Source organism: Heptranchias perlo, unplaced genomic scaffold (assembly GCF_035084215.1).
Source record: "Heptranchias perlo isolate sHepPer1 unplaced genomic scaffold, sHepPer1.hap1 HAP1_SCAFFOLD_60, whole genome shotgun sequence".
NCBI classification, from domain to species: Eukaryota; Metazoa; Chordata; class Chondrichthyes; order Hexanchiformes; family Hexanchidae; genus Heptranchias; species Heptranchias perlo.
In genome coordinates this window covers 1,847,925-1,908,872 of record NW_027139623.1, presented here as the reverse complement: position 1 = coordinate 1,908,872, position 60,948 = coordinate 1,847,925, and the positions used below count along the sequence as shown (strand labels likewise).

At 45.4% G+C, this 60,948-nt stretch overlaps 3 protein-coding genes and 7 non-coding genes across 10 annotated transcripts; 4 read left to right on the top strand and 6 right to left on the bottom strand.

The window, feature by feature from the left end:
* Positions 1-8,501: 8,501 nt before the first annotated feature.
* LOC137316728 (histone H1-like) lies at positions 8,502-9,122 on the top strand. The gene has a single exon (XM_067980587.1). The coding sequence runs from the start codon at positions 8,502-8,504 to the stop codon at positions 9,120-9,122; it is 621 nt and encodes a 206-aa protein (XP_067836688.1).
* Positions 9,123-12,265: 3,143 nt separating this feature from the next.
* Positions 12,266-12,707, bottom strand: LOC137316741 (histone H2A-like). The gene has a single exon (XM_067980599.1). The coding sequence runs from the start codon at positions 12,653-12,655 to the stop codon at positions 12,266-12,268; it is 390 nt and encodes a 129-aa protein (XP_067836700.1). The 5' UTR covers positions 12,656-12,707.
* A 10,032-nt stretch (positions 12,708-22,739) lies between these two features.
* On the bottom strand, positions 22,740-22,811 carry trnaa-ugc (transfer RNA alanine (anticodon UGC)). The gene has a single exon. It is a non-coding gene; the product is annotated as a tRNA-Ala (tRNA).
* Positions 22,812-23,276: 465 nt separating this feature from the next.
* On the bottom strand, positions 23,277-23,348 carry trnaa-cgc (transfer RNA alanine (anticodon CGC)). Its single transcript has one exon. It is a non-coding gene; the product is annotated as a tRNA-Ala (tRNA).
* Positions 23,349-24,964: 1,616 nt separating this feature from the next.
* Positions 24,965-25,036, bottom strand: trnaa-ugc (transfer RNA alanine (anticodon UGC)). Its single transcript has one exon. It is a non-coding gene; the product is annotated as a tRNA-Ala (tRNA).
* Positions 25,037-26,792: 1,756 nt separating this feature from the next.
* trnaa-cgc (transfer RNA alanine (anticodon CGC)) lies at positions 26,793-26,864 on the top strand. The gene has a single exon. It is a non-coding gene; the product is annotated as a tRNA-Ala (tRNA).
* An 856-nt stretch (positions 26,865-27,720) lies between these two features.
* Positions 27,721-27,793, bottom strand: trnaa-cgc (transfer RNA alanine (anticodon CGC)). Its single transcript has one exon. It is a non-coding gene; the product is annotated as a tRNA-Ala (tRNA).
* Positions 27,794-31,931: 4,138 nt separating this feature from the next.
* trnaa-ugc (transfer RNA alanine (anticodon UGC)) lies at positions 31,932-32,003 on the top strand. Its single transcript has one exon. It is a non-coding gene; the product is annotated as a tRNA-Ala (tRNA).
* Positions 32,004-32,455: 452 nt separating this feature from the next.
* On the top strand, positions 32,456-32,527 carry trnaa-ugc (transfer RNA alanine (anticodon UGC)). The gene has a single exon. It is a non-coding gene; the product is annotated as a tRNA-Ala (tRNA).
* Positions 32,528-52,843: 20,316 nt separating this feature from the next.
* LOC137316716 (zinc finger protein 271-like) lies at positions 52,844-60,496 on the bottom strand. Its single transcript, XM_067980565.1, has 2 exons — positions 60,274-60,496; positions 52,844-54,364 (listed from the first exon to the last, which is right to left on the bottom strand). The coding sequence occupies exon 2, from the start codon at positions 54,100-54,102 to the stop codon at positions 53,008-53,010; it is 1,095 nt and encodes a 364-aa protein (XP_067836666.1). The 5' UTR covers positions 54,103-54,364; positions 60,274-60,496; the 3' UTR covers positions 52,844-53,007.
* Between the last annotated feature and the right edge of the window lie 452 nt (positions 60,497-60,948).

The following is a 60,948-nucleotide window of genomic DNA, read 5'->3' as shown; positions in this document are numbered from 1 at the left end:
TCTATCTGTCAGTCTCTGGTGCTGCATATGAGTGGGGGGTATATACTGTATCTGTCAGTCTCTGGTGCTGTGTGTGAGTGTGGGGTTTATTCTGTATCTGTCAGTCTCTGGTACTGTGTGTGAGTGTGGGATTCATTCTGTGCCTATCAGTCTCTGGTGCTGTGTGTGAGTGTGGGGTTTATTCTGTTTCTGTCAGTCTCAGATACTGTACATGAGTGTGGGGTTTATTCTGCATCTGTCAGTCTCTGGTACTGTGTGAGTGTGGGATTCATTCTGTGCCTGTCAGTCTGTGGTACTGTACCTGTGTGGGGTTTATTCTGTGTCTGTCAGTCTCACTGTACATGAGTTTGGAGTTTTTCAGTATCTGTCTGTCTCTGATACTGGAAATGAGTGTGTTTTTTGTTCTGTGTCTCTCTGTCTCTGGTACTGTTTCAATGTGGGGTCTATTCAGTATATGTCAGTCTCTGGTACCTTGTGTGAATTTAGGATTCATTCTGTATCTGTCAGTCTCTGGTACTGTATGTGAATTTGGGATTCATTCTGTATCTGTCTGTCTCTGGTGCTGTATGTGAATGTGGGGTTTATTCAGTATATGTCAGTCTCTGGTACCTTGTGTGAATTTGGGATTCATTCTATATCTGTCAGTCTCTGGTACTGTATGTGAATTTGGGATTCATTCTGTATCTGTCTGTCTCTGGTACTGCAAATGAGTGTGGGGTTTATTCTTTATTTGTCTGTTTCTGGTACTGTATATGAATGAGGGTTATTCTGTATCTGTCAGTCTCTGGTACTGTGTGTGATTGTGGGATTCATTCTGTGCCTGTCAGTCTGTGGTACTGTACGTGTGTGGGGTTTATTCTGTATCGGTCTGTAACGGGTACTGTATGCGAATGTCAGGTTTATTCTGCTTCTGTCTGTCTCTGGTGCTGTTTATAAGTGTGGGGTTTATTCTGTACCTGTCTGTATCTGGTACTGTACATGAGTATGGGGTTTATTCTGTATCTGTCTGTCTCTGGTACTGTATGTGAGTGTGGGATTCATTCTGTTTCTGTCTGTCTCTGGTGCTGCATGCAAATGTGGGGTTTATTCTGTATCTGTCAGTCTCTGATACTGTCGATGTGTTTGTTGTTTATTTTGTATTTATCTGTCTCTGGTACAGTATATGAGGTTGGGCTTTATTCTGTATCTGTCAGTCTCTGGTACTGTGTGTGAGTATAAGATTCATTCTGTATCAGTCAGTCTCTGATACTGTACATGAGTGTGAGGTTTATTCTGTATCTGTCAGTCTCTGGAACTGTGTGTCAGTGTGGGGTTTATTCTGTAATTGTGTGTCTCTGATACTGTAGATGTGTTTGGGGTTTATTCTGTATCTGTCTGTCTCTGATACTGTGAATCCCAAATTCACACATTCCGTATCTGTCAGTCTCTGGTACTGTATATGAGTGTGGGGTTTATTCTGTATCTGTCAGTCTCTGGTGCTGCATATGAGTGGGGGGTATATACTGTATCTGTCTGTCTCTGGTGCTGCATATGAGTGTGGGGTTTATTCTCTATCTGTCAGTCTCTGGTGCTGCATATGAGTGGGGGGTATATACTGTATCTGTCAGTCTCTGGTGCTGTGTGTGAGTGTGGGGTTTATTCTGTATCTGTCAGTCTCTGGTACTGTGTGTGAGTGTGGGATTCATTCTGTGCCTATCAGTCTCTGGTGCTGTGTGTGAGTGTGGGGTTTATTCTGTTTCTGTCAGTCTCAGATGCTGTACATGAGTGTGGGGTTTATTCTGCATCTGTCAGTCTCTGGTACTGTGTGAGTGTGTGATTCATTCTGTGCCTGTCAGTCTGTGGTACTGTACCTGTGTGGGGTTTATTCTGTGTCTGTCAGTCTCACTGTACATGAGTTTGGAGTTTTTCAGTATCTGTCTGTCTCTGATACTGGAAATGAGTGTGTTTTTTGTTCTGTGTCTCTCTGTCTCTGGTACTGTTTCAATGTGGGGTCTATTCAGTATATGTCAGTCTCTGGTACCTTATGTGAATTTGGGATTCATTCTGTATCTGTCAGTCTCTGGTACTGTATGTGAATTTGGGATTCATTCTGTATCTGTCTGTCTCTGGTGCTGTATGTGAATGTGGGGTTTATTCAGTATATGTCAGTCTCTGGTACCTTGTGTGAATTTGGGATTCATTCTATATCTGTCAGTCTCTGGTACTGTATGTGAATTTGGGATTCATTCTGTATCTGTCTGTCTCTGGTACTGCAAATGAGTGTGGGGTTTATTCTTTATTTGTCTGTTTCTGGTACTGTATATGAATGAGGGTTATTCTGTATCTGTCAGTCTCTGGTACTGTGTGTGATTGTGGGATTCATTCTGTGCCTGTCAGTCTGTGGTACTGTACGTGTGTGGGGTTTATTCTGTATCGGTCTGTAACGGGTACTGTATGCGAATGTCAGGTTTATTCTGCTTCTGTCTGTCTCTGGTGCTGTATATTAGTGTGGGGTTTATTCTGTACCTGTCTGTATCTGGTACTGTACATGAGTATGGGGTTTATTCTGTATCTGTCTGTCTCTGGTACTGTATGTGAGTGTGGGATTCATTCTGTTTCTGTCTGTCTCTGGTGCTGCATGCAAATGTGGGGTTTATTCTGTATCTGTCAGTCTCTGATACTGTATATGAGTTTAGGATACATTCTGTATCTGTCAGTCTCAGCTAATTTATCTCAGTCTGGGTTTCATTCTATAATTCAGTCTATGAGACAATGTGCAAGTCTGGATTCATTCTGTATTCTTATTTCAGTTTATATTATTGTATATGAAACTATATCTGTAATACTTTAAAGGATATGCAGTTTTTTATCAAGTGTTTAATTTGTAAATATTGATACACTTTTGGATTTTCTTTAATCAAACAATGTGTGTGAGTTTTGGAGTAGTATTACATCTTCATCTCTGAACTCTGTTGTGAATGATAATGTACCTTTCAATCTGTCCATGGTGAAATTATTTAACTGGTATATAATGTGTAGCTCAGTCTATAATAATGGAATTAATTCTGTATCTCAGTCTGACACTGTGAGATTTTTGGACTGGAATGTAATATATAGCTCAGCCTGCACTAATAGAATTGATAATGTATCCATCAGTCTGTTGCTGTATGAGATTTTTGGACTGGTGTGTAACATGTAGCTCAGTACATGCTAATGGAATTGATGTTGTATCTTTGAGTCTCATAAGGTCTGACAGTGTTGGACTGCTATATAATGTTTGGCTCAGTCTGCACTAATGAAATTGATACATTATCTTTCAATCTGACACTAAGATTTTGGGACTGGCATGTTATGTGTAACTCAGTCTGCAGTGATTTGACTTAGTGATTCATTCTGATTCTGTCAGCCTGTGGTACTTTGTGTGAGTGTGGGATTCATTCTATATATGTCAGTCCCTTGTACTGTATCTGAATGAGGTTCATTCTGTTCCTGTCAGTCTCTGGCACCGTGTGTGAATTTGGGATTAATTCCATATCTGTCAGTGTCTGGTGCTGTATGTGAGTGAGACATTCATTCCATTTCCATCAATCTCTGATACTGTATATGAGTGATATATATACTGTATCTGTCAGTCTGTGCTACAGTGTGTGAGTGTGGGATTCGTTCTGTATCTGTCAGTCAGTGGTACATTGTGTGATTGAGGGATTCATTCTGTATGTCAGTCTCTGGCACTGGATCTGAGTATGTGATTCATTCTTTATCTGTATCTAATTTGTATCTCAGTTTACAGCATGGCGTTCAAACCTGTATCTTTAATACATAAATGTATAAATAATTTTTCCCAGTGTTTAAGTGGTAGATAATTATATACTTTAAAATGTGATGCTGTAGGTTATAATCAGAGAATCACTGCACTTTTTGGCTACTATTAAATCTGCATCAATGTGAACACAATTGTGATTTAGTGTATCTTCCAAACTGATATGGTGACATTTTTGAACTTATATACAATGTGCAGCTCAGTCTGCATAAATGGAATACTGTATATTTCAGTCTGAATCTGCATTGGTCTTTTGTATTGGTAATTAATATGTAGCTCAGTCTGCACTAATGGAATTGGTACTGTATCTTTCAATCTGACACTGAGATTTGTGGACTGGTCCCTAATTTGTAACTCAGCCTGCACTAATGTAGGTGACTGTGAGATTCATTTTGTATCTCTCAGTCCGTGATACTGTGTGGGATTCATTGTGTATCTTGTCAGTGGTGTGTTTGAGTTTGCGATTCATTCGATATATGCAGTCTCTGATGCTGTGTGAGTGTGGGATTCATACTTTATCTGCCAGTTTCTGGTACATTATGAGAGTGTGGGATTCATTCTCTGTCAACTGTGGTACCATACATGAGTGCGAGATTTATTCTGTATCTGTCTGTAATTATTTTCTCAGATTACATTACGGTGTTCAATACTGTAGCTTTAATATCTTCATGCTTAAATAGTTTTTCTCATTTTATTGATAAATATGGATAAACTTTAGGATTTCGTGCTGGAGGTTTTTAATCAGATAATTTGTGTGCTTTTTGGACTACTATTAAATCAATTTTTTTGTGTACTATTGTGAATGATAATATATATTACAAACTGATAGTGATTTTTAAATTGGTGTATAATGTGTAGCTCAGTCTGTTCTATTGTAATCGATACTGTGTCTTTCAGTCTAATATTGAGAGAGATTTTTGGGCTGGAATGTAATGTGTATCTCAGTGTGCACTAATAGACTTGATACTGTATCTTTACAACTCATACTATGAGTGTATTATAAACCGGTTTCTAATTTGTTTCTCAGGTTACACTGTCACAGCATTTCTCAGTCTGATACTCTACATGAGTTTTGGACTTGTCTGCAGTTTGTATCTCATGACACACTATTCGAATGGTTGCTGCATGTATTACACTCACATGTGTGAGTTGTGGGGTGGTATTCAATTGGAATCTCAGGGTACATTATTGGGATTCATTCTGTGCCTTTCAATCGGGTACCATGTGTGATTTCTATCTGGTATTTAATGTTGCCCTATTGTGAGATTGACACAGTGCCTTTTAATCTGAGAGTGTGATTTTGACTGGGATTTTTGTATTTCCCTGTCAGCGGGACTGAGTTTGGGAGAAATGGAACAGTATCGACTTCACCTGCTCTGTTGGATTGAAAATGTGTCTCTGGAATTTAAGATCAGTGTGGGACTGACTACTTCTGCTGTCTGAGACTGTGGAACTGATGACCTGTCTGTGTCTCTGTGCTCTGTGAGTGATAATGTACTTACTGTGTGTGAGAAGGAGCTGGCTGCACTGTTTCCAGTGCCTCGGGTGGAGGAAACATCACATTTATTCTGGATCCTTCAAGGATTTGACTGTAGAAAGAAAATTATCTCTTGTTACTCAGGAACAGGTGAGGTAGAAAATACAAAAGTGAACAGTTTGATATCTCTGTTAATGATCATTTTGAATATCCACAAATGAAAACCAGTGATAGAAACAGTGTCAATGTCTGACTCCACTGCAGTACTGCAGCACTCAGCTTCTGCACACCAGGTGTGCTGGACGATTTTAAAACAATTTAGTGACATCCAGACACAACCCAACCCCTGCACTGATCAGTGAATGGGACTACCCGATGGGGCAGGGACCTTTCTACAGGTCAGGTTTCTCAACTCCTCTCCCATGGGACTAACCGTTCACCCGAAACCAAACAACCGCTGTTTAAAATGTGTCCTTCACACTTCTCACCTGATGCCTGCAATAGATACTGCTTGTTTCACTCCCCACATCCTGACTGTTCACTGTCCAGTAACAGGGTGAGACTGGAACTAAACCAGGAACATTCACTTCTGGTTTGGGGAAAGAAAGCAGCAATGATTTTAAATAGCAGGTTCTTCCCATTCTGTCTCCCTTCCCCTGGACACACCCTGTCCACACACAGCCCGAGAATGACCTCTCCCTTCCCCCGCTCACTCCATGTTCCGGGACCAGTTCCTGATCCACTCCGCCTCTTACAAACAGCCCCCGGACTCCCCCTGACCTTCCCCCGGACTCAATGCCGATCTCTGAGCCCATCTGCGGACACGGTCCCGAAGCGATGAGCTGCTGTAACGAGGCTGCTCTTTGCCCCCTTCCCCCGGGGGCCGTGATCTCTCCATTCCCGGCTGTTTTAAACCATCTTCTTCCGCTCACTGAGGGAATGGCGCCCACAGGCCGAGCTGGGGGAGGGCAGCGCGCATGCGCTCTTCTGCTCACCAACGGCCAGCGCAGGGGGCGGGGCTGAGTCACGCATGCGCAGATATCTGGTTTAATTCCCAATACAAAAATCGATGGAAACTTTCCCCAATTGGAATTTTTCCGAGTCTGAGCAAAGGAAGTGGGTCTGGGGGAAAGGTCAGAGGGAATGGGGTCCACAGGCAGTGCAGGAACAGGCACCAGAATGGGAAACAGATGGGATTCCACCAGTGCCTAACGCTGGAATCCAGACTGACTTTACAATCTCTAACTATTAAACTAGATGTTTCCATCCCTGCTGTTTCTCTCGGTATCTTTTGATGGAAAAGAGTCTTCCAGAGATAAAGTGGGCGGCTCTGAAATGAGCCAATTGGTTCTGTTCATTCTTGGTCCCTTTCCTGATAAAGAAACTTGTGACTCCGTACGTGGAGGCCGGATTCCTCGAACCAATCCTGGAGAAACATGGGAGGAAAGTGGGAGTCGGTGTATTTGCTGGGACCGTGTAGGATTAATATCTGACTGCAACAGTCCCAGTTTATTTCAATCGGAATGAAACTCACGGTCACTGAGAGAAATAGAGAAGGGCCCTGAGCTGCAAAATTGCCGAGGGTACAACACGCAAGAGAGGGTTAAATGCGTGACACTGTCCCTGAGAGTGGGATTAATAATGTGTCTGTCTCTGAAATAATATCAGTGAGAGATGAGACTGCATCATCTGTCACTCCAGTTTGGAATGGCAATTGGAATGGAGAATTTTCCAATTTGTTACTGGGTGAAAACGGGACATTGCAGGTCAGTTTCTCTCTCTCTTTTGTACAACATATGAAGGTGGAATACTGCTGCTGAGCGTGATACAGAGACACTGATGGGAAGCGTATGGCTGATACTCTGCCTGTCTGCATCTCTCTGGCGCTGTACACGAAGGTGGGATACTGTTTGCTGAGTGTGAAACGGACACACTGAGAGGAAGTGTGAGAATGATACTTTTCTGTGTGCCTGTCTCTGTCTGTCTCTTTATCTGTCCGTCTGTATTTCTCTATCTCTAGCGCTGTACATGAAAGCGGGATAGTGTTATTGAGCGTAATATGAACACCCTGTTGGAAGGTAAAGACTGATTCTGTGTCTGTGAACAGACCTCCGGTGCTGTTGGTGAGACGGTCACTGTCCCTTCTATTATGTATGAGCCGGTCTGACGGTTCATTTATCAGTCTCCAGTCCAGTAAGGAAAGGTGGAGAGAAACAGCCTGTTACTGTCTGACACTGGACTGCCTGTGAATGTTGAATTTATTCAGTAACTGGCCGTCTCTAGGTGTTGAGAATGGGACGGATAGGACACCAGTTACTGTTGTCTGTCAGTCAGTTTAGGAGGGAGAGAAAGTCAGAGAGACTGGAGGAGCCCAGAGCGGTTAATTTGTATTATCGTCTCAACCAAACAGACAGCTAACTGTGAATAATGTAATCATGCAAAACCAGATACGGATAATCACATCCACAGCTGTGATTGGCTCCTGTCCCTGAATCTGGGGACCAGACACTGTGAGGAGCGCCGGCCTCAGAGTGTTTAACAATCCCTGAGCTGGGAAACGACAACTAACCCCCGAGAATCTGCAGCACAGGCCGAGCGGGGAGGAAAGCCTGTCCCGGGAATTGTCAATCTGGCGAACAGTTTGTCCTGTGAATGTGAAGATGTGAACATTGTGTCAGAGAGAGTGTGTTAAAGGGGCGGGCGGGTTAGATTAATGTCACTGTGTTTGTGTGGCCGGTCTCATCGCCGGATTTCCAAGTCTATTTTGAGTAAAATTTAAAAAAATCCCTGTCAAAGGAACGCCCTCCTCCCCTGCCGAGCTCCGAAGTGGAAATTTAAGGTAAAGTTTCAGATCAATTCAAGATTTCAGCCGAAAAACGGAGATCATGTCGGCGATCGGGTGAGAGAGCGCGATCAGTGCAGCAATGAAACGGGTTTAAATCGAAACTGGTGCTTTTAATTCCGGTGAAAGTTTTTCGACAGCAAACATCCCGGTGTTAGAGATAGGAAGGGGCTTGTCTGGGACTCTGGAGTGCCCGATTTGAATTGGAATCGGGGAGTTTAAGAGGAGAGAGAAACACAGAGAGGCTGGAGGGCCCGGGAGCTGACAGCAGGATGTCTCCGCCCCGTCCGCTCTGTGCCTTTAAGTTGCTCTGTGCCGCCGCCTCTCGTTTCATTTCTGACCCAGCTCTGAGTGTCAGAGAGATTTTCGACAGAGTCCCGGACATGACAGACACTGCAGCCGCTGAAACGGCACCTCCTGCCGCCGCCGCCGCCGCTCCACCCAAGGCTCCCAAGAAGAAGAAGGCGGTTCCCCGACCCAAGACCACCAGTCCCCCGTTGGGAGAACAGATCCTCAACATTGTGGGGGATTGCAAGGATCGCAAGGGGATATCCCTGGCCGCGATAAAGAAGGTTCTGGCTACCAAAGGCCTGGATGTGGAGAAGCTCCGGTCCCAGATCAAATTAAGTATCAAGAGAAATGTGGAAAAAGGCTCCCTGGTGCAGATCAAGGGCACGGGCGCCTCGGGCTCCTTCAGAGTCGCTAAGAAGGAAACCCAGGCAAAAGTGGTAAAGAAGGTGAAGAAACAAGTGACCAAGAAATCTCCCGGAAAGAAACCAGCGGCCAAAAAAACAGCCGGCAAGAAATTAACGGCCAAGAAACCAGCGGTCAAGAAATCGACCAGGAAAAAGGCGGCGAAATCACCAATTAAGAAGAAAGCGGCGGCTAAGAAGCCCAAGACCCCCAAGACAGTGAAGGCGAAGGCGAAGAAGGTGGAAAAACCGAGGGCCAAGCCCAAGCCGAAGTCAGCAAAGCCCAAGAAAGCAGCGGGCAAAAAGAAGTAAAAAATCAAGTGCAACTTGTGACCATCTGAACCCAACGGCTCTTCTCAGAGCCACCCACGTCTCTCAGAAAAGAGCTGATCCCGGAATCAGATGATTCCTGTCCCGGGGCCGGGCTCAGATTTCAGATAGAAATCATTTCAAATAAACCCAGGGTCCCGGTGACTCGCTGACATTCGCTATTCCCGCCACACCCCCACTGTCTGAAATAAAATAGAGAGAATGGGATGTCCGGGCCGGGCCTCACTGGAACTGGCGTGTGTTCGGCTCCAGTCCCAGTTCATTTTTTCTCACAGATTCAGGGCGAGAGTCCGTGACAGGGTAAAACTGGCGGAGATCCGCCGCTATCACAATTCAAACCCCAACACATGAGATTCTCCAAATCAGCTGGAATAAAGTGTTTGTAAACTGCTGAACCCGTCTGGGAGGGGATGTGTGGGGAGATCGAATCGGGTCTGACACTGAAATGGAAGGAGGCGGGTTGACTTGTTATAGAAGGGACTGTATTTAGGCAGGAATATTACTGACTGTTAATTGTAACGGGGTTTATTTAAAAGCTCCGGGTTTATGGAAATCCTTGAATATGAAGCCCGAATCTCTCAGGGTTTGTGCGGAGCGCTGTGTTTCGGTTCTATTATCCATAAACGGTTTGAAATTGGCGGGTGGAGAAAGCTGGAGGTGGAGCTGGAAGATCAAAGGCCGCACTCCGCTCTGTCCGTCACACTGACTCTCTCCTCCCCTCCCTGTTTAATATCTCACCCTGTCTCCTCCCCTCCCTGTCTCACGCTATTTCTTTCTCAGTCAGGTCGGTGCAGGCTGCATAAAAACGGAACCAGCATAAGTTTGTTATTCATTCAACAGTGATTTAGTGAAGAATCATCATGTCTGGCAGAGGTAAAGGAGGCAAAGGACTGGGCAAAGGCGGAGCAAAGCGGCACCGGAAAGTGCTTCGTGATAACATCCAGGGGATCACCAAACCAGCCATCCGCCGCCTGGCTCGCCGTGGCGGTGTCAAGCGGATCTCGGGTCTGATCTACGAGGAAACCCGCGGGGTGCTGAAGGTTTTCCTGGAGAATGTGATCAGGGACGCGGTCACCTACACTGAACACGCCAAGCGCAAGACGGTCACTGCCATGGATGTGGTGTACGCTCTGAAACGGCAGGGCCGCACTCTCTATGGATTCGGCGGCTGAACGACTCGACCCTTTCAAACCGGACACAAAACAAAGGCTCTTCTAAGAGCCACCCACCGCCTCACAGAGAGAGCACTGACCTGGGAACGGGGAGTGGAAAGATCTCGGGATGGGGAATCAGTTTCCGATATTTAATTAGTATGGGGAGATTCCCCAACACTCGGTACAGGGAGATCAGAAACAACGGCCGGGGTTCTGGGCCATCCCGAAAGAAGGGGCCGAATTCCCGGTTTCACGGTACAAATGAACAGGCGGGGATCCAGAGTCTTTCACCAGACATTACATTCTCCGCTCAGAGTAAAATCCCTCCTCACTCCCTCTCCCGCTGTGTCCTCTCTGCTCGCTCTTTATTTCCTGCCCTCATTCAATTATCAGTTCGATGTGAAGTTTCTGTTTGAGGAGCGGTTCACCGGGCCGGAACTGGCGGGATTTTTGAAATTGAAGCTGGACTTTGTCCCGTTCCGGAAAGCAATGACCGGGGCTTTATTCCCGCCCGTTTACAGACAGATCAGAGAATGAACCGGAATGTGAAACAGCCTGAGATTTGAGATGAGTAGGAAATAATGGAGATTATAAAGAGAGAGATTCTTAAACTGATGGAGGGAAATGAGTTTCTTGAAACTGTTATTTGATGCTCTGAAATTGGCGGGCTTTTTGAAATTGATGATTAATTTCAGCTCAGCCAATTGGGGCCCAATACCTCCCGCCGTTTCGGTCTGACTGTCAGAGCTCTGTTCAAACCTGCCAATCACAGGCCCGGGACGGTCACTCCCTGATAGGGTGTTGGTCGTCAGCGAATCAGAAGCCAGGGGCGGATCCCATTTGACACTTTAAAAGGCGGCCACAGAGCTGTCGTATTAACAGTCTCTGTGTCTCAGGTTGTGTTGAGATCAGTTCAGAAAATGGCCAGGACCAAGCAGACAGCGCGTAAATCGACCGGCGGGAAAGCTCCTCGCAAACAGTTGGCTACAAAAGCGGCGAGGAAGAGCGCTCCAGCCACGGGCGGAGTGAAGAAGCCTCATCGCTACAGACCCGGCACTGTGGCTCTGAGGGAGATCCGGCGCTACCAGAAATCCACCGAGCTGCTGATCCGCAAACTGCCCTTCCAGCGCCTGGTGCGAGAGATCGCTCAGGACTTCAAGACAGACCTGCGCTTCCAGAGCTCGGCCGTCATGGCCCTGCAGGAGGCCAGCGAGGCTTACCTGGTGGGCCTGTTTGAGGACACCAACCTGTGCGCCATCCACGCCAAGCGAGTCACCATCATGCCCAAAGACATCCAGCTGGCCCGCCGCATCCGCGGGGAGCGCGCCTAAACCCGACCCGGCTTCAGCACCAAGTGCAACAAAGGCTCTTTTCAGAGCCACCAAATCGGCGATGGAAAGAGCTGTGATCTCCTGGGTTGAAATGGCAGGGCCGTGAGAAATTTGCTTAAATGGGAAATGTATAAAGGGGGGCAGCTGATTTCAGACAGACATGGACAGAATAAATACCTCACTCACATCCAAACACAAATTTCACTCACATTCTTAATTCAGCAATCGCTGATACAATGAACAGCACATTAGTCAGCATCTGTTGTACAAATCTGGGTAAAATAACACACTGAGCCAGTGTTATCCGACGACGGAACACTAATAATTAGCGACTGTGGTATTTTTGTATCCCACCCGCCCAGTTGACAATTCTAACGGTTCCGGTATTTTGTCTCATTCACCAGACAAACTGCAAATTTCAATCTATTGGAGGTTGGCGACATCTGCGGTCCGGAAGCGAGTACTGCAACAGACCGATATGGATCATTTGTATTTTAGAAATTATTGTTCGTTTCCAGAATCGGAATCAAGTCCTTATGAAATTAAATCCTGACCCGACAGATAGTAACCAGCCCTTTCATAGATACAGTGGGTGGCTCTGAAAAGAGCCTTTGGGTTATCAGATTAAATCTTGGCCGCTTTACTTGCTCTTGGAGCTCACAGTGCTGGTTTTCTTCGGCAGCAGCACGGCCTGGATATTAGGCAGCACCCCGCCCTGAGCGATGGTCACCCGTCCCAGCAGCTTGTTGAGCTCCTCGTCGTTGCGGATGGCCAGCTGCAGGTGTCTGGGGATGATGCGGGTCTTCTTGTTGTCCCGGGCCGCGTTGCCGGCCAGCTCGAGGATTTCAGCCGTCAGATACTCGAGCACAGCAGCCAGATAGACCGGGGCTCCGGCACCCACACGTTCAGCGTAGTTCCCCTTTCGCAGGAGCCTGTGAACACGGCCCACAGGGAACTGCAGTCCAGCACGGGATGAGCGAGACTTGGCCTTGGCCCGAGCTTTACCGCCGGTTTTTCCTCTTCCAGACATTTCCACAATCTCACAAACACTTTCACAAAGAATGAAGAAATCCTCCCGCACTCGCCCTTCTTATACCTTCTGGAGGAGTACAGTGGGGGCAATTGTGATTGGTGCATCTGTTCTCAATCTCATTGGTTCACCGAACAGCCCAATCAGAGTGCTGTTTTATTCACCAATCAATAGCTGGTATTGAGAAAAGCGCGGAAAATACCGAACTGAACCGTTTTTTTGAAATTTGAAAAGCCCGCCAATATATTTGTAACACAAGAAGCGGATTTAGTAAATAATGTCGCGTAAAGACAAAGATTTAAAAATCTCTCTCCTTACACTCTGTTATTCCACATTTCCCGTCACAACTTCCAGAATTTTTTACAATCCGGTTAAAATCCGGCTTCATTCACCGTTCGCTTTCAATCCGGCGGGAATAAAGTCCCATTTTGTAACGGGACAGATTCCAGCTCAATCTTTGTAAAAGTAACAAACCACAGATTGTGGATTGATCCCTGTTCACAGGAGCTGCAGCGCGATCGAAACCGGAGCCGAGACTCCTGGTGTAAGAAGTCGAACAGTGACAGAGCCTTTAGACTATTCTGTCCTCGGTGTGAAGTCCCTTTCAGGGTTGCTGCTTTACAAAGGATTGCGTTTCTGAAAGTGATATTCCCGAATAATGAACAAACAAACGTGAAAAGGAGAAAAAAATGACTGAAGTCTAATCCACCGCCTTAAAACGGCTGTGAAGGTGCAGACGCGGGGAAAAGGGCGGAATATGATTGGAAATGAGAGGATTATGGAGACGTTTTTGGTTATTGGGACCAAATAAAACAGAGACACACAGATTATAACGGGCAGTGATGATGAGAATCTTCCAGATTTGAAGAGAAATTACAATAGCACATGAGTTATAGAGAGACAGTTAATATCAAACTATCTACAGTAAAATGATTCCATGCAGAGGTGTCGTTACAGCGTCTTCAGAGAGACTTTGGGTGGCTCTTAAAAGAGCCTTTGTGTTAATTTTTTCCAATAGATTGTGGAGCTTTACTTGGAGCTGGTGTACTTGGTCACCGCCTTTGTCCCTTCCGACACGGCGTGCTTGGCCAGTTCCCCAGGCAGCAGCAGGCGCACGGCGGTCTGGATCTCCCGGGAGCTGATGGTGTGCCGTTTATTATAATGGGCCAGGCGGGAAGCTTCACCCGCGATGCGCTCGAAAATATCGTTCACAAAGGAGTTCATGATGCTCATGGCCTTGGAGGAGATGCCGGTGTCGGGGTGAACCTGCTTCATCACTTTGTAGACGTAGATGGAGTAACTCTCCTTCCTCGACTTTCTCCGCTTCTTGCCGCCCTTGGCTGGTGCTTTATTCAAGGTTTTCTTGGCGCCCTTCTTGGGAGCTGCTTTCTTGTCCTCAGGCATTTTCAAACTCAATTTCAGACCCAGAAATGACCCAAATCCGCTCCGAGCTCGGATTAAATAGGCAGCCGCACAGCCCTATGGTAATGAGGGATGGGGGAAGGCAATGATTGTGATTGGGTCATTGGGAGTGAGGTCACAATAATTATTAGCTGTAACTCTCTGATTGGATTCTTCAAATATCCAATCAGATTTAATACCTGCCACCAATCACAAACACGCTCACACTGCACATTGTCCGGTTTCAGCAATTTGTTCCGAACTGTTGCAGTTCTGCTTCCGGCCAGTAGATGTCCCCAAACCCCGGGTCATTGAAGTTTACAGATGAGAGAGGGACAGAAGATAAACTCATTCTTCACATTATATTGCACGGGTGGGGTTTAGAAAAACTGGGAATGGAAAACATTTTGTTCGAACAAACGTTAGTTGTAATGCTGTGTTAAATGCTTGTAATTAATTTTGGGGGTATTGCCTATACTGAGGAAGAATGCAACAAAATACAAGAAGATTTAATAAGCTTGCTGAAAGGCGGTGTAAATGGCCATTGAATTTCCATATGGAAAGGTGTGAGGTGGTTCATTTTGCTCGGGGGAATAAGGAGGCCACATACTGCTTGGAAAATAAGAGTTTAAATGGGGTAGAAGAGCAAAGGGATTTAGGGGTACAGATTGACAAATCATTAAAAGTAGCAACACAGGTTGATGAGGCCACAGAAAGCAAACACAGCACTGGGGTTTATTTCTGGAGGAATAGAATTGAAAAGCAGATAAGTTATGTTGAACTGTAATTTAAACTGTCAAACCTTCTGTTAAACTGTCCCTTTCTGAAATCCGTGCTGACTATTCTTTATTATATTTTCGGTTTCTAGATGTTTTTCTATTGCATCATTGAGTAAAGGATTCCATGATCATTCCTACCACCGACCTTTAGTTAACTGGTCTATAGTTCCCTGGATTTGTTCTATCTCCTGTTTTAAAATATAAGAATCACATTAACTGTCATCCAGTCCTCTGGCACTATTCCTTTTTGTGATGATTTTTTCTATATATGTAACAGTGCCTCTGCTATCTCTTCCTTTGCTTCATTTAATATGTGCAGAAGCAATCCATCTGGACCAGGAGTTTAACCACCCTTTCAACTTAAATGTCTTGATTTCTTTATTGACCTCTTCCTCCAATATCATGTTCACCCTGTTAATCTCCCGGGTCAATACTGAGGCAAAGTTATCATTTAATATTTCTGGCATTTCACTGACGTGACCTGTGAGTTTGTTTTGTGCATCCCCTTGTGGCACTCAAGCTATTCTGATTTTCCCTGTTTTATTAATGTGTCTGTCGAATAATTTAATATTTCATTTGATATTCCTTGATGATTTGGACTGGTATGTAATGTATAGCTCAGTCTGTACCAATGGTATTGATACTGTATGTTTCAGTATAATATTGGATGAGTATTTAGAAATTTATATAATATGTAGCTCAGTCTGCACGAATGGAATTGATACTCCATCTTTCAATCTGACACTGAGATTTTTGGACTGGTATCTGATGTGTAACTCAGTCTGCAGTAACATGAATCTGAGATTCGTTTTGTATCTGTCAATCGGTGGTACTTTGTGTGAGTGTGTGATTAATTCTGTATCTCTCAGTCTCTGGTATTGTGTGTGAGTGTGGGATTCATTCTGTATCTGTCATTCTCTGGTACTGTGTGTGGAATTCATTCTGTACCTGTCACTCTCTGGTACTGTGTGTGTGTGTGTGTGTGTGTGCGAATCATTGTGTAACTGTCAGTCTCTGGTACTGTGTGTGAATGTGGGATTCATTCTGTGTCTATCAATCTCTGGTACTGTTTGTGAGTGTGGAATTCATTCTGTTCCTGTCAGTCTCTGGTACTGTGTGTGAGTGTGGGATTCATTCTGTTCCTGTCAGTCTCTGGTACTGTCTGTGAGTGTGGGATTCATTCTGTTCCTGTCAGTCTCTGGAACTGTGTGTGAATTTGGAATCATGCTACATCTGTCAGTCTCTGGTTCTGTGTGTGTGTGAGAGGGTTTTTTTCTGTTTCTGTCAATCTATGGTGATGTATGTGAGTGAGACATTCATTCCGTATCTATGAATTTATGATATTGTATGTGAGTGATATAAATTCTGTATCTGTCAATCTGTGCTACAGTGTGTGAGTGTGGTAATTTATTCTAGATTTGTCAGTCACTGGTACATTGTGTGAGCATCATTGAGTGTGAGTGGGATTCATTGTATATGTCAGTCTCTGGCACTGTATCTGAGTGTGAGATTCATTCATTATCATTATGTAAATTTTATCTCCATTTATAGTATGGCGTTCAAAACTTTATTTTTAATCCCTTAATGTATGAATATTTTTCCCAGTCTTTTATTGGTAGATACTGATACACTTTAAAATGTAATGCGGTAGGTTATAATCAGATAATGTGGCCACTTTTTGGACTTCTATTAAATCTGTATTGATGGGATCACAATTGAGATTTAGTGTCTCTTCCAAACTGATATGGTGACATTTTTGAACTTATATATAATGTGTAGCTCAGTCTGCATGAATGGAATACTGTATATCTGAGTCTGAATCTGTATCAGTTTTTTGTAGTTGTTCATAAAGTGTAGATCAGTCTGCACCAATCGAATTGATACTGTATCTTTCAATCTGACACTATGAGATTTTTGGACTGGTATGTTATGTGTAACTCAGCCTGTACTAATGTAGGTGACTGTGAGATTCATTTGGGATCTCTCAGTCTCTGGTACTGTGTGTGAGTGTGGGATAGATTCTGTACCTGTCACAATCTCGTACTCTATGTGATTGTGGGATTCACTCTGTATATACCTTCTCCAGTACTGTGTGTGGGATTCACTCTGTATATACCTTCTCTAGTACTGTGTGTGGGATTCACTCTGTATATACCTTCTCTAGTACTGTGTGTGGGACTCACTCTGTATATACCTTCTTTAGTACTGTGTGTGGGATTCACTCTGTATATACATTCTCTAGTACTGTGTGTGGGATTCACTCTGTATATACCTTCTCTAGTACTGTGTGTGGGATTCACTCTGTATATACCTTCTCTAGTACTGTGTGTGGGATTCACTCTGTATATACCTTCTCTAGTACTGTGTGTGGGATTCACTCTGTATATACCTTCTCTAGTTCTGTGTGTGGGATTCACTCTGTATATACATTCTCTAGTACTGTGTGTGGGATTCACTCTGTATATACCTTCTCTAGTTCTGTGTGTGGGATTCACTCTGTATATACATTCTCTAGTACTGTGTGTGGGATTCACTCTGTATATACCTTCTCTAGTTCTGTGTGTGGGATTCACTCTGTATATACCTTCTCCAGTACTGTGTGTGGGATTCACTCTGTATATACCTTCTCCAGTACTGTGTGTGGGATTCACTCTGTATATACCTTCTCCAGTACTGTGTGTGGGATTCACTCTGTATGTACCTTCTCCAGTACTGTGTGTGGGATTCACTCTGTATATACCTTCTCCAGTACTGTGTGTGGGACTCACTCTGTATATACCTTCTCTCGTGCTGTGTGTGGGATTCACTCTGCATATACCTTCCCTAGTACTGTGTGTTTGTTGAATTATTTCCATATATGCAGTTTCTCATACTGTATGTTCATTTGGGATTCATTCTGTATCTCTCAGTCTCAGGTAGCTTGTGTGAGTGTGGGATTAATACTTTTCCTGTCAGTCTCTAGTGCTTTATGAGAGTGTGGGATGAACTCGGTATCTGTCAGTGTCTGGTACTGTGTGAGAGTCTGGGATTCCATCTGCACGTGTCAGTCTCTGGTACGGTATGCGAGTGTGGGATTCATTTTGTGTCTGTGTATAATTATTCTCTCAGTTTATATTATTGCGTTCCATACTGTAGCTTTACTATCTTAATGTTTAAATAGTTTTTCTCATTACTTAATTGGTAAATATGGATGCACTTTAGGATTTGATGCTGGAGATTTTTAAACAGATAACTTGTGTGTGCTTTTTGGGCTATGATTAATTCTGTATCTCTGTGAACACAAATTTGAATGATAATGTATCTTTCAAACTGATATGGTGACATTTTTGGACTGCTGTGTAATGTCTATCTCAGTCTGCACGAATAGAATTGATACTGTATCTTTAAATCTCATACTATGAGTGTATTATAAACTGGTATCTAATTTGTTTCTCATGTGACGCTGTCACAGCATTTCTCAATCTGACACTGTATGAGAGTTTTGGACCTGTATGCAATTTGTATCTCATGCTGCACTATTCGAATGGATACTGCATGTATTAAACTCACATGTGTGAGAGAGTTCTGGTCGCGTATTCAATTTGAATCTCCGGTTATATTATTATAATTCATTCTCTACCTTTCAATCGGGCACCATGTGTGATTTCTATCTGATATTTAATTCGTAGCTACTGTTAACCTACTGTGGGATTGACAATCTTAAAGCATGACTTTGGACTGGGATTTTAGTATCTCCCTCTCAGTGGAACTGAGTGAGGGTGAAATGGAAACAGCGTCTGCCTCACCTGCTCTGTTTCCCTGTTGGATTGAAAATGTGTCTCCGGATCTTGGGATCAGTTTGGGACTGAGTACTTCTGCTGTCTGAGAATGTGGAACTGATGACCTGTCTGTGTCTCTCTGAATGATAACGTACTTACTGTGTGTGAGGAGCTGGCTGCACTGTTCCTTGTGCCTCGGGTGCAGGAAGCATCACATTGATTCTTGGCCCTTCAAGTATTTTTCTGTCAGAAGAAAAAAGTAACTGTTTTAACTCCAGAACCAGTGAGGTAGAAAATACAAAAGTGATCAGTTTAATATCGCTGTGAATGATCATTATGAAAACCAGCCATACAAACAGTGTCAGTGTCTGACTCCACTGCAGGACTGCAGCACTCAGCTTCTGCACACCAGGTGTGTTGGGCTGTTTTACAATAATTATTGACATCCAGACTCAATCCAACCCCTGCACTGATCCATCAATGGGACTACCCGATGGGGCAGGGACCTTTGTGCAGGTCAGGATTCTAATTCCCTCTCCCAGGGGAATAACCGTTCAATAGAAATATAACAGCAGTTGTTTAAAATGTGTCCTTCACACTTCTCACCTGATGCCTGCAATAGATGCTCTTTGTATAACTCCCCACATCCTCACTGTCCAGCTCTGTTTCCAGTCTTCACTGTCCAATAACAATAAACAGGGTGAGACTGGAACTAAACCAGGAACATTCACTACTGGTTTGGGGAGAGAAAGCAGCAATGATTTTAAATAGCAGGTTCTTCCCATTCTGTCCCCCTTACCCTGGACACACCCTGTTCACACACAGCCCGAGAATGACCTCTCCCTTCCCCCGCTCACTCCATGTTCCGGGACCAGTTCCTGATCCACTCCGCCTCTTACAAACAGCCCCCGGACTCCCCCTGACCTTCCCCCGGACTCAATGCCGATCTCTGAGCCCATCTGCGGACACGGTCCCGAAGCGATGAGCTGCTGTAACGAGGCTGCTCTTTGCTCCCTTCCCCCGGGGGCCGTGATCTCTCCATTCCCGGCTGTTTTAAACCATCTTCTTCCGCTCACTGAGGGAATGGCGCCCACAGGCCGAGCTGGGGGAGGGCAGCGCGCATGCGCTCTTCTGCACCCCACGTGTCAGCGCAGGGGGCGGGGCTGAGTCACGCATGCGCAGATATCTGGTTTAATTCCCAATACAAAAATCGATGGAAACTTTCCCCAATTGGAATTTTTCAGAGTCTGAGCAAAGGAAGTGGGTCTGGGGGAAAGGTCAGAGGGAATGGGGTCCACAGGCAGTGCAGGAACAGGCACCAGAATGGAAAACAGATGGGATTCCACCAGTGCCTAATGCTGGAATCCAGACTGACTTTACAATCTCTAACTATTAAACTAGATGTTTCCATCCCTGCTGTTTCTCTCGGTATCTTTTGATGGAAAAGAGTCTTTCAGAGATAAAGTGGGCGGCTCTGAAATGAGCCAATTGGTTCTGTTCATTCTTGGTCCCTTTACTGATAAAGAAACTTGTGACTCCGTAACTGGAGGACGGATTCCTCGAACCAATCCTGGAGAAACATGGGAGGAAAGTGGGAGTCGTTGTATTTGCTGGGACCGTGTAGGATTAATATCTGACGGCAACAGTCCCAGTTTATTTCAATCGGAATGAAACTCACGGTCACTGAGAGAAATAGAGAAGGGCCCTGAGCTGCAAAATTGCAGAGGGTACAACACGCAAGAGAGGGTTAAATGCGTGACACTGTCCCTGAGAGTGGGATTAATAATGTGTCTGTCTCTGAAATAATATCAGTGAGAGATGAGACTGCATCATCTGTCACTCCAGCATGGAATGGCAATTGGAATGGAGAATTTTCCAATTTGTTACTGGGTGAAAACGGGACATTGCAGGTCAGTTTCTCTCTCTCTTTTGTACAACATATGAAGGTGGAATACTGCTGCTGAGCGTGATACAGAGACACTGATGGGAAGCGTATGGCTGATACTCTGACTGTCTGTATCTCTCTGGCGCTGTACACGAAGGTGGGATACTGTTTGCTGAGTGTGAAACGGACACACTGAGAGGAAGTGTGAGAATGATACTTTGTCTGTGTGCCTGTCTCTGTCTGTCTCTTTATCTGTCCGTCTGTATTTCTCTATCTCTAGCGCTGTACATGAAAGCGGGATAGTGTTATTGAGCGTAATATGAACACCCTGTTGGAAGGTAAAGACTGATTCTGTGTCTGTGAACAGACCTCCGGTGCTGTTGGTGAGACGGTCACTGTCCCTTCTATTATGTATGAGCCGGTCTGACGGTTCATTTATCAGTCTCCAGTCCAGTAAGGAAAGGTGGAGAGAAACAGCCTGTAACTGTCTGACACTGGACTGCCAGTGAATGTTGAATTTATTCAGCAACTGGCCGTCTCTGGGTGTTGAGAATGGGACGGATAGGACACCAGTTACTTTTGTCTGTCAGTCAGTTTAGGAGGAGGGAGAGAAAGACAGAGAGACTGGAGGAGCCCAGAGCGGATAATTTGTATTATCGTCTCAACCAAACATATTGCTGAGTGTGAATAATATAATCATGTAAAACCAGATATGGATTATCACATCCACAGCTGTGATTGTCTCCTGTCCCTGAATCTGGGGACCAGACACTGTGAGGAGCGCTGGCCTCAGAGTGTTTAACAGTTACTGAGCTGGGAAACGACAACTAACCCCCGAGAATCTGCAGCACAGGCCGAGCGGGGAGGAAAGCCTGTCCCGGGAATTGTCAATCTGGCGAACAGTTTGTCCTGTGAATGTGAAGATGTGAACATTGTGTCAGAGAGAGTGTGTTAAAGGGGCGGGCGGGTTAGATTAATGTCACTGTGTTTGTCTGACTGGTCTCATCGCCGGATTTCCAAGTCTATTTTGAGTAAAATTTAAAAAAAATCCCTGTCAAAGGATCGCCTTCCTCCCCTGCCGAGCTCCGAAGTGGAAATTTAAGGTAAAGTTTCAGATCAATTCAAGATTTCAGCCGAAAAACGAAGATCATGTCAGCGATCGGGTGAGAGAGCGCGATCAGTGCAGCAATGAAACGGGTTTAAATCGAAACTGGTGCTTTTAATTCCGGTGAAAGTTTATCGACAGCAAACATACCGGTGTTAGAGATAGGAAGGGGCTAGTCTGGGACTCTGGAGTGCCCGATTTGAATTGGAATCTGGGAGTTTAAGAGGAGAGAGAAACACAGAGAGGCTGGAGGGGCCGGGAGCTGACAGCAGGATGTCTCCGCCCCGTCCGCTCTGTGCCTTTAAGTTGCTCTGTGCCGCCGCCTCTCGTTTCATTTCTGCCCCAGCTCTGACTGTCAGAGAGATTTTCGACAGAGTCCCGGACATGACAGACACTGCAGCCGCCGAAACGGCACCTCCTGCCGCCGCCGCCGCTCCACCCAAGGCTCCCAAGAAGAAGAAGGCGGTTCCCAGACCCAAGTCCACCGGTCCCCCGTTGGGAGAACAGATCCTTAAGATTGTGGCGGATTGCAAGGATCGCAAGGGGATATCCCTGGCCGCGATAAAGAAGGTTCTGGCTACCAAAGGCCTGGATGTGGAGAAGCTCCGGTCCCAGATCAAATTAAGTATCAAGAGAAATGTGGAAAAAGGCTCCCTGGTGCAGATCAAGGGCACGGGCGCCTCGGGCTCCTTCAGAGTCGCTAAGAAGGAAACCCAGGCAAAAGTGGTGAAGAAGGTGAAGAAACAAGTGACCAAGAAATCTCCCGGAAAGAAACCAGCGGCCAAAAAAACAGCCGGCAAGAAATTAACGGCCAAGAAACCAGCGGTTAAGAAATCGACCACGAAAAAGGCGGCGAAATCACCAATTAAGAAGAAAGCGGCGGCGAAGAAGCCCAAGACCCCCAAGACAGTGAAGGCGAAGGCGAAGAAGGTGGAAAAACCGAGGGCCAAGCCCAAGCCGAAGTCAGCAAAGCCGAAGAAAGCAGCGGGCAAAAGGAAATAAAAAATTAAGTGCAACTTGTGACCATCTGAACCCAACGGCTCTTCTCAGAGCCACCCACGGTTTTTCTCGAGGTGAAGAAACCCTTTCCTGTCCTTGTGTGTGAAGGTGATGTGAGGACAAGAGGGTCTTTTCAAAATTCGAAACATAAAGCGTTTGGAGATGCCGGGGATTAAACCCGGGACCTCATACATGCAAAGCATGCGCTCATCCACTGAGCTACACCCCCACGAAGAAAGCCCCTCCACTTTAGAATAAAAAGTGGGCTTTCCGCTCTGTCTCTCCCGGAGAACACGATGCCCAGTCGTTCCACGTGCTCACAATGTTCAACCTCTGCTTCAGTTCACGGGGTTTCTGCTCCTCTTTACTTTGAACTTTCCAAAAAAAGTCAGTGGAAATAAAAAAAAAAAATCGCCAATAGTCCGTGACGAGGCGGACATCCAATCTCTGAATCATGAAGTGAGATGGATGAATGACACTTCGTCAAACAAGAGCTGGGACTGCTCGCTCGGCATTGCACCGTCACACATTCTGGTCAACCGGCGGCGACCGTGAGCTGAGCTGCTGAGGGGACCGTGAGATGAAGTCCTGCTCCGGGACAATTTAATGTTTGTGGAGCCTCAAAAGTTGGAACTCGCTGCGCTCAGAAAGCGCGATTCGCCTTTCCGTGCGTGATTCTGATGAAAAATTTTTATGGAGATGCTGGGGATTGAACCCAGGACCTCATACATGCGAAGCATGCGCTCTACCACTGAGCTACATCCCCAGATGAAATAAATCGCTACCCAAGGAAAGAAGAACGGATTATCCTCATTTTATGAGACCACCCATGGTGGGTCTGCCACGTGAAAGATTATTTCCAGTTTCAAAGATTGGGGAGGAGCGGGGAACAGGCGTTCAGACGACACAGAGGGAAGAATAGTCTGGATGTTGGGCGGTTCTTTATTTCCCAGAGTGTAGTGAGTCTCTGGAATGCATTGCCGGCTGGTCTGGTGGGTGCTGACACTTTTTAGACTTGTCTTAAAATCGTCTCGTTTTCTGATGCTACCAGACACTTTCAGGTGAAGTATGCGGACCTGATACAACTGTGGGTGAACGGAAGAAACCAGGCCTCGACACTTAGTCTAATGAGAAAGGGGGAGTTGAGAAGAAAGGCTGGGAGAGGGGGAGAGACTCCTTTGGCTGTGCTGTCACCATCCTTACTATTTCAGGGCGCATTTTTCGAACGCTCCCGTTATCAGTCACTTTGCTTACGGTTGGACGGGACTAGAAATCCTCAGGCACATTGTGGCAGAGGCCGGCAAGAATATTTCGAGACCCTGAGCTTCAGAGCAGGGTAAGGTGCGACACAGACAGCATTGAGGATAATTTCACTGTCGACGGATGCAGGACTTGTCCCAGGTGTGGTTTTGTGTTGAAAGATCACTTCACTGAAAACACCTTGAGGATCTGGGGCTACAGACGGACATGATGGTCAGGAAAAGACCAGTCGGTTCATCAATCCTGTCCCACATGCCTGGAGCATCGTGACCAGACACTTCCTACCGACACCACCCGCCCCACCCACCGGAAACATGTAATCTCCTGGGAGCGGCGACAAACTAGAAACAAATCCAGCGCCAATAAGGAGGGGCAATTCTGGGAAATTCCTCCCCGACTCCTTCAGGCGATCGAATCGAGTTCAGTGGATCACACTGACCATGTGTAGGTTAACTGTAAAACCACTCACCTTCTATATGATGCGATCACTGCCTCAGTCAAGAACTGGTCCAGATCCATCCAGAAGGCAAAAAGACAGTCAGCACCCACCGCACCAGCCGGCAATGCATTCCAGAGACTCAGTACTCTCTGGGAAAATACGAACCGCCGAACATCCAGACTATTCCTACCTCTGTGTCGTCTGAACGCCCGTCCGCTGCTCCTCCCCGATCTGTGAAACTGGGACTAATCTATTTTTTCACTCAGAGGGTGGTGAACCTGTGGAATTCTCTACCACAGAAGGCTGTGGAGGCCAAGTCACTGAATATATTTAAGAAGGCGATAGATAGATTTCCAGACGCAGAAGGCATCAAGGGGTATTGAGAGAGAGCGGGAATATGGGGTATTGAGATAGAGGTTCAGCCATGATCATATCTAACGGCGGAGCAGGCTCGAAGGGCCGAATGTCCGACTCGTGATCCTATTTTCTCTGTTATTATGACTGGGCCCGCTCTCCAGCCCCGGGATGGGAGCCATTTCAAAGGCGCGTGCGTGCTTCCGTTGAATTTTACCGTGTGCAGAGCGTTCGGTTTTTCTCGAGGGAAAGAAACCCTTTCCTGTCCTTGTGTGTGAAGGTGAGGTGAGGACAAGAGGGTCTTTTCAAAATTCGAAACATAAAGCGTTTGGAGATGCCGGGGATTGAACCCGAGACCTCATATATGCAAAGCATGCGCTCTACCACTGAGCTATATCCCCACAGCCAAACTAGCTTCACTTTAGAATAAACAATTGAGATTTCCGCACCATCTCCCCGGACAACGAGATGCTCAGTCATACCACGTGCTCACAATGTTCAACCTCTGCTTCAGTTCACGGGGTTTCTGCTCCTCTTTACTTTGAACTTTCCAAAAAAAAAGTCAGCGGAAATAAAAAAAATACAATTGCCAATAGTCAGTGACGAGGCGGACATCCAACCTCTGAATCATAAAGTGAGATGGATGAATGACACAGCGTCAAACAAGAGGTGGGACTGCTCGCTCTGCATTGCACTTTCACACATTCCGGTCAGTCGGCGGCTGCTCTGAGCTGAGCTGCTGAGGGGAACGTGAGATGAAATCCTGTTCCGGGACAATTTCATGCTTGTGGAGCCTCAGAAGTTGGAACGCGAAGCGTAATTCTGATGAAAAATATTTTTGGAGATGCTGGGGATTGAATCCAGGACCTCATACATACGAAACATGCGCTCTACCACGAAACTACATCCCCAGATAAAATCAATAGCTACCCAAGGAAAGAAGAACTGATTGTCCTCATTTTATGAGACCACCCAAGTTGGGTCTGCCAGGTGATCGATTGTTTCCAGTTGCACAGATTCGGGAGGAGCAGGGAACAGGCATTTGGACCACACAGAAGTAAGAACAGTCTGGATATTAGGCAGAGAGATTCATTTCCCAGAGAGTAGTGAGTCACTGGAATGAATTGCCGGCTGGTGTGGTGGGTGCTGACACTTTGTATACTGGGCTTAAAATCATCTAGTTTTCTGCTCCAACCAGTCAATTAAAGATGAAGTATGCGAACCTGATACAACTGTGGGTGAACGGAAGAGACCAGGCCTCGGCACTTAGTCTAATGAGAAAGGGGGAGTTGAGAAGAAAGGCCGGGAAAGTGGGGAGAGACTCCTTGAACTGTGCTGTAACCACCCTTCCCATTTCAGGGCGCATTTTTGGAACGCTCCCGTTATCAGTCACTTTGCTTACGGTTGGACGGGACCAGAAATGCTCAGGCACATTGTAGCAGAGGCCGGCAAGAATATTTCGAGTCCTCCAGCTTCAGAGGAGGGCAAGGTGAGGCACGAACAGCATTGAGTCTCATTTCACTAGAGACGGCCAGGTGTGAGTTTGTGTTTGAAGATCACTTCACAAAAAACACCTTGACGAGCTGAGGTTACTGACGGACATGATGGACAGGAAAAGACCAGCTGGTTCATCAATCCTGTCCCACATGCCCGGAGCATCGTGACTGGACACTTCCGACCGACACCACCCGCTCCACCCACCGGAAACATGTAATCTCCTGGGAGCGATTACAAACCAGAAAAAAATACAGACCCAATTTTTGGAAAGTTCCTTCCCGACATCTTCAGGCGATTGAAACCAGTCCAGGACATGACAGTGGCCATGTGTCGGTGAACAGTAAAACCACTAACCTTCGATATGATGCGATCTCTGTCCCAGTCAAGAACAGATCCAGATCCCTCGAGAAGGCAGAGAGAGAGTCAGCACCCACCACACCAGCCGGCAATGCATTCCAGAGTCTCACTACTCTCTGGGAAATGAAGAACCGCCTGACATCCAGACTATTCTTACCTCTGTGTAGTCGAAACGCCTGTTCCCTGCTCCGCCCCAATCTTTGAATCTGCAAATAATCTATCAAGTGGCAGACCCACCTTGGACGGGCTCATAAAATGAGAACGATCAGTTCTTCTTTCCTTGGGTAGCTATTGATTTTATCTGGGGATGTAGCTCAGTGGTAGAGCGCATGCTTCGCATGTATGAGGTCCTGGGTTCAATCCCCAGCTTCTCCAAAAATATTTTTTCATCAGAATTACGCACGGAAAGGCGAATTTCGCTTTCTGAGCGCAGTGAGTTCCAACTTCTGAGGCTCCACAAACATTCAATTGTCCCGGAGCAGGACTTCATCTCACGGTCCCTTCAGCAGCTCAGCTCATAACAGCCGCCGACTGACCAGAATTCAAAAGGTAAAGTGCTTGGGCATAGAAACTGAGACCTCATACACGCGAAGCATGCGGTTTATCACTGAGCTCCAACACCAGATAATAACGACCTCTAACCAAGTGTGAAAGGACTGAGTGCCTCACTTTCCTTAGGCTACCCGAGGATTTACTCTGCTGAAAAGCATTTCCTCTTTTAAGCATAGGAGATACCTGAGGTCTGCGGACCTGATACTAGTATTTTAATTCCAGATTTTATTTAATTAATTCAATTTTTAATTAATTGAAATTGAATACCCAGGCTGCCGTGGCGGGATTATTAGTCCAGGACTCTGGATTATTCGTCCAGTAAACTAACCACTATTCTACCGTACCCGCTGGGTTAACAGAAGAAACCAGGTCTCGTCACTCAGAGAAATGAGAAAGGGAGCGTTGCGAAGAAAGTCTGGGGGAGAGGTGAGTCTCCTGGGGCTGTGCCGACCAGCACTTTTGTTTCAGGTCGCTGTTCTTCCAACTGCTCGCTGGACATTGCACCGTCACACATTCCGATCAGTCGGCGGCTGCTGTGAGCTGAGCTGCTGAGGAGACCGTTGGATGAAATCTTGCTCAGGGGCAATTTAATGATTGTGGAGCCTCAGAGGTTGGAATGAGCGGCACATCGAAATCAAGATTTGCCTTTCTGTGGGTAATTGTGGTGAAAAAATAGCTGTGAAGATGCTGGGGATTGAACCCAGAATCTCATGCATGCGAAGCGACGCGCTCTACCACTGAGCTACATCCCCAGAGATAAGCGATTTTCAACGAAGAGCTGATCTCCTTCATTTTATGAGGTCACATAAGTTTTTTTCTTGGGCTTCAATTCATCTCCTTTTCTGCTCCAACCAAACAATTAAACGTGAAGTTTGCGGACCTGATATAATTGTGGGTGAACGGAAGAAACCAGGCCTCAGCACTCAGAGCAATGAGAAAGGGGGCGTTGAGAAGAAAGGGTGGGAGATGGGGAGAGCCTCCTTTGGCTGTGCTGTTACCATCCTTCCGATTTCAGGGCACATTTTTCGAACGCTCCCTTTATCAGTCACTTTGCTTACGGTTGGACGGGACTAGAAATGCTCAGGCACATTGTGGCAGAGTTCGGCAAGAATATTTCGAGTCCCTGAGCTTCAGAGGAGGGTACGGTGAGACACAGACAGCATTGAGGATAATTTCACTATAGACGGATGCAGGACTTGCCCCAGGTGTGGTTTTGTGTTCAAAGATCACTTCACTGAAAACACCTTGACGATCTGGGGCTACAGACGGACATGATGGTCAGGAAAAGACCAGTTGGTTCATCAATCCTGCATCACATGCCCGGAGCATCGTGACCAGACACTTCCTACCGATACCACCCGCCCCACCCACCGGAAACATGTAATCTCCTGGGAGCGGCGACAAACTAGAAACAAATCCAGCGCCAATAAGGAGGGGAAATTCTGGGAAATTCCTCCCCGACTCCTTCAGGCGATCGAATCGAGTTCAGTGGATCACACTGACCATGTGTAGGTTAACTGTAAAACCACTTAACTTCTATATGATGCGATCTCTGCCTCAGTCAAGAACTGGTCCAGATCCATCCAGAAGGCAAATTGAGAGTCAGCACCCACCACACCAGCCGGCAATGCATTCTAGAGACTCAGTACTCTCTGGGAAATGAAGAACCGCCAAACATCCAGACTATTCCTACCTCTATGTCGTCTGAACGCCCGTCCGCTGCTCCTCCCCGATCTGTGAAACTGGGAATAATCTATTTCTTCACTCAGAGGGTGGTGAACCTGTGGAATTCTCTGCCACAGAAGGCTGTGGAGGCCAAGTCACTGAATACATTTAAGAAAGACAGATTTCTACACAAAGAAGGCATCAAAGTGGATGGAGAGAGAGCGGGAATATCGTCTTGCGATGGAGGATCAGCCATTGCCGACTCGTGATCTGATTTTCTCTGTTATTATTACTGGGCCCGCTCTCCAGCCCCGGGATGGGAGCCATTTCAAAGGCGCATGCGTGCTTCCATTGAATTTTATCGTGTGCAGAGCGTTCGGTTTTCCTCGAGGTGAAGAAACCCTTTCCTGTCCTTGTGTGTGAAGGTGAGGTGAGGACACGAGGATCTTTTCAAAATTCGAAACATAAAGCGTTTGGAGATGCCGGTGATTGAACCCGGGACCTCATACATGCAAACGCTCTTCCACTGAGCTACATCCCCTCACCGGAACTACTTCAAATTTAGAATAACAAAAGTGGGCTTCCCGCTCTGTCTCTCCCGGACAACGCGATGCCCAGTCGTCACACGTGCTCACAATGTTCAACCTCTGCTTCAGTTCACGGGGTTTCTGCTCCTCTTTACTGTGAACTTTCCAAAAAAAAAGTCAGCGGAAATTAAAAAAAATACAATTGCCACTCCTCAGTGACGAGGCTGAAATCCAACCTCTGAATCAAAAAGTGAGATGGATGAATGACACAGCGTCAAACAAGAGCTGAGACTGCTCGCTCGACATTGCACTGACACACATTCCAGTCAGTCGGCGGCGGCTATGAGCTGAGCTGCTGAGGGGACCGTGAGATGAAGTCCTGCTCCGGGATAATTTAATGCTTGTGGAGCCTGAGAAGTTGGAACTCGCTGCGCTCAGAAAGCGTCATTCACATTTCCGTGCGTCATTCTGATGAAAAAATATTTTTGGAGATGCTGGGGATTGAACCCAGAGCTTTCATACATACGAGACATGCGCTCCACCACTGAGCTATATCCCCAGACTGCAGCCGAGGCTAACCAAGTAAAGAAGAACTGATTATGAGGCTACCCATGGTGGGTGTGAAACGTGATGGATTATTTCCAGTTTCAAAGATCGGGGAGGAGCAGCGGACAGGCGTTTTGACCACACAGAGGTAGCAATATTCTGGATGTTCGGCGGTTCTTCTTTTCCCAGAGAGTACTGAGTCTCAGGAATGCATTGCCGGCTGGTGCGGTGGGTGCTGACTCTCGGCCATCTGGATGGATCTGGACCAGTTCTTGACTGAGGCAGAGATCGCATCATAGAGAAGGTGAGTGGTTTTACAGTTAACCTACACATGGTCAGTGTGATCCACTGGACTCGATTCGATCGCCTGAGGGAGTCGAGGAGGAATTTCCCAGAATTTCCCTTCCTTCGTGGCCCTGGATTTTTTCCTGGTTTGGAACCGCTCCCAGGGGATTACATGTTTCCGGTGGGTGGGGCGGGTGGTGTCGGTAGGAAGTGTCCAGTCACGATGCTCCAGGCATGTGGGACAGGATTGATAAACCAACTGGTCTTTTCCTGACCATCAGGTCCGTCTGTAACCCCAGATCGTCAAGGTGTTTTCAGTGAAGTGATCTTTAAACACGAAACCACACCAGCGGCAAGTCCTGCATCCGTCTGTCGTGAAATTATACTCAATGCTGTCTGTGCCTCACCTTACCCTCCTCTGAAGCTGAGGGACTCGAAATATTCTTGCCGGCCTCTGCTACAATGTGCCTGAGCATTTCTAGTCCCGTCCAACCGTAAGCAAAGTGACTGATAACGGGAGCGTTCGAAAAATGTGCCCTGAAATCGGAATGATGGTGACAGCACAGCCAAAGGAGACTCTCCCCCTCTCCCAGCCTTTCTTCTCAACGCCCCCTTTCTCATTGCTCTGAGTGCCGAGGCCTGGTTTCTTCCGTTCACCCACAATTATATCAGGTCCGCAAACTTCATGTTTAATTGTCTGGTTGGAGCAGAAATGGAGATGAATTGAAGCCCGAAATAAAGCCTTATGTTGCCTCATAAAATGAAGGATATCAGCTCTTCGTTGAATCGCTTTCCTATCTGCGGATTTAGCTCAGTGGCAGAGCGCGTGGTTCGCATATATGAGGTCCTGGGTTCAATCCCCAGCATCTCCAAAACTATTTTCTCACCACAATAACCCACAGAAAGGCGAACCTTGATTTCGGTGTGCCGCGAATTCTCACCTCTGAGTATCCACAAGCATTAAATTGCCCCTGGGCAGGATTTCATCTCACGGTCTGCTCAGCTCACAGCAGCCGCCGACTGATCGGAATGTGTGACGGTGCAATGTCCAGCGAGCAGTTCGAAGAACAGCGACCTGAAACAGAAATGCTGGTCGGCACAGCCCGAGGAGACTCACCTCTCTCCCAGACTTTCTTCGCAACGCTCCCTTTCTCATTTCTCTGAGTGACGAGACCTGGTTTCTTCTGTTTACCTCAGCTCGTCAAGGAGTTTTTTGTGAAGTGATCTTTAAACACAAACTCACACCTGGCCCGTTATAGTGAAATGAGACCCAATGCTGTCCGTGTCTCACCTTACCCTCCTCTGAAGCTCAAGGACTCGAAATATTCTTGCCGGCCTCTGCCACAATGTGCCTGAGCAGTTCCAGTCCCGTCCAACGGTAAGCAAAGTGGCTGATAACGGGACCGCTCGAAAAATGCGCCCTGAAATAGGAAGGATGCTTCCAGCACGGTTCACGGAGTCTCTCCCCCCTTTTCCAGCCTGTCTTCTCAACTCCCCCTTTCTCATTAGACTAAGTGCCGAGGCCTGGTTTCTTCCGTTCACCCACAGTTGTATCAGGTCCGCATGCTTCATCTTAAATTGTCTGGTTGCAGCAGAAAACTAGACGATTTTAAGCCAAGTATAAAATGTGTCAGCACCCACCACACCAGCCGGCAATGCATTCCAGAGACTCCCTACTCGCTGGGAAATGAAGAACCGCCTAACATCCAGACTATTCTTACCTCTGTGCAGACTTCACGCCTGTTCCCCGCTCCTCCCCAATCTGTGGAACTGGAAATAATCTATCACCTGGCAGACCCACCTTGGGTGGTCTCATAAAATGAGGACAATCAGTTCTTCTTCAATTGGGTAGCGGCTTGCTTTATCTGGCGATGTAGCTCAGTGGTAGAGCGCGTGCTTTGCATGTATGAGGTCCTGGGTTCAATCCCCAGCATCTCCAAAGATATTTTTTCATCAGAATTAACCACGGAAAGGCAAATCTCGCTTTCTGATCGCAGCGAGTTCCAACTTCTGAGGCTCCACAAGCATTGAATTGTCCCGAAGCAGGACTTCATCTCACGGTCCCCTCATCATCTCAGCTCATCGCCGCCGCCGACTGACCGGAATGTGTGACAGTGCAATGTCGAGCGAGCAGTCACAGCTCTTGTTTGACGCTGTGTCATTCATCCATCTCACTTTATGATTCAGAGGTTGGATTTCAGCCTCGTCACTGACTATTGGCAATTGTATTTTTTTATTTCCGCTGACATTTTTTTTGGGAAATTTCGAAGTGAAGAGGAGCAGAAACCCCGTGAACATTGTGAGCACGTGGAACGACTGGGCATCGCGTTGTCCGGGAGAGACAGAGCGGAAAGCCCACTTTTTATTCTAAAGTGGAGGGATGTCTTTTGTGGGGCTGTAGCTCAGTGGAAGAGCGCATGCTTTGCATGTATGAGGTCCCGGGTTCAATACCCGGCATCTCCAAACGCTTTATGTTTCGAATTTTGAAAAGACCCTCTTGTCCTCACCTCACCTTCACACACAAGGACAGGAAAGGGTTTCTTCACCTCGAGAAAAACCGAACGCTCTGCACACGATAAAATTCAATGGAAGCACGCACGCGCCTTTGAAATGGCTCCCATCCCGGGGCTGGAGAGCGTGCCCAGTCATAATAACAGGGAAAATAGGATCACCATTCGGCCCTTCGAGCCTGCTCCGCCATTATTTATGATCATGGCTGATCCTCTATCTCAATACCATATTCCCGCTCTCTCTCCATATTCTTTGATGCCTTCTGTGTGTTGAAATCTGTCTTTCTTAAATATATTCAGTGACTTGGCCTCCACAGCCTTCTGTGGTGCAGAACTCCACAGGTTCACCACCCTCTTGAGTGAAGAAATAGATTATTCCCAGTTTCACACATCGGGGAGGAGCAGCGGACCGGCGTTCAGACTACACAGAGGTAGGAATAGGCTGGATGTGAGGCGGTTCTTCTTTTCCCAGTGAGTACTGAGTCTCTAGAATGCATTCCCGGCTGGTGTGGTGGGTGCTGACTCTCTCTCTTTGCCTTCTGGATGGATCTGGACCTGTTCTTGACTGGGACAGAGCTCGCATCATATAGAAGGTGAGTGGTTTTACAGTTAACCTACACATGGTCAGTGTGATCCACTGAACTCGATTCGATCGCCTGAGGGATTCGGGGAGGAATTTCCCAGAATTTCCCCTCCTTATTGACCCTGGATTTGTTTCTAGTTTGTCGCCGCTCCCAGTTGATTACATGTTTCCGGTGGGTGGGGCGGGTGGTGTCGGTAGGGAGTGTCTGGTCACGATGCTCCGGTCATGTGGGGCAGGATTGATGAACCAACTGGTCTTTTCCTGAACATCATGTCCGTCTGTAGCCCCAGATCGTCAAGGTGATTTTAGTGAAGTGATCTTTAAACACAAAACCACACCTGGGGCAAGTCCTGCATCCGTCTATAGTGAAATGAGACTCAATGCTGTCTGTATCTCACCTTACCCTCCTCTGAAGCTCAGGGACTCGAAATATTCTTGCCGGCCTCTGCCACAATGTGCCTGAGGATTTCTAGTCCCGTCCAACCGTAAACAAAGTGACTGATAACGGGAACGTTCGAATATTGCGCCCTCGAATCGGAAGGATGGTTACAGCACAGCCCATGGTGGCTCTCCCCCTCTCCCAGTCTTATTTCTCAACGCCCCCTTTCTCATTACTCTGAGTCTCTGAGTATATATCAGGCCCGCATACCTCGGTATAGTTGTCTGCTTGGAGTACAAAAGGAGATGCTTTTCAGCCCAGTAAATCCTCGGATGGCCTTAGGAAAGTGAGGCACTGAGTCCTTTTATATTTAGTTAGAGGTGTTCACTATCTGGTGATGTAGCTCAGTGATAGATCGCGTGCTTCGCGTGTATGAGGTCCTGGGTTCTCTCTCCAAGCACTTTATGGTTCGAGTTTTGAATTCTGGTCAGTCGGCGGCTGTTATGAGCTGAGCTGCTGAGGGGACCGTGAGATGAAGTCCTGCTCCGGGATAATTGAATGTTTGTCTCAGAAGTTGGAACTCACTTCCCTCTGAAAGCACGATTCGTCTTTCTGTGGGATATTCTGATAAAAATAAATGTTGGAGGTGTTAGATATTAAACCCAGAAATTTATACACGCAAAGCAGGCGCTATACCACTGAGCTACAACCCCGAATCCAATAGACCTATAAGCAAAGGTAGAAAGACTGTGTGCTTACTGTCTTAAGACCACCCAATGATTTACTGGGCTTAAAATCATCTCCTCTTGTGCTTCAAGCAGACAACAGCCACGTAGTCCCGTAGCGACGGTTGGACGGGACTAGAAATTCTCAGGCACATTCTAGTAGAGGCCCGCAACAACATTTGGCGTCCTTGAGCTTCAGAGGAGAATAATGTAAGACGCAGAGACATTGAGACTCGTTTCAGTAAAGACGGACGCAGGCATGCCCCAGGTGTGGGTTTGTGTGAAGATCGCTTCATTGAAAATACCTTGACGAGCTGGGGATGTGGAGGAATAAACGGAAATGACGGGCAGTAAAAGACCAGCTGGTCCATCAAGCCTCCCCCTCACTCGTGATGGCTGGAGCATCATTAATGACACTTACTCCCCCTCACCCCGCCCGCAGCCATGGAATATCCTGGGAGAGACAAAGATCCTGAGAAAAATCCTGTGCCTTTATGGGATAGAATACAGTGGAAAATTCCTCCCTGACCTCCTCAGGTGATCGAAACCGGTCCAGGAGATCACATTGATCGTAAAAAAGTAAACTGTAAATCCTCTTACCTTTTATATGTTACGCCCTCTGTCCCCGCCCAAAAATCGGTCCAGCTCCAAGGAGAAGGCAGACTCCCTGGAGAGTCAGCACCCCCACGCCAGCCAGCAACGCATTCCAGAGGCTCACTACTCACTGGGAAAAGAAGAACCGCCTAAAATCCATCCTATTCCTACCTCTGTGCAGTCGAAACACTTGTCCCAGGTCCTCCCCAATCTGTCAAATTGGAATAATCTCTCACTGGGCCCACAATCCAGCCCTGGGTTCGGAGCCATTGATACGGCGCGTGCGCTCTTCCATTGAATGCTATCCTGTGCCGAGCATTAGGTTTTTCTCCAGGTAACGAAAGTCTAGCCTGTCCTTGTGTTTAAAGGTGAGGCGAGTCCAAGCGGATCTTTTCACAATTGTATCCAAAATTCGAAACATAAATAGTGAGCAGGATAATAGCAGACTTCAGGAGGACATAGACAGACTGACGAAATGGGCAGACACATGGCAGTTGCAATTTAATTTGGATAAGTGTGAATTGATTCACTTTAGGAAGAACCACATGTAGAGGCAGTAGACTCTAAATGGTACTATTTAAAGGGGGGTGCAAGAGCAGAGGGACCTAAGGGTACATATTCATGAATCTTTGAAGTTGACTGGGAAAATTGATAAGCTTGTTAAGAAAGTGAATGGGACTTTGGTTTTGTAAATAGGGACATTGAATACATAAACAGGGAAGTCACGCTGAACCTTCACAAATCACTGGTTAGGCCTCAGCTGGAGTATTGTGTACAATTCTGGGCACCACACTTTAGGGAGGATGTCAAGGCATTGGAGAGGGTACAGAGGAGGTTTACTGGGATGAAACCAGGGATGAGGGACTTCAATTACGTGGAGAGATTGTAGAATCTAGGATTGTTTCTCCTTAGAGTAGTGAAGTTTAAGGGGAGACCTGATAGAGGTATTCAACATAATAAGGGGTTTTGGTGGAGCAATTAGGGAGAAACTGGTTTTTACTGCAAGTGGGTCCCTAACCCTGGATTGAGATCTAGCTGGAAGGCCATAGGCTGAAAATAGTTATAGATGGATTTGGATCTGTTTGGAGACCGGTCACCAGTGGTGTCCCGCAGGGGTCGGTGTTAGGACCAATGCTCTTTACTATTTTTATTAATGATCTAAATGTAGGTGTTGGGGGCACGATTTGCAGATGATACTAAGATTTGTACGAGTGTCAGGCCTGTAGACGATTCTCGACTGTTTCAGTTGCACCTTGATGTGTTGGGTGTTTGGGCTCCTGACTGGTTCTAAATAGAGCATAGAGGTCTATTTATACCCCAGCTCCCTATTCTCTTTACCTATCATATCACGGCACATATGAGCACTGCCGTGATGTGATAGTTAAAGTGAATAGGGATCTGGGGTCTATTTGTAGGACATAGGAACAAAGGAACAGAGGAACCAGAGTGGGCATTCAGCCGCACGGGCCTGTTCCGCCATTCCATTACATCATGGCTGATCTGTATCTTAACTCCATCTACCCGCATTGGTTCCAGAACTCTGAATACCCTTGCCTAACAAAATTCTATAAATCTCAGCTCTGAAAGTTTCAATTGACCTCCATCGTCAACAGCTTTTGGGAGAGAGAGTTCCTGATTTCCACTAACCTTCTTGTGAAGAAGTGTTTCCTCACATCACCCTGAGCAGCCTAGCTCTAATTTTAAGGATATGTCCTTGTTCTACATTCCCCCCACCCTGAGGAATGCAGCATGTCTATTTATCCTATCGCATCCGTTAATCATCTTGAATATCTCAATTAGATCGCCCCTTAATCTTCTATATTCAAGGCAATACAAGCATCGCTTATGCAACTCATCATTTAATACTTTGAGCCACGGTATCATTCTAGTGAATTTGCCCCGCACCCCCTCCAAGGCCAAAATATCCTTCCTGAGATTCGGCGCCCATTACTGAATGCAGTGCTCCAGATGGGGCATCACCAGATCTCTGTACGGCTGTGACATAACCTCCACCCTTTTGTATTCCAGCCCCTTTGAGATAAAGGCCAACATTCCATTAGCCCTTTTAATTAATTTTTGTACCTGTACACTAGCTTTTACTGATTCCTGTACTTGGACCCCAAAATCTCTCTGCTCATCCACAGTTCCTAGCTTCTCGCCATTTAGAAAATACTCTGATATATTTTTCTTAGGTCTAAAGTGGATGACCTCACACTTTCCTACGTTGAACTCCAATTGATTACAAAACAACACCTACTATTTTGTCTTTGTACTAGACCTTGGTCAGGACTCTGTTTGAATACTTTGTTCAGCTTTGGTCTTCTCACACGGTGAGTGATATTGAGGCGTTGGAAAGGGTGCAGAGGAGGGCCACTAGATTACTTCCCAATATGAAGTATCTTAGTTGTCAAGATAGGCTAAAGGAGCTGGGATTCTACAATATAGAGAAGCGTAGACTTAGTGGCGATTTGATCGAGGTGTATAAGATGATAAAGGGAACATATTTTGCTCGAGTAGATAGTTTGTGCCAACTAAATAGGTTTGGGAGGATCAGGGGTCACAATTTTAAGTTGTACAAAGTCAGATCGAGGTTAGATTATCAGGAAGTGATTCTTTTCCCATAGAATAGTGAACTTCTGGAACAGACTGCCGGCTCGTGTGGTGGACGCCGATTCGCTGAATTCCTTCAAGCGAGAGCTGGACCTATTTCTGGTTGGGGTGGAGATCACCTGGTCCAAAAAAGTAGGTACTGCATTGAATTATCAGGGCCAGATTGATCTCCGGGGAGGACAAGCTTTCACAGACTCAAAGGTTAGATAACAGGAGGACAGGCAGAAGACATTTTGTTTAAGTCAATCAAAGCGACCCGCTGATGTGGGGAAGTGCTGTATATATTTTATTTTATATTAATAAGATTGAACTGGTGAAGCCAATAATACCGATTGATTAGTGAGTTTACTTGGTGTGAAATGAAGCAGTTTATCGATTGGGATCAGCTTCATCGTAACAAGAGTTTCCTTTCTCCGATTATTGAAAGATTCGTGAGGCGTGTGGCACATGTACAGAAACACGAATATCCAGTTCAGATATCAGGGGGAACTATTGTTACATCTCGGGGTTACACTGTTACATTGTTAGATATTGGATAGGGCAGAAGCAATTATATCCAGTTCAGATTATTAGGGGGAACTATTGTTACATCTCGGGGTTACACTGTTACATTGTTAGATATCGGACAGGGCAAAAACAATTATACCCAGTTCAGATTATCAGGTGGAACTATTGTTACATTCCTGGGTTACATCGCCGTAGTGTTGGAATTGATGCAGTGCAGAAACATGGATATACGGTTCAGATTATAACGGGGGACCATTGTTACATCCCTGGGTTACACTATCGCATTGTTTGATATTGGACAGTGCAGAAACAAGGATATCCTGTTCAGAGTATAAGGGAAATTATTGTCACATCCCTGGTTTACATTGTCGTATTTTTAGATAAAGGGCAGCTCAGAAACATGAATATCCAGTTGAATTTAAAACGGGAACCATTGATGCATCCCTGGGTTACACTATCGTATCGATAGATAGGGGGTAGTGAATAAAAAAGAATATCCAGTTCAGATAATCCTGGGAAATATTGTTCGATCTTTGGGTTATTATTAGATATTGGACAGTGCAGACACACGAATATCCAGTTCAGATTATAAGGGGGAACTTTAATTACATCCCTGGATTACAGTGCCGTATTGTTAGATATGGGGCAGTGCATCGGCCTCTAGGATCTGTACCTATCAGAATAAAATAAACTATATGCAGCACTTCTCTACATCACCGGGTCGTTTGGATTCAAGCAATTCAAAACGTATGCCATGGCAAATATTTTCCAAATGCCCTTTATCTTCATCAATTTCAAATAATATATTCAATTTTCTCTTAAACGATGCAATGGTATAAGTTACAATTGTCTCTTTTCTGCTTTTTCCACTCCTTTTCGTAACACATTCCACGCTCCAAAAAAACTCTGCGTGAAGAATTTACACTTCAACTATTTCATGATGAGCTGAAATTGATGACCCCTTGTCACTGATCCTCACAACCAGAGGATACAATAATTATCTATTACTCTATCACTGATCCTCATAACCAGAGGATACAGTAATTCTCTATTACTCTATCACTGATCCTCACAATCAGAGGATACAGTAATTCCCTATTACTCTAGCACTGATCCTCACAACCAGAGGATACAATAATTATCTATTACTCTATCACTGATCCTCATAACCAGAGGATACAGTAATTCTCTATTACTCTATCACTGATCATCACAACCAAAGGATTCAGTAATTCTCTATTACTCTATCACTGATCCTCATAACCAGAGGATACAGTAATTCTCTATTACTCTATCACAGATTCTCACAACCAGAGGATACAGTAATTCTCTATTACTCTATCACTGATCCTCACAATCAGAGGATACAGTAATTCTCTATTACTCTACCACTGATCCTCACAACCAGAGGATACAGTAATTCTCGATTACTCTATCACTGATCCTCATAACCAGAGGATACAGTAATTCTCTATTACTCTATCACTGATCCTCACAACCAGAGGATTCAGTAATTCTCTATTACTCTATCACTGATCCTCACAACCAGAGGATACAGTAATTCTCTATTACTCTATCACTGATCCTCACAACCAGAGGATACAGTAATTCTCTATAACTCTATCACTGATCCTCACAACCAGAGGATTCAGTAATTCTCTATTACTCTATCACTGATCCTCACAACCAAAGAATACAGTAATTCACTATTACTCTATCACTGATCCTCACAACCAGAGGATACAGTAATTCTCTATTACTCCATCACAGATCCTCACAACCAGAGGATACAGTAATTCACTATTACTCAATCACTGATCCTCACAACCAGATGGCACACTAATTCTTAATTACTCTATCAAACACCTTCATATTTAAAATTAAAGTCTCTTGTCTATTTCTGTTGAAATAATCCCGGTATTTCAAATCTTTCCACCTATCGTTTCCCTTCCCGGGCCTCATTCGAGAGAATCTGCATTGTGCTCTCTGTGGGTTTAATCTTGTTTCTATAAGGAGGCGTCGAAACTACAGACTGTCCTCTGGAACTACGGGCTTTAACCAAAGATAATAAATAAAAAAGCTTCATCCCAGTCTTCAGCCCGACAGAGCTGTGAAACGGGTTATAACCAAAGAGACAAAAGACAGATAACTGATAAATCTTCATTCTAGTCATCAGCCCGAGAGAGCAGTGAAACTGGATATAAACAAACAGAAAAAAGGCAAATAACTAAATAAGCTTCACCCTAGTGACTGTCGCTGGTCTCATCTTAAATAGAGAACTCTGTAAAGGCTGCCTCCGCTGTCATTTGCTCCACTTTTGACAGCCGTGCCTTGAGACATATCCAAGCTCCAGAATGCCCTCTATTTCAATGCGATGTCCGTTGATAAACCGAGTTATGATGTTCGAACAAAACAGTGTCCACAAGTACTTGCTAATGTTAATTTATCTCAACAAGTTCGTCTATTATATTAATCTCTTTCTGGTGCAAGAATATTCGCCCAAAAATTACATTTGTTCTTACAGTGGACAACTAATGAACACATTCGAAAGAAAGTCAACAACAACTCGCATTCACAGACCGCCTTTAATGTAATAAACATTCCCAAGGGGCTTCACGGAGTGATGGTTAAACACGGGCACTAAAGTAATAAGAAGATATCAGGAGGACTTGCCAAAATATTGGTCAACGCGTACGTTTAAGGAGGGTGTTAAAGGAGGAGAAACAAATGGAGAGACGGAGGGGATAAGGTTGGTTTTCTCGAGTAGGATTTAGCTGTCTGAAGGAGTGGTCACCAATGGTGGGATGAAGAGATTGGAGGATGGTAAAATATAACAATAACTACTTGTATTTATATAGCGGATTTAACATAGATAAATATCCTGAGCGGATTTACTGAGGTATAATCAGACAAAAATGGACCCCCAGCCAAATAAGGAGATATTAAGGGGATGACAAAAGCATGAAGCAAGATATGGCTTTCATGGAGGGTCTGAAAGAAGGAATGAAGTTGCCTTGATGTAGAGCCTTGTAAGATCTCAGGACGGCCCAAAGCGCTTTCCTGTCAATGAAATACATTGTGAAGTGCAGTGACTGTGGTAATGTAGGAAAATGGCTCCAGCCAATTTGCCCCTACGACAGTACAGCACTCCCTCAATACTGCACTGCAATGACCGCCTGGTTTATGCGTTCAAGTCTCTGGGGTGATATTTGAACTCACAACTTTCTAATTCAGAAGCCGAGACTGCTACCTCAGAGCCACGGCTGACACCTGAAAGAGGGAGAGGGAGATGGAGTGGCATTGGGAGGGAATTCTGGAGCGTGGCTATGGCTGAAAGCATGGCTGTCAAAAGCAGGGCAAATGGACTAAGGAGTCACAAGCGGCCAGAGGTGGAGGAGCAGAGTGTTTGGCAGGGGCTGCAGGTCAGGAGGTGGTTATCGAGATAGGGAGGGGTGAGACCCTGGTGTATTTAAGTGCAAGAAAGAATAAAACTAAACTACAAGCTTAGGAGACTGGAAGCCACTGCAGGACAATAAGGGCTTGGATAATTGGTGAGGGACTCGCCAATCAAAAAGAAAGGGGTAACGATGGACCCAGTGGCAAGGATGTGGAGATTGTGGGGTCAAAAATCATATCTTCCCAATTTTTAACTGGATGAAATCGTGGTTCATGAAGAACAGAATATCGCTCTGACAGCACAAAGACATTGGAAGGGTGAAGAGAGGCGGTGGATTTGTCAGCGTCCATCTGAAAGCTGGTCCATGTCTGCGGGCAATGTCACCAAAGGGCAACATGTCGATGAGGAAGAGGAGGGAGTCGAGGATTGAACCTTTAGAGACATCAAATATAACGGCGATAGGGTGGGAAGAGAAGCTTCTCCTGGCTATGATCAGATAGGTGAGTGGAACCAAGCGAGCGCAGTCCCAGCAAAAGAGGTCAGTGATCGATGAATGACGAGGTAGTTGTGGACGAGAGGGCGGAGCTGGGGAGGGGTGGGCCATGGAGGGATTTAATGACCCGGATGAACAATTTAAATATTAGGTGATGGGGAACTGGGAGTCAGTGAGGGTCAGTGAGGCCGAGAAGAACCTGGTTCTGGTTGGAGGTGGAGTTTGGGTGGCCGGCCAGGCGTGCATTGGAGGAATGGAGTCTGGAGGGGAAGAGGCATTGATGAGGGTTTCAATGGCAATGGGCTGAGGAAGGAATGGAGGTGAGTGAGGGAAGCACAGGGCCTTTGTGGAGGTCAAATTGGGTCATGAGCTCAGCTCGCGGTTACGCGTGAGCAATTTTACTGGAGCCGTCAACCAATGTAAAATAAACGGGTAAACATCTGCAGCCAAATAACGGAGAAAGGTATGGCAATGAATCTCGTTCAGTCTCCGACCCCAAATATCACCCACAGTCATTTCTCGGCTGCAATCCCCAACGTGACCTTTAACTGTTTCCGTGTCAGAGACTCAAAATTCATATTTTAACTGGGAAACTGCAGGAACAGAGTGAACCTGGTCTGCTTGTGTCCCTGGATTCAGTGAACACGCGGAGAAATCTGTAAAATTTATGAATGAATCGGCAGGAGTGAACATGGTCAATACAATTATATGAAAACTGTAAATGAAGCCGCTCATTGTTGTTGGACCAGTCCTTTCTGAGCACAGCTTTTAACGAAGAGAGGTCTCATTCAGATGATACCCTAAACTTTGAGATTTTTGTTAAAAATCCACGTCATTATTTACATTGGAGACAAAGCTGCTGATGTAATGTGTTTGTTCAGGTGACTGTAACTAATAGCAATGATCAGGGGTATAACCGTGTCAGAGGAGATTTACCCCCTGTATAAAGCAGATCTCGGCGCAATGTATCAGCTCAGACTGCCTGCCGGAGCTGCGGTTTTCACATCAACAGAAGTCACTGCTTCTCACAGAAATGGAATATCCAGTAATGTTTCTGATAGAACGCATTTACTATCCTGTTCTTGCAATCATTGGAGTTCCAGGTAAGCCGTTATCTCATCTGTGAATATTGTAATTTGATGTTAATTCTGCTGCTATACTTGGCTAATTATTTTTCTTTTACCATGTTTTACACAGCCACCTGTTCTATTCCATCAGTTGGATGCTGGACTATTTAAAGTCGCTGCTCTTTTGTCTTGTAGGAGCTGCATTATATCTGTAGTGAACGCTGTGTATCCAACCCTGGCACTGTTACTGGAGTATTCTGTATACTGAATGTGTTGTTGAATAATGGTATGTCCTTAACTTCTAAACGTTCGGTCCTGTAGCAATTGCGTTACATCTGTAGTGAACATTGTTTATCAAACCTTGGCATTGTTACTGGATTATTCTCTGCACTGAATTGATTGTGGAATAATGGTCTATCCGTCGGTCCTGTATCAAATGCATTTTATCTGTGGTGAACTTTGTTTATCCAATCCTGGCATTGTTACTGGATTATTCTCTGTACTGAATGTATTGGAATCAGGTGTCTTAGCTAAGAGCTGGTATCAGACCATCAGGAGCTGTGAACAGTTTCATGTTGTGGAACTAACCTGTCCTGGAATATTTTTACATGAATGTGTTTTCAGTGATTTATAATGAGACAGCTCACGGTCTCAATGTTACAAGGAGGCAGCGCAATGTCCTCCCTCCACAATAACATGGTTCAATTTAACTGGGATTTCAATGTATTTATTGGTTATCACAGTTATGAAATATTATTTTATTTTATGTGTATCTGAAGAAGCTCCAGATTTCTGGTTACTGAACTGAGTTTGCTGTTGATTCTTTCACATCTCATTTTCTGTTTCACTGTGGATGAATTCACTGTAAAATGCAATGTTTTGAGGTTATGTTCTATCAGTTTGCACTTTATCTGTTGGAATCAGGAGCTCTTCTATTTATCTGTAAATTATAAGCAGCAGCGGTGAGGTTGGTGTTTTGTTAATTGAACAATGCCGCCATCTAACGCTTTACTTTAAAGACAGGAGGAGGAATTTGAATCGTTTTGAGGTTTGTCTGGAAGAGGCATTCGATTCTGTTTATTCCATGCATTGTAGATGAAGTGAACAGTGTAGGTGAACAGGTGGAGAACGGGATGATCTGTAGAAATATTAAACTGTTCACAGAGGATTCACCATTTAACAAACGGACACTGAGAATAAGATCGTTGGAACACGGGTCTGGTGAAGATAAAGCAGGTGCAGGATTTGAGGATTTACTCGGACGTGAACAGGGAAATTGAGAAAGTGAGTAGAGATAGAAAGGAGCGATAGAGAGGAGCGATAGAGAAAGAGGTTGTGAAGGAAAACGAGAGGGAGGGGGAGAAGGAACGAGAGAAAGAGAGAGACACAAACACAGAGAATGAGAGAAAGAGAGAGAGAGCAGTAGCGGTGTGAATAATTCATCGGAATGAACTGCTGAAACTTCCAGCACAATTATGCAGAGGAAATGTGACTTGAAGGTTTTATTAGGAAGTTGTCAGATTGTGAGAGTTTTATTGTACTCTCTCCGGGTGTGTTTATCACTATCAGGTCCTCAGGCTGTTTATGTGAATATTCCTTTTACTTGTTTACTGACTGAAAACATGAAGATAATTGCATTGTATTTAAATAATAAAATCAGTGTTATTTTGATCGCATTGAAATATATGTCAGCTTAATTCAATAATGAACGAGGTTAATAGAATTAATACATTTTAATTTAATTTTAATTGAATGTGCAAAGTCTATTTATTGAAAACATTGTGTAACCAATGAGCTGTTCCCTGACACCTATCACCACAGAAATTAAAGGTGGAATTTCTTAATGGGATTGTGTTACTTGGACCTAGAGATGAGATTTCCTCTAACACTCTGCTGCAGTCTCTCCCCATGATTCCCAGCCTCTCCTCCCACTGCATTGAATCCTCGGTCTCCTCCTCCATTGTTTCAGTTGATCCGCTTTCTCAAACCTTCTGCTCCTGACTCCCCTCCACCTCCTACATGTCCTTTTCTTGTCTCCCTCCCAATCTCACTCACTGGCTCGGCCTCCAGCTGTTTCTTCCAATCCGATCCGAAGCCTCAAACACACCGCTGCGGATCTCGATATTTCCCGTCTTGTACCGGCAACTGTCGGCTCTCTTAACCCAGAGCAACCAATCAGCAGCACCTCACCCTGTCCCCTCACCTTCCCGGCCCTCGCTCACTTTCCCGTACATCTGGAGCCCAAAACCGGATTTAACCCGTTGGATTTCCGGCCCGTAAAACCTCTTCACCTTTCCCCACCGGCACTGCGCCCTCATTCGGCCCTTCCAGTGGACCCGGTGCTCACTTTATTCATATTCTGCATCGATTTCTTAATTCATTATTCATAATTGTGTTTGAAATATTTCTTTGCCTGAAAACGCTGCCCAGATATATGGTATTAACCATTTGGATTTTAATGTGGGGGGATGATCAAGAAGTTTGCAGATGATACAAAAATTGGCCGTGTGGTTGATAGTGAGGAGGAAAGCTGTGGACTACAGGAAGATATCAATGGACTGGTCAGGTGAGCAGAAAAGTGGCAAATGGAATTCAATCCAGAGACGTGTGAGGTAATGCATTTGGGAAGGGCGAACAAGGCAAGGGAGTACACAATAAATGGGAGGATACTGAGAGGTGTCGATGAAAAATGGGATCTTGGAGTGCATGTCCACAGATCCCTGAAGAACTGAAAAATAAGGTGGTTAAAAAGGCATAGGAAATACTTTCCTTTATTAGCGGAGGCATAGAATCGAAGAGCAGGGAGGTTACGCTCGAACTGTATAAAACATTGGTTAGACCCAGATTGAGTACTGGCTACAGGTCTGGTTACGACATAACAGGAAAGATGTGATTTGACTAGAGAGGGTACAGAGGAGATTGACGAGGATGTTGCCAGGACTGGCGAATTTTAGCTATGAGAAAAGATTGGATAGGTTGGGGTTGTTTTCTTTGGAACAATGGAGGCTGCGGGGAGATTTCGGTGAAGTATACAAAATGATGATGGCACGAGATAGAGTTAGTAGGGAGGACTTATTTCCCCTAACAAGGGAGGTCAATGACAATGAGGCATAGATTTAAATTAATTGGTAGAAGATTAGACGGGAGGTCAGGAGAAATGTTTTCACCCAGAGGGTGGTGGGGGTCTGGAACTCAGTGCCTGAAAGGGTGACAGAGGCAGAAAACCTCAACTCATTTAAAAAGTACTTGGATGTGCACCTGAAGTGCCGGAAGCTACAGGGCTACGGACCAAGAGCTGGAAAGTTGGATAAATGTGGATAGCTTTTTTTCGGCCGGCACGGACACGATGAGCCGAATGCTCTCCTCCTATTCCGTAACTTTCTAAGATTTCAAGATTCAGATTAGCGAATCAGTTTCCACCATTTGATGCAGCAACAAAGCTGGAAATTTCACCCCAGATTCTCACAAACTGCTGCTTTGTCTCCAGGTCTGATCAGTAATTTTTCTGCTTCCGTTTCTCTCTCTTACAGTTAACTTGGTGGCGATTGTAATCCTGTCCCGAGGAAAGTGCGGACTCTCCAAATGTATCACTCGCTACCTGGTGGGAATGGCGGCGGCCGATCTCCTGGTCGTTATCACTGATGTCATAATGTGGCGCATTATTGATATTTATTTCCCAGTTTCATTCTTGACCATTACCCCCGTGTGCCGTCTCATTGACACCCTGATTTTAGCAGCCACAGCGGCCTCTGTCTGGTTCACAGTGGTTTTCACCTTTGATCGATTTGTGGCCATTTGTTGTCAGAAGCTGAAAAACAAATATTGCACCGAGAAAGCGGCGGCTTTTGTTATCGGGGTGGTGAGTGCGCTGAGCTGTTTACTAAACATTCCCTGGTACTTTGTAACTGAACCGGAATATATAATGGACAATGTACCCCGGGGTTGTGTCTTGAAACCGACCTTTATCACTTCACCCGCATGGGCAGCGTTTGACTTGTTTAATCTTGTGTTAACTCCTTGTCTCCCATTCATTCTGATTTTGCTGTTCAATGTTTTCACCGCCAGGCACATTTTAGCGACCAGTAGAGTCCGCAGTGGACTCCGGGGCCGCAGCAATGGAGAGAATCACAAGGATCCAGAGATGGAAAACCGAAGGAAATCCATCATTTTACTCTTCAGTATATCAGGCAGTTTTATATTGTTATGGACCGCAGAAGTTTTTTATGTTAGCTCTATGCGTATAACAGACGCCCAGTTGTTTCGGGCCAGTGACATTGAGTCAGCCGCATTCATGCTTCAACTTCTCAGTTCCTGCACCAACACGTGTATTTATGCTGTGACCCAGACTAAATTTAGAGAGGAGCTGAAGAACGGGGTGAAATATCCACTGAATCTAATTGTTGGATTAGTTAAATCATAGAAACATCTGAAGACTTTTCATCCGAAAAAGTCAATTGGATTCTCATGTTTGGCGGTGGTGTAACCAGGGCATCAGCGGATCGGGAACCGTTATTCACTGCGCCTGATTTTAATATCCATTGAGATCAATGTGTTCACTAAAGTAACTGATATCAATCCAATACTTTAAATTAATTTGGAAATGCCGGACAGAAATTATGTCTCACTCAATAGCCGTGGTGTTATGAAATGATACAAGATGTGATTCTAACATGAAATGGTTTACTGTTATTAGTCTGGAAATAATATGATTTCAATATTAAATGATTAATCCTCAAATTAATAAAATCAAATCCTCCTTTCCGGTTGATGATTATTTCCCATCACACACACTGCCCGATGGGATGGACTGAGGGTGAGCTGTCAGGGTCAGACAGCGCCCTGTTCATTGGGACATTTGTTTTGACCAGATCAGAATAATAATGGGCCAACACCCGGACCGCTACTAACTGGTAAAACATTAATATAATTTCAAAGTCCAGTGGGGAGTTCCGGAGATCCTTTCCTCTCTGAGCTGCTGTGCAGCAATGTTTACTCACTGCAGGGAGTTTAATGGGACATGAGGCTGGGCCTGGTTACACAGATCTATGAGGAAACCTCCTGATACATTTCTGAGATGATCAGGGGTCTGGAGATTTCTCACGGCCGCAGCAGGCCAAGGGAAAGTTCTCCTGCTCCACCTTACTCCAAAAAATATAAGTTAAAAAGAAACTTCTCAGTGTTCTGGATCACTCAATGCCCATCGAAAGGGCGGCTCCTCCACCCATTTGTAACCAACATTAAATGGTGTCCCGTGTACGTCATAATACTCTGATTTACATATTACACGTAGCCTGACCCGGAAACAGGTGGGTGTTGCTCCGGCCGCTCTTCTCAGGACCCGACCCACGGTGGTGGAGGCAGGAACGCCAGTGTCAAAGGGGCGGAAAATGACCTGACACCATTTACTAGCCTCTACCACCATACTTCCGCCAGGCTGGGATGCTTAATATCGGCCACACCTTTCCTGACCTACGCCCTAATATCAATCTTCGAAGCCCACAAGCTGGTCCATTGTCTCAAACTGCACCGGTTCACAACACGTGGAGGGAAATTTTCACCATCGCTGGGGGCTGAACTGATAGAGCGCATCACCCGCCCCTTATAGAACATTCCCGATTTTAATTTCTGCTCCGTCAGTTTACCGCCCAAGCAGTGAAGGTGAAATTACCCGCCTCCGTCTCTGACCCCAAGGTTCCACTGGTGTGTGGAAGACATCAGACAGTTTTTGCCAAACACTAACATGAATGTGGGTGAATGGATCGATGATTTCGAGTAAAAGGTGATAACGTCCCTCCACAGAGGCAGGACCTCTATACCATGGAGTCGAAGAGGAGTTCACCCCCAACAGCTCGGAAACAGAGGATGCTGTGCTGTGCGGGCAGTTCCTCTGAAACACACCGAGACAGATATCAACTGCTGCTGTAAGACAATCAGCTCGGTGAAGAAGGCCATTTGGTCCACCCGAAACCGACTGGTCTTCCAGCTGGAGGAGCACACTCCAAGGTCCAGGAATTCGTGCCATGGGACGCACTGAAGTGAGATGCGGCCTGTGACAAGGCTCCATGTTGGAAAGTCCACCTTGTAAGGCCATCCCACCTTGTATTGTACAGCATGTATTCGAAAATATTTTCTGTGTTTTCAATTTTAATAATGGAATCGGAGTGTTAACGATATCTATTCTATTGTTTTGAATTGGAATTGTGATATTTTGTGCACCCATGAATTTTATGAAATATAGTATATCTTCAAATATTGTAAACATTTTCTAGTCTCACCGCGTCTGTTATTGGACTGTGAACATAGGAAACATTGGCGGAGAGTAAAGATGAGGGGAGCTGTCTAAATAGCATCTATTGCAGGCACCAGGTGAGAAATAGGATTATTTTCTCAATGATGAGAAACTAGGGACTGTAGAGGAGCAAAGGGACTTAGGTGTCCAGGTACACCAATCACTAAGAGTTAGTGCACATGTAGAAAAAATATCCCAATTTGTGCTCATCCTGTGCCCCAGGAAGGGAAGACTCATCGTGGCGGGAGGACCCAAAACATCAGCTTTATGTGAGTTTGGACATTTCTGTTTTTCATTCCGAATATTGCATTTGCAATTTTTCTTTCTTTTTGTACATTTCCATTTTTATTTTATTCTTGCAGACTTTGCATTTTTAAACCAATTCTCCAAACCTTGTGAGCAGTGAGTGCTGAAGCCGCGCCCTTTGATTGACAGCTCTCACCTCCCAGCCACGCTCCCGGGCTGACACTTCCCATCACGTGCCACGCGGCAGCGTCACTCCTCTTTACGCGGTATCGTCATGACGCGAACGTCCGCTCCGGGCCGTGCGATGCCGCGCATGCGCCGCGTGGTCCGTGTGCCGCGTTCCCTCAGCAACAGGCGGCGCCGGGGGGAGGATGATGATGGCTGACTTGGGCCGGCGGGCGGGCGCTGCTGTGGGCGGGGGCGAGGCCGAGAGAGGGGAGGGCCCGCACCCGGGAGTGGCCTGAGAGGGGAGAGCGGGGGGGGGGGGAGACGGTGGGGAGTTACTCGGGGCCTCCTGAATCTCCACTCTGGCAGCGCCCGGTGTCGAGCTGGGCTCGGGGGGGAGTCACTCTCCCGCCTCCCCGTCAAACGGGCCGTGGGTCGGAGTCCAAAAGTGAGCGAGAATCAAACAGCACAGAGAGAGGCCGCTCGGCCCATCGCGCCTGTGCCCGCCCTGTGAAAGAGGCCGCTCGGCCCATCGAGCCTGTGCCGGCCCTGTGAAAGAGGCCGCTCGGCCCATCGCGCCTGTGCCCACCCTGTGAAAGAGCGATCCCATTAGTCCCACTCCCCCCTGCTATTTCCCCACAGTCCCGCAAATTTCCCCCCTTCAAGGATTGACCCGATTCCCTTTTGAAAGTTATTATTGAATCTGCTCCCACCGCCCTTTCAGGCAGTGAATTCCAGATCAGAACAACTCGCTGCCTAAAAACATTCTCCTCATCTCCCTCTGGCTCTTTTCCCAATTCCCTTCAATCTGTGTCCTCTGGTGACCGACCCTCCCGCCAGTGGCAACAGTTTCTCCCCATCGACTCCATCAAAACCCCTCCTCATTTTCAACCCCTCTATTAAATCTCCCCTTAACCGTCTCTGCTCGAAGGAGAACAATCCCAGCTCCTCCAGTCTCTCCCCGTAGCTGAAGTCTCTCATCCCCGGTACCATTCTGGTAAATCTCCCCTGAACCTTCTCTGCTCCAAAGAGAGTAATCGCAGCTTCTCTATTCTCTCCACATAATTATTATTATTTATTAAGTGGGTTGTGCTGGGTATCTGGAAGCTGTAATTCGGTGAGTAGAAAGCAGTGGGAGGATAAGTCTGCAGATTGATTTTGGGAGATGGTGAAGACGGTGATCGTGGATTCAGACAAGGGAGGGAGGTGGTCTTTGAGACCGTCCGTGCTCTGTTGTAAGATCTCACTGTGTGTGTCTTGTTCCAGCCGTTCCCATTTGTACCTGTGACCTGACTGGCGGAGTCTGCGACCTCAACTGCTGCTGTGACCCTGACTGTTCCTCCGTGGACATCAATGTCTTCCCCACCTGTCTGCCGGGCAGTGAACCGTAAGTTTCTGTTCATGTTTTACTACATTGGCACCCGGTCCGACAAAGCTTCGATTTTAAGACCCTCGACCTCGTTTTCAAATCCCTCCATGGTCCTCGCCCTCTCCATATCTCTGTAACCTCCTCCAACCGATTTAATCTCCACCGACAACCCCATGTCACTCCAACCTCTCATGGAATCGAACCCACCCATTTATCTCCTCCCACACACCATCTGCACTCTGCGCACAGTCAGTGCTGGGACACTCAATCCTGTTATACGCACAGTCAGTGCTGGGACACTCAGTCCTGTTATACACACAGTCAGTGCTGGGACACTCAGTCCTGTTATACACACAGTCAGTGCTGGGACACTCAGTTCTGTTACACACAGAGTCAGTGTTGGGACACTCAGTCCTGTGAATACACACAGTCAGTGCTGGGACACTCAATCCTGTTATACACAGTCATTGCTGGGAAAGTCAGTCCTTTTACACACACAGTCAGTGCTGGGACACTCAGTCCTGTTATACATACAGTCAGTGCTGGGACATTCAGTGCTGGGACATTCAGTCCTGTTGTACGCACACTCAGTGCTGGGACAATCAATCCTGTTATACACACATTCAGTGCTGGGACACCCTGTCCTGCTATCAACACAGTCAGTGCTGGGACACTCAGTTCTGTTATACACACAGTCAGTGCTGGGACACTCAGTCCTGTTTTCACACAGTCAGTGCTGGGACACTCAGTCCTGTTATGCACAGAGTCAGTGCTGGGACACTCAGTCCTGTTATACACACAGTCAGTGCTGGGACACTCAGTTCTGTTATACACACAGTCAGTGCTGGGACAGTCAGTCCTTTTTCAATACATTCAGTGCTGGGACACTCAGTTCTGTTATACATGCAGCCAGTGCTGGGACACTCAGTCCTGTTATACACATTCAGTGCTGGGACACTCAGTCCTGTTATACACACAGTCAGTGCTGGGACACTCAGTCCTGTTCTTCACACATTCAGTGCTGGGACACTCAGTCCTGTTAAACATACAGTCAGTGCTGGGACACTCAGTCCTGTGAATACACACGGTCAGTGCTGGGACACTCAATCCTGATCTACACACAGTCAGTGCTGGGACACTCAGTCCTGTTATACACACAGTCAGTGCTGGGACACTCAGTCCTGTTCTTCACACATTCAGTGCTGGGACACTCAGTCCTGTTAAACATACAGTCAGTGCTGGGACACTCAGTCCTGTGAATACACACGGTCAGTGCTGGGACACTCAATCCTGATCTACACACAGTCAGTGCTGGGACACTCAGTCCTGTTATACACACAGTCAGTGCTGGGACATATTGGATATATTGACCTTGGAGGGGGTACAGTGCAAATTCACCAGAATGACACTGGGGCTTGAAGGGTTCAATTATAAGGACCGGTTGCATAAACTTGGTTTGCATTCCCTTGAGTTTAGAAGGTTGAGGGGTGATCTGATCCAGATATTTAAAATTATAAAGGGATTCGATAGGGTCGAAATAGAAACTATTTTCTCTCGTCGGTGAATCCAGAACAAGAGGACATAAACTTAAATTTAGAGCTCGGGTGTCTTGGATTGAAATCAGGAAACTCTTTCCCACACAAGGGTAGTGGAAATCTGCTCAGCCTGATTGAAGTGGACCATGTGATATAATAGAATTTTCTGTCCTGTCAGAGTTGGACATTTGTAGATCCATCTTTTAAAATGGTGGAGGAACTCAGTTCTAAGATGGATTCCACTCACTTCATCATGAGTCCTCAAACTGCTTCTCTTATCATCAAGATATCAAGGACTGGACACACTGTGTTTGAAAGAAAGCTGATTAATTTGACACTTGTACAGAATATTAATAATCCCTTTAACTGGGCTGGAGTTTAACATCAGAAACAAACCCCAACTGTCAGAATGAACATGGTTCAGTCCTGGATGTGATTAACATCAGCAATAACAGCAGAATCCAACCCCTGCAGTCACATGTGATCCCGCTGGTGACTCAGCAGGTGGGAAGACTGAGTGAATCCCATCCCACACACGAAGCAGGTGATCGGCCTCTCCCCAGTGTGAATACGTTCATGTCTCAGCAGATCCCAAGTTCTTTTAAAGCTCTTCTCACAGTTAGAACATTGAAAGGGTCTCTTATCAGTGTGAACAAGTTGGTGTTCAATGAGGCCGGATGAACAAGTGAATTCCTTCCCACACACGGAGCAGGTGAATGGCCTCTCCCCAGTGTGAACTCGCTGGTGTGTCAGCAGGGTGGATGATTGAGTGAATCTCTTCTCACATATGAAGCAGGTGAACGGCCTCAGCCCTGTGTGAACTCGCTGGTGTGTAAGCAGGGTGGATGACTGAGCGAATCCCTTCCCACATATGAAGCAGGTGAATGGCCTCTCACCAGTGTGAACTTGCTGATGTCTCAGCAGGTGGGATGATCGAGTGAAACTCTTCCCACACACGGAGCAGGTGAACAGCCTCTCCCCAGTGTGGACTCGCTGGTGTGTCAGTAGGCTGGATGACCGAGTGAATCCCTTCCCACACACGGAGCAGGTGAACGGCCTCTCCCCAGTGTGAGTGCGTTGGTGTGTCAGCAGATCACTTTTTCTTTTAAAGCTTTTCTCACAGACAGAGCATTTAAAAAGTCTCTTATCAGTGTGAACAAGCTGATGTTCAATGAGGTGGGAAGATTGAGTGAATCCGCTCCCACACACGGAGCAGGTGAACGGCCTCTCCCCAGTGTGAATTCGCTGGTGTGTCAGCAGGTTGGATGACTGAGTGAATCCCTTCCCGCACTTAGTGCAGGTGAACGGCGTCTCCCCAGTGTGAGTGCGTTGGTGTGTCAGCAGATCACTTTTTCTTTTAAAGCTCTTCTCACAGACAGAACATTTAAAAAGTCTCTTATCAGTGTGAACAAGTTGATGTTCAGTGAGGTGGGATGACTGAGTGAATCCGCTCCTACACACGGAGCAGGTGAACGGCCTCTCTCCAGTGTGTCTGCGTCGATGTGTTTCCAGCCGGGATGAGTAACTGAATCCCCTCCCACAGTCCCCACATTTCCACGGTTTCTCCATGGTGCGGGTGTCCTTCTTCAGGCTGTGTAACTGGTGAAAGCTCTTCCCACAGTCAGTGCACTGGAACACTCTCAATCGGGTGTGTGTGTCTCGCTGCTATTGCAGTCACAGTGATGTTTGAAATCTTTTCCACAGATAGAACAGATCAACATTTCTCCTATATTTTAAGGCCGATAATCTTCAGGTGCTGGTGAATGGAGTCAGATCTTGACGTGATGTTTGGTTTGAGTTTCTCGTCTGCAAATCCGCCCCTTGTAATACCCTGTAAAAGGAGATAACAAAAGTCCTCACTGTGAATGCAGGATAGAAATTCAGAACAGGCAATTCCAGTTCCTGTGGAACATTCTTCCCGCTCATTCCCCCAGACTGTAAATCCCCGTCCCACACACTCACCCTCCTCCCTCTGCTGGAACCCAAACCCATCGCACCACCTCCAACATTTTTCCTTCTATTTAAGTTTTCTCTCTCTCCTGAAGATCCCGACTGTGACTGGGTTCAGTTCTGCACTCAGTGGTTCCCCTCCCTCTCCTCCCCTGAAGGTGCTGACTCTGACTGGGTTCAGTTCTACACTCACTGGTTCCCCTCCCTCTCCTCCCCTGAAGTTGCTGACTCTGGTTGGATTCAGTTCCACACTCACTGATTCCCCTCTCCTCTCCTGAATATGTTGACTCTGGCTGTGTGTATATGCTCTGCCCCTCATTTCCACACAATGTCCCTCCCTATAGCTGCCTGTATGCCGTCCATCTGTGATATCTCCCAATTTTGGCAAAAGACTCTCCCTGACCAGTCACCATTTCTCCTTCACTTAAAGATTTTCCTTGACCTATCACAATTTCTCCTTCATTTTCAGACGCTCCCTGATCAAACACAAATTCTCCTACATTTATAGACGCTCCCTGACCCTTCAGCATTTCTCCTTCATTTGCAAACTCTCCCTGACCCGTCAGCATGTCCCTTCATTAATAGACACTCCCTGACCCATCACTTTTGTCCTTCAGATGTCGACACTCCCTGACCTGTCAACAATTCTCCTGCATTTACAGACACTCCCGCACCAATCACCGTTCCTCCTTCATTTACAGACACCCCCGGACCAATCACCATTTCGCCTTCATTTACAGACACTCCCGGACCACTCACCATTTCTCCTTCATTTACAGACACCCCCTGACCAGTCACCATTTCGCCTTCATTTACAGACACTCCCGCACCAGTCACCGTTCCTCCTTCATTTACAGACACCCCCTGACCAGTCACCATTCCTCCTTCATTTACAGACACCCCCTGACCAATCACCATTCCTCCTTCATTTACAGAAACCCCCTGACCAGTCACCATTTCGCCTTCATTTTCAGACATTCCCTGATCAAACACAATTTCTCCTACGTTTATAGACGCTTCCTGACCCTTCAGCATTTCTCCTTCATTTACAAACTCTCCCTGACCCGTCAGCATTTCCCTTCATTAATAGACGCTCCCTGACCCATCACTGTTTCTCCTTCAGATATCGACACTACCTGACCTGTCAACAATTCTCCTGCATTTACAGACACTCCCGGACCAATCACCATTCCTCCTTCATTTACAGACACTCCCGGACCAATCACCGTTCCTCCTTCATTTACAGACACTCCCGGACCAATCACCATTCCTCCTTCATTTACAGACACTCCCGGACCAGTCACCATTCCCGCTTCATTTACAGACACCCTCTGACAAGTCACGATTTCTCCATCATTTACAGACTCTGCCTCATCTGTCACCATTTCTCCCTCCTTTATGGACACTCCGTCACCCGTCACCATTTCGCCTTCATTTTTAGACACTCCCTGACCTGTCACCATGTCTTCTCCCATTTATAATACTCCCTTACCAGAAACCATTTCACCTTCATTTTCGACAATCCCTGACCTGTCACCATTTCTCTTTCATTTATAGATATTCCCTGACCCTTCACCGTTTTTCCTTCATGTATAGACACTCCCTTACCAGACAACATGTTTCCTTCATTTACAGACACTCACTAACCAAACAATTTTTCCTGGCACTTTACATGATTGTGGGGTTTATTCTGTATCTGTCAGTCTCTGATCCTGTACAAGAGTTTGGTGTTTATTCTGTATTTTTCACTCTCTGGTACTGTGTGTGAGTGTGGGGTTTATTCTGTGCCTGTCTGTCTCTGGTACTGTGTGTGAGTGTAGGTTTTATTCTGTATCTGTCTGTCTCTGGCACTGTGTGTGAGTGTAGCTTTTATTCTGTGTCTGTCTCTGGTACTGTGTGTGAGTGTGGTGTTTATTCTCTATCTGTCTATCTCCGATACTGTAGATGTGTTTGGTGTTTATTTTGTATTTATCTGTCTCTGGTACAGTATATGAGGTTGGGCTTTATTCTGTATCTGTCAGTCTCTGGTATTGTGTGTGAGTATAAGATTCATTCTGTATAAGTCAGTCTCTGATACTGTACATGAGTGTGAGGTTTATTCTGTATCTGTCAGTCTCTGGAACTGTGTGTCAGTGTGGGGTTTATTCTGTAATTGTGTGTCTCTGATACTGTCGATGTGTTTGGGGTTTATTCTGTATCTGTCTGTCTCCGATACTGTGAATCCCAAATTCATACATTCCGTATCTGTCAGTCTCTGGTACTGTATATGAGTGTGGGGTTTATTCTGTATCTGTCAGTCTCTGGTGCTGCATATGAGTGTGGGGTTTATTCTGTATCTGTCAGTCTCTGGTGCTGTGTGTGTGTGGGATTCATTCTGTGCCTATCAGTCTCTCGTACTGTATATGAGTGTGGGGTTTATTCTGTATCTGTCAGTCTCTTGAGCTGCAAATGAGTGGGGGGTATATACTGTATCTGTCAGTCTCTGGTACTGGAAATGAGTGTGGGGTTTATTCAGTGTATGTCAGTCTCTGGTACCTTGTGTGAATTTGGGATTCATTCTGTATCTGTCAGTCTCTGGTACTGTGTGTGAATTTGGGATTCATTCTGTATCTGTCTGTCTCTGGTACTGCAAATGAGTGTGGGGTTTATTCTTTATTCGTCTGTTTCTGGTACTGTATATGAATGTGAGGATTATTCTGTATCTTTCAGTGTCTGGTACTGTGTGTGAGTGTGGGATTCATTCTGTGCCTGTCAGTCTGTGGTACTGTACGTGTGTGGGGTTTATTCTGTATCTGTCTGTAACGGGTACTGTATGCGAGTGTCAGGTTTATTCTGCTTCTGTCTGTCTCTGGTGCTGTATATGAGTGTGCGGTTTATTCTGTATTTTTCAGTCTCTGATACTGTATATAAGTGTGGGGTTTATTCTGTACCTGTCTGTATCTGGTACTGCACATGAGTATGGGGTTTATTCTGTATCTGTCTGCCTTTGGTACTGTGTGTGAGTGTGGGATTCATTCTGTTTCTGTCTGTCTCTGGTACTGTGTGTGAGTGTGGGATTCATTCTGTTTCTGTCTGTCTCTGGTGCTGCATGTGAATGTGGGCTTTATTCTGTATCTGTCAGTCTCTGATACTGTATATGAGTTTAGGATACATTCTGTATCTGTCAGTCTCAGCCAATTTATCTCAGTCTGGGTTTTATTCTATAATTCAGTCTCTGAGACAATGTGCAAGTCTGGATTCATTCTGTGTTCTTATTTCAGTTTATATTATTGTATTTGAAACTATATCTTTAATACTTTAAAGTATATGCCGTTTTTTAGCAAGTGTTTAATTTGTAAATATTGATACACTTTTGGATTTTCTTTAATCAAACAATGTTTGTGAGTGTATTACATCTTCATCTCTGAACTCTGTTGTGAATGATAATGTACCTTTCAATCTCTCCATGGTGAAATTATTTAACTGGTATATAATGTGTAGCTCAGTCTATAATAATGGAATTAATTCTGTATCTCAGTCTGACACTGAGATTTTTGGACTGGAATGTAATATATAGCTCAGCCTGCACTAATAGAATTGATAATGTATCTATCAGTCTGTTACTGTATGAGATTTTTGGACTGGTGTGTAACATGTAGCTCAGTACATGCTAATGAAATTGATGTTGTATCTTTGAGTCTGATATGGTCTGACAGTGTTGGACTGCTATATAATGTTTGGCTCAGTCTGCACTAATGGAATTGATACATTATCTTTCAATCTGACACGAAGATTTTTGGACTGGCATGTTGTGTATAACTCAGTCTGCAGTGATTTGACTTAGAGATTCATTCTGTATTTGTTTGACTGTGGTACTTTGTGATTCATTCTGATTCTGTCAGCCTGTGGTACTGTGTGTGAGTGTGGGATTCATTCTGTATATGTCAGCCCCTTGTACTGTATCTGAATGAGATTCATTCTGTTCCTGTCAGTCTCTGGCACCATGTGTGAATTTGGGATTAATTCCATATCTGTCAGTCTCTGGTGCTGCATGTGAGTGAGACATTCATTCCATTTCCATCAATCTCTGATACTGTATATGAGTGATATATATACTGTATCTGTCAGTCTGTGCTACTGTATGTTAGTGTGGGATTCATTTTGTATCTGTCAGTCAGTGGTACATTGTATGAGTGAGGGATTCATTCTTTATGTCAGTCTCTGGCACTGGATCTGAGTATGAGATTCATTCTTTATCTGTATCTAATTTGTATCTCATTTCACAGCATGGCATTCAAACCTGTATCTTTAATACATAAATGTATAAATAATTTTTCCCAGTGTTTAAGTGGTAAGTAATTATATACGTTAAAATGTGATGCTGTAGGTTATAATCAGAGAATCACTGCACTTTTTGGCTACGATTAAATCTGCATCATTGTGAACACAATTGTGATACAGTGTATCTTCCAAACTGACATGGTGACATGTTGAACTTATATACAATGTGTTGCTCAGTCTGCATAAATGGAATACTGTATATTTCAGTCTGAATCTGCATTGGTCTTTTGTATTGGTAATTAATATGTAGCTCAGTCTGCACTAATGGAATTGGTACTGTATCTTTCAATCTGACACTGAGATTTGTGGACTGGTCCCTAATTTGTAACTCAGCCTGCACTAATGTAGGTGACTGAGAGATTCATTTTGTATCTCTCAGTCCGTGATACTGTGTGGGATTCATTGTGTATCTTGTCAGTAGTGTGTTTGAGTTTGCGATTCATTTGATATATACAGTCTCTGATGCTGTGTGAGTGTGGGATTCATACTTTATCTGCCAGTCTCTGGTACATTATGAGAGTTTGGGATACATTCTCTGTCAACATTGGTACCATAAGAGTGTGAGATTTATTCTGCATCTGTCTATAATTATTGTCTCAGATTACATTATGGTGTTCAATACTGCAGCTTTAATATCTTCATGTTTAAATAGTTTTTTTCATTTAATTGGTAAATATGGATATACTTTAGGATTTGGTGCTGGAGGTTTTTAATCAGATAATTTGTGTGCTTTTTGGACTACTATTAAATCAATATCTTTGTGTACTATTGTGAATGATAACATATATTTCAAACTGATATAGTGATTTTGGAATTGGTATATAATGTGCAGCTCAGTCTGTACTATTGTAATCGATACTGTGCCTTTCAGTCTAATATTGTATGAGATTTTTGGACTGGTATGTAATGTGTATCTCAGTGTGCACTAATAGAATTGATACTGTGTATTTACATCTCATACTATGTGTATTATAAACTGGTTTCTCATTTGTTTTTCAGGTTCGACTGTCACAACATTTCTCAGTCTGATACTCTACATGAGTTTTGGACATGTCTGCAGTTTGTACCTCATGATACATTAATCGAATGGATACTGCATGTATTAAACTCACATTTGTGAGTTGTGGGGTGGTATTCAATTCGAATCTCAGGGTACATTATTGGGGTTCATTCTGTCCCTTTCAATCGGGTACCATGTGTGATTTCTATCTGGTATTTAATGTTGCCCAATTGTGAGATTGACACAGTGCCTTTCAATCTGAGAGTGTGATTTTGACTGGGATTTTTGTATTTCCCTGTCAGCGGAACTGAGTTTGGGAGAAATGGAACAGTATCTGTTTGATGGTTGGATTGAAAATGTGTCTCTGGGTCTTGGGATCAGTGTGGTACTGACTACTTCTGCTATCTGAGACTGTGGAACTGATGACCTGTCTGTGACTCCGTGCTCTGTGTGTGTGATAATGTACTTACTGTGTGTGAGAAGGAGCTGGCTGCACTGTTTCTTTTGCCTCGGGTGGAGGAAACATCACATTTATTCTGGATCCTTCAAGGATTTGCCTGTGGAAAGAAAATTATCTCTTATTACTCAGGAACAGGTGAGGTAGAAAATACAAAAGTGATCAGTTTAATATCTCTGTTAATGATCATTTTGAATATCCACAAATGAAAACCAGTGATACAAACAGTGTCAATGTCTGACTCCACTGCAGTACTGCAGCACTCAGCTTCTGCACACCCGGTGTGTTGGACGATTTTATAACAATTTAGTGACATCCAGACACAACACAACCCCTGCACTGATCCGTGAATGGGACTACCCGATGGGGCAGGGACCTTTGTACAGGTCAGGTTTCTCAACTCCTCTCCCATGGGACTAACCGTTCACCCCAAACCAAACAACCGCTGTTTAAAATGTGTCCTTCACACTTCTCACCTGATGCCTGCAATAGATACTGCTTGTATAACTCCCCACATCCTGACTGTTCACTGTCCAGTAACAGGGTGAGACTGGAACTAAACCAGGAACATTCACTACTGATTTGGGGAGAGAAAGCAGCAATGATTTTAAATAGCAGGTTCTTCCCATTCTGTCTCCCTTACCCTGGACACACCCTGTGCACACACAGCCCGAGAATGACCTCTCCC

What these genes read in the sequence shown, in the direction of transcription:
- LOC137316728 (XM_067980587.1), top strand. Translation starts at nt 8,502, where the DNA reads ATGACAGACACTGCAGCCGCTGAAACGGCACCTCCTGCCGCCGCCGCC.
- LOC137316741 (XM_067980599.1), bottom strand. Translation starts at nt 12,655, where the DNA reads ATGTCTGGAAGAGGAAAAACCGGCGGTAAAGCTCGGGCCAAGGCCAAG.
- LOC137316716 (XM_067980565.1), bottom strand. Translation starts at nt 54,102, where the DNA reads ATGGAGAAACCGTGGAAATGTGGGGACTGTGGGAGGGGATTCAGTTAC.